This window comes from Phragmites australis, chromosome 2, assembly GCF_958298935.1.
Source record: "Phragmites australis chromosome 2, lpPhrAust1.1, whole genome shotgun sequence".
Taxonomy (NCBI): domain Eukaryota; kingdom Viridiplantae; phylum Streptophyta; class Magnoliopsida; order Poales; family Poaceae; genus Phragmites; species Phragmites australis.
In genome coordinates this window covers 4,493,451-4,554,398 of record NC_084922.1, presented here as the reverse complement: position 1 = coordinate 4,554,398, position 60,948 = coordinate 4,493,451, and the positions used below count along the sequence as shown (strand labels likewise).

Sequence of the window (60,948 nt, the reverse complement as noted above, 5' to 3'; positions counted from 1 at the left end):
AACGTATGTCTCCAGACACGACCTCCACGTCGGTGACCTTGCACAAGTGAGTAAATCTAATTGTCAACCTAATTTGTGGCAATGCTTCCATGATTCATTCGTACACTGTTACATTTGCTTCTGATTTTGCCATATTGTAGGATTGACATGAGGAAGCATAGGGGTGCAAGAGATTAGCGGGACATCCACAACATCTATTTGCTGCAGTGGGCCAACTGGGCCTAGACTATAGTGCAAGGTGGGGCTTCTCACCGCTCGAGGCCCTACCACGACTACTTAAGATGGCTGCACAATAACTCCAGGTTGACAATCAAGCCACCTCGAGTTGCGGTTCAAGCAGAAGATTTGCTTGACTTCGATGATGGGGACGACCTAGTAGATGAGTACGATCAGATCACTCGGTCGCCAGCCTAAGCGTGCCCCACTTCACAACTACATGGTACTTGAAATATGTGATAGGTACATTGTATTGACTCATAGTTCATACTGTACATAATGTATTGCATTGTGTTTGCAGGGCCAACAGCTCGGACATCTTGCAAATGAGGCTGGACAAGTGTTGCTAGTCCCATAGTGTTCTGAGGAGGAGGTCGGCCACCTCCGCGCCTTCGTGGAGGTAATAGTTCATGTATTAATCATTGTTCTATGTTTCCCATATTTTTTTCAGTTTTCGAATACACTCTGACATTTTCAACAACTTCATGGTAGAGGGTTTGTACGAGCTGCCGCCGCCTGGCGTACAAGATGAGCTACATGACAACGCCGGATATGGCACTAGCACCAGGTGGTACTTCTTCTCAGCCATCGACTGGACACACAGCAACTGCGATGCAGCAGACACCGGTGCACTATAGTACCTAGGACCGCAGTGGTAGTGTTACGTGCATGCTGTCACGCACTACCTCAAGGACTGCCTCTACCTCTTTGGTAACAGCTGCATATGGGAAAGGTAAGGCTCCACACAAGGAACCCTCAGAGAGTGAGGAAGACAGCTCACAGGTTGATGACCCATCCTACGGGGTCGATGAGATTTGGAGCTTACATCTCGCAGACACTCCTCCACCGACACAACCTTCACAGTAGCCGTGGTGTTGATGTGACAATACCAGCATTAGGAGTGCTAATGTCCTGCCGACCAACCTGGACCGTGAACGGAGAAAGAAGAAGCCATACATGCCACGAGTCTGAGTTAATTTCAATGTGTGCGGTGCTTGAATAATGTCATTTGTAGACTACCTTGTGTGAACATGTCAGTCTCATCATGTTGCTTGTGTCTTGCTTGTGATAATGTCGTGTGTGGACTACCTTGATGCTTTTGTGTGGATTATATGTATTAAGCTCGATGTTGTTTTAAACCATATAACTTTGCTATCAAATGATATTGTGTGCTGCTATGGAATTGCATTTTGATTATTTGCGGAAAGATATCAAATGCAATTCCAACAATTGCTACAACCCTCAATAAAAGAAATGGACTGAGCATACAATTTTGGTATATACGGATTATATGTCTATGTGAGATTGAATTTGTGTGTCGATGTGCCGATGCATCTGCCATGCTCTACTCTGCACTGCCTAGCCGTGGTTTGTCATGCCAAACTTAATGGCATGTCTGGAAACACAATCACGCCAATACTCTTGGCGTGAAAAGTCTATACAGCCTTCAAGACAACATACAAGCTTGTCACGCCAAATGTACTGGCATGGCAGTCTCTTTAGTCATGTCAATCTCCCTGGCGTGACCCAACATGGCGTCATGCCGACCCTCCCCTCAATTCATCGTTGCCAGTGCGTCCCTGCAAGTAGAAATGGACTGGAGTGGCACTAGCTTTAGTCACGCTAACTAACTTGGCGTGACACGTCAAGGTGTCACGCCGACCCTTTTCCTCCCACCTCGATCCTAGTGAGCCCCAGCAAATGGAAAAGGATTGGCGTGACACCAGCGTTGGTTACTCCAAGGATCTTGGCGTGACACAACAAGGCATCACGCCGTCCCTTTTCCCTCCCACCTCGACCCAAGTGAGCCCCTACAAATGCATTGCCCCTAGCGTGACACAATATTCACCAAAACTTTGGCAACAATGAGCTGAAAAAAAATTGTGTTATCAAAATCAGGGTAACAAAATATATGCCTAAGTTTTGACATATTTTGGTTCATCAACTCAATCCTAATAAAATGAAACATCGATAACATTTTAATGCCAAACCAAGCAATGGCAACATTTGGTCAAAGTTGGAGAAATTTTTAAAAGGCAAATTTGACTTTTACGAGCATCAATCAATAAAAATTGGTTAAAGACAATGAAATATCATAATTTTTAAACTTTTACATAAAATCTAGGTTAGGTTATCGTGTAGTAGTATTTGGCCCATCATCGTCTCGGGAAAAAAAAGGTATTGGTCCCATCATAAAGGATTTGTTTGCCGATGCATTTGTGCTACAGCTAACAATGATCAAACTTGCATTATTGCTTGGTTCACATGGTACAACCGACGATGCTTACACATGAAGATCATAAATAGTTCATAACGTAGTATGTTACTACAACACACTAACCATATACCCATCGAACTGACCCCTCATAGTAATCATCCGCCCTATCATAGACCAACTCATCATCCTCATCATCGTCCAGGGCAAGCACATACAAATTAGCAATACGAGCCTTCATTGTCTCTATTTGCATCGCCTTGGCTGCTACCTCTTGACCCTTCATGGCTCTCCTCTTGTATTGGGGATACATGGCACGATAAAAATCACGAGTTATCTTTTTACGATTCTCCAGATAACTTGATAGCACTATCGGATGACGCTTACCGCACCAGGCAATCTCATGATCCACCCCCTCTTTATCAAGGTATGTCTCTCATGGACATCTCCGCATACTCTATTCCCAAAAACAAATTCATATCAACTCACATTAATATGGTACAACCAACATAGCATATCAAAACAGAAAATATAGATAATATGCATAAAACTAACCATGTCATTGCCAACCACATGCCCGTAGTAGTACCCTCACACCGAGTTTGGAGGGCACTATCCCATATCGAGCTTTGACACCACAAGTGCACTTCCTTGAACGACATGGTTCTATCACCCTATTCCCCTTCACTTGATCCTAGACCTCCTCTATCCATTCACCTTCGGGACCATACAGTAAATCCCGAAAGTTACAAGTGGCACCATGACGTTGTATTCAAATTCATGATACAAGTTACATGACGACCAAATTTACCTCAATCAACTTATAAACAAGCAATCATGCTCAGTTTTTACCTTTGTCATCCCTTCACAACAGAAGTAAGGAGAACCCTCAGAAGATTCACAAAGCACGCTTCGCTTCTCACAGTTGCACAATGGAGGATCCTCTACACGTCTTTTGTTCACTTCCAACTTCTCTTTTTCCATTAGTTTTGGTGAATTCGATGGAGGAGGAACCCAACGAACAAACTTGTCATATGGCTTCGGTTATTGAGTAAACCATTTCACCTTCAAAATCCTAGGATCGTACATCTCAGGCCCATCAATCCATTAGAATAAGTAGCACATCTCCTACTCTGCAAATTATTAAAACATCGTGTCAACAAAAGTCATGCCATATGCGTCCATAATAAATATACACTCACAAGATAATCCTTGCACATGTAGTAAGCGCGGCTAGTAGTATCTTCATGTAGCGACTGAAGAATCACAACAGGCTTACCACAATCACAGGTCGGGACGAGGAGAGTAGGAGGAACGGGGGCATCTTTGCAATAACATTGAGATACTCTTTACCGATATGTGCCCACTTTTGCTTACGCCACAAATTGAAAGTCATACCATACAACCGCACGAATGTGAAACCATTACGAGTTTAACATGCACCAAACACTCTTACAATCAACACTACCATATATGGTTTAATTTCCTACACTCAAATAATTACATGCAATAAATCCACATGATACATATGCGTAACTATGCATCCATAGCACGATATATGACCTTCGATCTAACCCGAAACGTACAAATTTCATAGACCATCATCAATACAATCCTAAACCCTAACAACCCTTCAACTAACAATGCAAGCTAAAAAAACTAAAAATACTTAATACTTAGAGGGAATGGGCAAATTACCTTTCTACGATACTTTCCCATGAAATCCCCCTTGAATTGGGTCCGATTGGAGGAGGAAAGAACCGGGGGGGGGGGCGTCGGAGCCACCGCCTGTGCTCACACGTGGCTGGAGGAGGAAGAGGAACTATAGAGAGAAGGGTAGGGATGACCCCTAGTATGCAGCTGAGTCAACCCTCATGGCGCGACTTAGGCCTACCAGTCAGTGATGTGTGACACGGCGTAGGGGCGGCCGCCAGCGTGGCTCCTTGGTCACGCCAAGACTCTTTAATGTGACCAAAAGGGGCTACTTCCTAGAATTTTCGATTCTCACATATTATTACTAAAATATTAGTTTAAAATAGGCTAAAAAAATTCCATACCTCTCCAGGCAGAACTTGACTATCGACGTCACCTGGTTTAGGGGCACATTGCGGTGCGCGATGTAGCTTCTCTGGTAGACGGGTAGAGAAATGTTGTAGGTTGAATAGGATTGTATGGTTCTACGAAAGAGAAAAGATAAGGTCATTTTTTTCTACTCATCTTACAAAATAAAATTTTCTTATTTATTACTGTTTCCAATTCTCATTCCTTCCCAAAAGTCACATTTGCTCTTAGGAAGGAGGACGACAGCCTCGTGTACGACTTCCAGTGGTAGGGTCGTAGCGCCAGTGTGGACGCCCATGATGAGGATGCGGTCCCTTGCATAGCCATCCTCCTCACCTTGATGCCTTCTCCTTGCATCCGTTCTTACTTTTGAGAGGGGTTTATGGCTCGAGTCCCGTCATCGTCCTTCTTTGCAAGGGCAAATGCATATATTATATGAGTTAAGTGGACGACAATGACAGGGAGAAAATAAAATTTAGAAACAGTGATAAATAAAAAAGTTTATTTCGTAAGATGAGGCGGATGGAATTACCTTATCTTTCCAATGCAAATAATGAATTCTTTTGAAATGGATCGGTAATGTTAGTTTCTGCTATTTCGGCCCAAGCCATCGAGTATGTTGAGCAGCCTCGTAGTTGAAGTACAATTAGGGCCCAATTCAGTAAGGTAATCCCAGCTCCTGCGGCCCAATATATATATTATTCATGTACTGTTAGTAATCGGGCTTGTCCCGTCCAGCCATATCAATCTTAGGCTGGCTAGTGCTACATCTTTTCAGTACTGTAAAAAATCGAATGTGCTGCTGTGCCGAGTAAAGAAATCTGAAACAAGAAAATGAGAGGGAAAGAGAGAAGTTTACAGTATGGGGACCTCATCTTGACTTCTTATGTGGCTGCTTTCCATACCAGCTGACGATAAGAAGGACGTCCTCACTCTCTCCCTCTCTCCCTCTCACACATATATATACACACACTAATACCACTATCATACACACATCATTTCAGGTGTTGATTGGGCTGGCTCTTTTTTGCCTAGCTTAGTTAACTGCATCATAATTCATAACAAAGAATGGCAAACTAAAATCAGGCAATTGGCGGAGTGATTCGATTTTGGACATGTGAAAAACGTAGCGTACAGTCGCGAGACGGAGACAAGGTTTGGGTGGCTGCTTTGTTTGTTTCCTTCTTGGTGGTGTCCTGCAGGTCCAGTTGGGCAGGCACCTCGGCATCTCAACGCGAATAGCTATCTCTCTGACATCCGATCCCAGTCAGTGCGAGACCCACTACCTCTACAGCTTGCGCCGACAGTAAGTACATACGGGAAATCCCTGTTCATATCACAATCCAAACTGGTTCATATAAAATTCACGCTGGTTTCAAAGCACGGCTTGAATTCTTCTACCAAGATATCTCCTGCCCTAAATGGCGAAAACAGAAAAAGGATTCTCAGTGCTAATCTACCGTCATTTACTTTCGGTTACTCTTTGCTCATGTCTGAATTTTTGTTCCTCCTCCTCTGCACACTGCATGCCACTGACCTAACTCTTGCTGTTCTCTTCTACCCAAGAAACAAGGCCGGCTTTCGTGGTCTAATTTTTCGCTCCCGACAGTTCTTCCGGTGTTCCTGGTTGACGGTGTGATTTGGCACGCCTGAAATGCGAGCCTGATTCATGATTGACACAGGATTAATTCGTGCATTGGGCACCTTTTTTATAAAGCTCGTCTTCAACGCTGTTCGGACTTCAGAGACGAGAAATGTACCATGGAAAGGGAAGGTAGATTCCACCGTCGCAACAGTGGCTGGCGATGTGCAAGTGCGACCAAATGCAGTCCGTGATTGCATGGGCTCGCTTTCATGAATCGATGTTGCAACCACTGAATCTAAACGTGCCATACGCATCAGTGATCAGTGTGACTAATCAATGGTCTTCTCCTAGCTGCTCTGATTTGGCATTACTCTTACATCTCTCTGGTTCATCAAGAACTAGGTAGGTGTATCTGTACGACTGTATCCCAAATTCCCAAGAATGGAGCAGTAATACACTGCTACCATACTTGTATACTGCTACAGTGTAAGTCTGCAATATTTATTATACTATTATTTAATGGTTATAAACTCTCGAGGTCACGAAATTACCACGTTAATTGAAAAAAAGATAAGGATATAAATTACTTATTATTATGAACATCTAGCGGTATAGATTAAATCAAAGTACATATCAAATATAATTAATAAATAGCTAAATTCAAAATTAAAAATTATAGAAAATTAGCAGTTTGGTTCCATAGGATTTGAAAAGCAAAATATATAAATAAAGAGTCCAAACGAAAGAAAATAAATAATAATTAAAATTGAGGTTAAAATAGAAACAAGAAGGATCCATATCAAATATAGTCTTAGAAAAAAATCAAATTATTTTAAAAATAAAATATCTAAATAAAGAGTTTATGTAAAATGATAAAAGATTACAACAAGGCTAGCTATACTAATACTATTAGCGTGAAAAACCTTACTAGTTTATTGTACTTGCTGGTTGGTGTAGTTTGCCATACCATACAATAACAAGGAAGAAAACTTGAATATCATTTTTTCTATAAGGGAATGTTTTATTATTTTGGTCTTTGTACAAGACATACACACAACCATTCATTATTACATCTCAGCTAAGGGCTGCAAATAAAAATCCAACAAATAACAAAAAACTATTATAAAATTAATCATAAACATGATAGAAATCCAACTTTAAGGACCGAGCCTCCTAATAAATATCTATCTATGTTTGGCGAATATCTTCATTATTATAGTCTCTAGGACATGACACACCCACTTCATTTGATTTTTTTGCCTCCTCTTTTTTCAATAGAGACAAGTGTCGAATCCAATACATTTCTCTGAAGATCACCTGTATATAACTGTTTGGTTTTGATTTGTCAAAACAATTTTATTCCTAATTAGTCAAATGATCCAACATAAAACGAATGCCCCAACAAAAATTAAGGATTTCAACTTAAGATCCATACTGCATAACCAATCATCAAAAACATGCGAAACGCATTTTGGAGGACCAAAATCGAAAGCAATATACACTACTCTCCAAATGAACTTAGCAAACTAGCAATCAAAAAATAAATATTGGATAGTCTCCATATTATTACTGAAACAACATTGGACACTACATTGACATTTTCGCTTAAGTAAATTATCTTTTATGAGAATAACCTCCTAATTAAATATCATACGAAAACCTTAATTTTTAAAGAAATTTTGAACTTAAAAAAACTGTATTCTTTATTAAAACTATGGTTCATCAAATTGTTATGCATAGGCTTTACCAAAAATATGCCGGTAGCATGTAAAGACTATTTGAAAATATCTTCTTAGTCATTAAGTCACGCAATTACCAATTTGGTTACCAAATCATTCGTAATGTTGTTGAATTGATCGGCCAAAGCTTACGCGTGAATCGTAAGATCTGAATCACTACCGAGCGTAAATACTATCTGTCGAGCAAATTTCAGAATTAGACCGGTAGGATCGCAGAGACGCGGAACTAGGGCACCGACTCCTTCCCTTTCAGAGAATTGATCACCTGGCAAAGGAAGAAAGACCAAGAAAAATGATGGCGAGACAACAACGGATAACCGTGAAACTGCACCATTAATACTACACAAGCAGAAACAACCCTGCGAGTGACCACACAACGGAATGGAAGCGACAACTTTTAAGCTCCTATTTCTTCCTCTTTAGCTCAAGACTCTAATACATTGGATATTTTAAATTCATATTTTATAATATTATTATAGTATCTTCTAATACTATTATAATATTACTTATTTTACCATCAATAATTATTCTATTTTCTACTCTATGTTACTCTTATTTTCTTTTCACTTCTACATCGCCGCTAGAGTTGGGCCTTAGAGTCCGGAGCCAATCTGTGAATCAACTAAAGATAGCCAACGCTGCACGCATGGGCAGATGGACCAATGAAGCTCTCACCGGACCGATGAGTCACACGATCAACGCAACTCCTTCAGAGGACGCAATTCACGCTTGCCTGTCACCAGTGAAGAAAGGCAGGCAGCAGTAGCAAAGGTCCCCACTGAAATTTCTGTAGCACCGCAAAGATCATCTCGGTTCAGTACAGTACAGCACATGTAATGGGGACGTGCAAGCATGTTCTAATAGCAGTGCCAGTCAATCATTCGTTCGTTCAGTGGAAAGATTCGGATCATGGAAGGAGATCAGATCACCTCGACGAGAGCAGAGACACGAGATTCCCAATCTCACTTCCGTCGGTTCTATATCTTACGGTCAAAATGTTAAAATAGATAATATATTAATATATTTATAAATTTAATATTTATATTTAGCATATCGTTTACTAAAAACTCGATTTTGTTACCTGAGGAACCGAAAAATGATGGGTGTGACTGTATTCAGCATCTCAGATGTCAAATACAGGCCATCAATCTTATCACCGCTCTTGCGTGCTGATGTTGTCCGTGCCTTGCTCATTAGGTCATACAACAATATTGGCCAATATCTGTTCTTTTGTCAGCAACGACGTGCTGCTGCTGTAAATTTATTTCAACGTAATTTTATTAATATTTTTTTATTCTCTTAATGTAAATTTGTGTGAATAATTTTTTATGAACAATAGTAGTTTGAAGTACAATTATCATATAATTCGGCACATATGTTACATACGCTGAGAAACATTACGTGAAACATGAGGATTTCGACGCTGTGCGAATGGATCCTAAGCATAAAGAGATGACGATGACAAACATTGGCATATATGATACACCTAAAGACTCACTTAATAGCATGCCTTAAAGAATGAAAAATAGTTCAGGTTATATTAGATGTTCTACTAAATGCATCTATGATTTTTGTCCTTCCTTATAGCATCGAGGCCCTCCACCTTAGCGTGACAGGCCCTTTTCTACTTTCTTTCTCTCTCTTCTTCGCGAGCTTTAGCTGCGGTGCGCTCTTGCGCTGCTTTCCTCATACGCTCCTTCTCCTGACGATTGAGTCGTAGTTCCTCCTGCTGTTGGTCGTACTCCTGACGTTTGCCCGCTTCCCTCCTCCACTGCATGCTCATGTGACCCATCGCTTCTGGTGCTCATTTTGCTCCATATCTAGCCATTCCATATAGTCACAGATAGGTGAAGTAGACTGGACAAATGGAGAAAGACTGGAGATTAGCAAGATAATGCATGAAATCGTATAGAAAGTGTCATATGAGTAATCTATGTCGTTATACCAGTGGGTACTTATACGATCCATATCGAAGCTTGTCGTACTAGTAGTTGCTACACATGAAGAAGCGTAGACCATAGGTGCAAGAGATGTCCTAAGACTCGCGAAGCCTACACAAGTCGTCACAGAAACACATCGGTGGTTCGACCCCCTAGGGGATGAAAATCTTCTAATACTTTTTTGGTGGGCTTGGTGGAGTTGAGGAAGATATTGTAGTTGAGAGAGCTGAGAAATGAGTGATCTATTCGTGGTTGAGGGTGGGGTGATTTATGGTGGTTTGGGGTGGACAAAGTGCATGGAATGGGTGGGGGCTGGAGTATAAGATTCTCTACGAAAGTTGTGGTATTGATACTTGGTATGGATTCCCTATGAAAGCTGTTGTTTTGTGTGGTTATTTCATTCTGTAAAAGTTCAGCAATGATTTATTGTTGTCTCTGCATGAAAGGATGAGTCGGGATAGAGGTGTTGTCATTTAATTTATAATTAAAGGTCTATCATGTGGTCACTTTGTGTCTAAATCCCGAGCTCGTACAAAGATTTTGTCATTTCATGGTTAAAAATGAGTCGTACGGTCACTTCATGTCTAAAGCATGATTCACGACAGATGTGTTGTCATGTTATGCTTGAAGTTATGCCGTGTTGTCACTTCTTATCTAACGGCTGAGTTAGGATAGAGGTGTTGTCATTTAATTTATGATTAAGGCTCTGTCGTGTAGTCACTTCGTGTCTAAAGCCTAAGTTAGGATAGAGATGTTATTATTTCATGCTGAAAGCTCTATCGTATGGTCACTTCATGTCTAAAGCCTGAAAAATCTCAAGAAAGGCATGGTAAGATTAAAAGGCAAGAATAATATCTAATATCCTCAAGATAACCATTCTATTATGGTGAAGAAGCTTATGAATGGGTCCACCGTGACATGCTTCAAATGTCATCAAGAAGGCCATAAATCCTTCCAATGCAAACAAGTTAAAAAAGAGATCAAAGAGAAGAAAAAGATCATGAACCTCTCCAACAAGATCTCCAACATTTACACCAAACCCAACTATAAGACCAGCCAAGAGCAACCAATACAAACTCAAGAAAAAAAGCAATGGTAATGTGGTTGCACATATGGTTTGGAGAAAGGACCAAGAGTGGAAACAACCTATTTGGATGTCTAAGGAAGTCATCACCAACATGAAGGGCCCCGGTTCCAAAGAATACTTGAAGCCCGAGACGGCTATAGGGATTTGAAGACTTGGCTCACTAAATGAAGTGAAGTTTCAAGCAAATAAACCAAGTATATAAGATTGGGTATTTTGATAAACATCATGATCATCATATACTCAAATCCCCATCCAAAGGTAATGAGGTAATGATAGCTAGACTTTTGTTCATGCTTTTTGAACCATTGCCTTGTTCAAGATTGCATGTGCATATTTTAATTTATTGTAATGGCTAGTGTAAATTTTCATATGGTAGATTGCTTGAGTTTCTCTCTTTCTTATAAGTAACCTACATGGTTTATTAGTTATAAGTTTCTTTTATGACACTAGTTTCACAATTGGTATCTTTCATGTGCCATTATCAAAATTATAGGATAAATCATCATTGTAATTAATAACAAGTGCATGTCTCGCAAGTATTCAACACTTGTATGTACATTTTTAGGGAGAGTATATTGTATGGGCTGTGATTTTGAGACTAACATGCTAGATACATCTTATGTAGTCTCGTGGAGAAACCAACATGTCCCCGGAGATATGCAATGCTTAAAGGCTTCAACTTTTATCATTGTCAATTTATTTCTATATTTAAGCTACCTCCATGCATAGTATAACTTAAACTTTCTACCTCTACTTATTGTCTAGATATGCATATATTGTTATATTCCTATAAGTGGTATTTACAAGTGGATCTCATTATACATATGCACGCATAAAGGAGGAGTTTAGATTATATCATGTGAGTTTAATGAATTATGATCTTTGTTTGTCTTGTTCAATTGATATTAATACCTCATATCCTTATAATTGGTATATCTTTTCACTTGGTATCATTTTATTGGATTATGATTTATGAAGATCTCTCCCATATGCTCTAATACTTTTTCTCGAGTTCAACATATATTTGTAGCCTTTTTGAGATTATTAACAAAGGGGGAGAAGTTTGATGACCAAAGCAAGAAACATGAAGTCTAGGAATGCTGAAGTTAATAAAGACGGAGAAGAAGAAGATATAAGAAGCAATATGAGGTACCTAGGTTGACGAAGAGGGAGAAGTTCTTATATGAGTCGATTAAGTAAGATAATGACAATGGAGAAAGGGAGAGCCACAACAAAGGTTGACTAAATAGTAAGAACATGCATTCAAGGAATGTTGTAAGGTTTTGTTCTCTTTACGATTAGTATCATTTATTATTTGTCACTTGGTTTGGTTATGTTATCATCAATCACCAAATAGGGGGATATTGTAGCGAAAATGATCCTATTAGGCCATGATGGTGATTTTGTTGATTAATGATAACATAGTCATTGGGACTAACATATTTTTTAAGAATATATGTTAGTAGGTCTCATGGATGCTACCGCAGCTGGGACAAAGTTTGATTGATTTGGAAAAGTCATAGGAAGATTTACCTCACTGGATAGTCCGGTATAGAGGAGTTTGCACTCATCGGAGCATTGTGTCCAGAGGCTGATGGCCTCACTAGGTAGTTCGGTGAATAGGACATAAGACCACCGAAGTGTTTCTGACAAAGAGGGAGAAGCCTGAGGACCTTACTGGATAGTCCGCTGATGAAGGATATAAAGCACCAGAGTATTTTTTTTGCAGAGACATTTCCAAGTTCTAAAGAATGAAGATCAACTCATCGGATAGTCCGGTGATCACAGAGATAGTTGCATCGGAGTATTTCCATTAAGAATAAGAAAAGGATTAACTCATCGGATGATTCAGTGTGAATAGAATGAACACCGGATGAATGCATCGAAGCATTTTAACAGAGAGACTGCAAAGGTTTAGATATTTCAAGATAACTCACCGGAAGGTTCGATGATAGATTTAAAGGTACACCAGAGTGTCCGGTGTTCACAAAAACATTGAGTGGAGTTCCAACGACTAGTTTCTGAGGTTGTACTCACTGGATGATCTAATATTAGTATTATTGTTCTCACCGGATCATCCGATATTAACAGTTTTTCTGAGCCGTTGGGAAAACGGCTAGTTGACGGGTTTGAGGCTATAAATACCCCTCCACTCAGTCATTTGAAGGCGTGGCATGCTGCTGGAGTATAGGGAATCTCATAGACACTTAAGTGCTTAAAGTGATCATCCAAGGTAATTAAGCACAAGATTAGTGTATTATTAGTACTTATAGGCCTAGAGAGAATATTGCTCGATGATAGCTACCTAGAGAGTAGATCAAGGAGTGATCTGAGCTTGTAATGATAGATACGCTGACATCTTGTAGTCTTAGTAACTCGCTGACATCTTGGACCTTGGTGGCTTAAGCTTGTTGACCCTCTAACTTGATATAGAGCGACGGCAAGATATATGTATAGTCGTATGGAGATGTGGAGACCCTTACCTTGGTGGCTCAAACTTCGAAGTGATTACGACGGCAAGTGACCGAAAGAGAGGCTAGTGATGGGACCTTGCCTTTGTGGTTTGGTGGCTCATCCGGCTTGAAATCTTGTCTTAGTAGCTTGGTGGCTCAAGTCATGAGCAGGTGACGACCAGGAGCATATATTTAGTGTAGCTCCAACATGAATTAGAGGTGGCATTCATGTCATCGATACCGCGGGATAAAAATCTCTTGTGTTGAGTTTGTCTCTCTACCTTATTTATATTTTCGCATTTACATACTTGCAATTTACTTTGTTAGAGAATGTTGCAATCCTCTTGAGCGATAGAGTAGACATACTAGATAAACCTAGATCATATTTAAATAGACATTGAGATAGATTTACCTTGTGAAGTTTTTGGAGCTATTAGTTTTTAAGTGTCCTAATTCACACTATCCCTCTTAGGACGTCATCTTCCTCGCAAGCGGCATACTATCTTCCACGGTTCCACTAAACCTAAGTGATTAAGCTAATTAATCAAATTAATTGAATTAACCAAATTAATTGAATAAAAGTAATTAATCTGATTAATCATAACTATAATACCTCTGATTAAATTACGTAAATACTCTAATTATACTGGTTAATGATATTTATATAATTATACTAAGAAAATAATCTAATTATACTGATCATTCATGTTATTAAACTAAATAAATAATCTAATTACACTGACTAATCAAATTCATATAATCAAATAATCTAAGTACTCTAATTTACCAAATTAATGTAATTAAACAAATGTAATTAGATGGATTAAATAATCTAATTACTTTAATTACTATTATTACTGCAAGTATTAATTAAATACATAATCTAAGTACTTACTGTAACTCGCGCTACTCCTCCTCCTCACATCGGGCTGATTCTTCTCTCCTCGCGCTGCTGCTCTTCCTCGCCTCACGCTGCTTCTCCTCTGCTCGCGCTTCTGCCAATCTCCTCTCTTCTCGCACTGCTACTCCATAACAATCCGCTCTTATTTTATAGCAAAACAAAGCAGCGCGGGGGCTGCAAAACTTGACAAAAGCAGCACAGGCGTGAAGCGGTGATAAGACGTGGTGACAGGATGCGCGAGCAACACGGGCGACAAAGGCCGGCCATATTCGGCATCTCGAATACAAGGCGTATTCGGCACCTGATGTACCAAATACGGCTCGATCCACCATTTTTATGTTCCTGAGTACTAAAATCGTGTTTTCGGTAAACGATATGTCAAATACAGATACTAAATTTGTAAATATATTGATATATTATTTATTTTAATAAATATTATAATGTATGTTGTCTTATTTTAGGTTTTAGCGAGATGTTGAGTACCTTCGCGACCACTCTAATACTCTACTGCTACTCGAATAATCAATCAAGCACGTAGCATGGTCTGTCAGGGACCCAATTTTTCCACACGTTATACTACCAGTCGGGTCTCTATCTCCGTTCTTTTTTTAGAACTCCATCTCCATTGTTTATTGAAAGAAAGGAAATGATCCAGAAAACAAGAAGAAAAAAGAAATTTACTACCACTGTTAGGATCGGGAGCCATGAGTTAAGGAGGAATAATTGGAGGTGGCTTCCTAAAAAAATGAAGGTGGTAAGGGCAACTCCAACCGGCTCCTTTCTTGACCCCCTACCCGTAAAAAGAAGAGAAAACGCAAAAAATTGTCTCCAACCGACTCCCGTTACAGCCCCCGGTCCGTCGGGCATCCTTACTCCTCCCCTCTCCACCCCCACTCGGAGGGAAGCTCCCGGGACTCCCGATTCGACCGACTGGAGCAACCGCCGCCTCTCCCGCGCCCTCTCGGAGGTTTCATCGTGGAGGTGCGTTTTCCATCTCCTCCTTCCCCATGCTCTGCCTCCCGCTGCCGCCCATCGTTGCCTCGATTTGGGCCGGCAGCCATGTCCACCGCGTCTGGTTCTCCCGCCGCCGCCCTGCACCGCGCCGGGCCAGATGTGGGCCGCTGCGCTCCCCACGCCCCCTGCCTGCCCTCCACCACAGAGAACCGGAGAGAGAGAGAGAGAGAGAGAGAGAGAGAGAGAGAGAGAGAGAGAGAGAGAGAGACCAACCTGGGAGAGGAGGTGGTCGGCCCCCGCCGTTGTGCCCTCGCGCGAGTGCAGCTCGGGCCGCCGGCACCTGCGCCATCCGGCCCGGTCGGCCGTCGCCCCTGTGCCATCTGCCGCGGTCGGCCGCCGCCCCCTGCGCCATCTGCCCCGGTCGGCCGCCAGCCCCTGCGCCATCCGTCGCGGTCGGCCGCCGTCCCTTGCGCCATCCCCTCCTCGAGTCCCCTCCACCCATCCGCACATCACACCGAAGGGCCCTCTACCCGCCGCGGCGCACACCGGAGGGCACCGCCCCCTCCGCCCCTTTGCGTCGGAGACCAGAGGGTGCCGCCCCCTCGGTCCTCTGCGCTGCACACCAAGGGCGTCGGCCCCTCCACCGTGTGCGCCCCCATCGGAGAGAGAGAGAGGGATTGGAGATTGGAGAGAGGGAGATATGTGGGGGTTCAGAGAAGAGTTGCGGTTGAGAGAAGAGCAGAGAGAAGAGAGCAGTTTAGATAGTTTTGTTGCAAATTTAGATAATTTTGTTGTTTTCAAATGCATATGATTTATGATAGCTGTGCATTTGTCACATGCTGTAATTTAATTGTTTTGCAATGTGATGTTGTGATGCAGGGGTAGGAATGGCTAGCTTCATGGACTTGTTGAACGGAGGAGCTGGGGGTGAGTGGGAAGACTCCCAATATGCAAGCCCCCCTGAAGAACAAATCATTGCAGGACATCAACTTGTCGAAGCTACTCCGGTTGTGACACAAAAGGCGAAGAGAGGTGGAAATTTTAGTGAGAAGGAGGACCTTTTGTTGGTCTCGGCATGGCTTGAAATAAGCCAAGATGCAGTCCAGGGCATTGATCAAAACCGTAGTACGTATTGGAAGCGTATTCATGATCACTACCATGCCCATAGGAATTTTGATTCGGATCGTAATGTTAGCTCGCTCTCTCACCGTTGGGCTCTCATTCAAGAAGGTGTAAACAAGTTCTGTGGCTGGTATGCTCAGATTCAAAATAGGAGGCAAAGTGGTGTGACAGAGCAAGATAAGGTAGAAAGCAATGTATTTTTGTTGGTTGACACATGTCTATGTTTCTTGTATAGCTACTAACTCATATTCACTTGTGTAGGTACAACAAGCATGTGCGATCTACAAGGAAAAGGATCCGAAGAAGAGGTCATTTCCTTTCTTGCATTGTTGGAATGTGGTGCAGCACGCACCAAAGTGGAATGACGCAATCTCTCATAAAAAACAGAAGACAAGCTCCAATGCAAGTCCAAGCTCATGCACTCCTGGAATCAATGAAAGCCATCATGGTGATGAGGAAGATGGTGTCACTCATAGTTCTCCAATGAAAGGAAGGCCGGATGGTAGGAAGAAGGAGAAGGCCCGGCGATATAAAAATACTATCTCACAAGGAGATACCCTTTGCATGGAGGCAATGGAAAATCATTGGTCGAGGAGGGAAAAGATTGATGAGTTGAAAGAGATGAAGAAAAAAGAACGTAATGATGAGAGGCTTGCACTTGAGACTAGGAGACTTGAGTTGAAACAAGAAGTTAAGAATAAAAAGATTGAGGCCTACAAACAAGTAGAGAATAGGAAGCTTGACATCCAGGAAAAAGAACTTCAGTTGAAACAATCCATGGAAGATGAGCGAGTGATGAATATGGATCTGAGTGGTTTGAGTGAGAGGTAAAAAAGATTCTACATGAGCCTACAAGATGAGATCATTGCTCGACGGGAGCGAGGTGGCGCGAGTTGAGATCTCATGCATGAACTTTGATGTATAAACTACATGTTTGGACTATGTTCTATGTTTGCTGCAGTTTATTTATGTATGATCTATGTGTGTTGGACTACGTGATTTGTTTCCTTCATTTTTATAATGTGTCAACCTTGATGTTTGATATGTGTGTGTGGCCTTTGTGCTATTGTTTAAAAAAAATACAAGGATACTTTATTGAAAACAACAGAAGGATACATGGATGAAAATGAAATACATGGTAGGGAAATAAAACACAAGGATACATGATTGGGAAATAAAACACAAGGATACATGATCGAATAATCAATACATGTCTGCATGACGTTGCCAGAGGTGCTCAACTAGATCTTCTTGAAGTTGAGAGTGAGTTTCCCTATTCCTAATGTTATTATGAGCTTGAAGGAAATCATGTAGCTCCGGAGTACGATTACGAACTTCACGCGGTGTAGGTCTCACAAGTTGGCCAACATACTCGTACTGCATCTGTTCATCTTCATCCCTCTCATCTTCAATAATTATATTATGCATTATGACACAAGCTATCATAATTTGTCTTAGGGTATCTTTATCCCAAAATCGGGCTGGTCCACGAACAATGGCGAAACGAGATTGTAGAACTCCAAATGCTCTTTCAACATCCTTCTGAACTGCCTCCTGTGCCTTGGCAAAATATTTTCTCTTATTTCCCAGTGGCTGCGGTATGGTCTTCACAAATGTCGCCCATTGAGGATAGATGCCATCTGCAAGGTAATACCCCATTGTATAATTATGACCATTGACAGTGTAATTAACTTGTGGAGCTTCCTCTTCGGCTAGCTTTGCAAAAAGATGAGAACGGTGAAGAACATTGATATCATTGTGAGACCCTGCTAAACCAAAGAAAGCATGCCAAATCCAAAGATCTTTAGAAGCAACAGCTTCAAGAATGATTGTTGGCTCATGCGCGTGGTCGGTGTACTGTCCTTGCCATGCTGCAGGACAATTTTTCCATCCCCAATGCATACAATCTATGCTCCCAAGCATTCCGGGGAAACCTCTACTCTCTCCAATCGCAAGTAATCTAGCTGTGTCTTCCTCATTTGGGGATCTCAAATACTCATATCCATAAACTTCGACAACTGCTTTGGCAAACCTTCTAAGACTTTCTATGTTCGTGCTTTCAGCAGAACGGACATATTGATCCATAAAATCAACTGCTACTCCATAAGCTATCATCTGGAATGCTGCGGTAACCTTCTGCAAACATGATAACCCAAGACGTCCATTTCTATCTCTTTTTTGCTTAAAGTAATTATCATGTTGCTCTATGGCTTGTGCTATGCGAAGAAACAGATCACGGTTCATTCTAAACCTGATCAAAATACGATAATAAGAAAACAAGCGGACTCACAACAGAAAGAATATGAAAGAAAGGTTTGACTGATTGCAAACCTGTGGCGAAAGAAATTTGCCCCGTAGGTCGGAGCATCTGAAAAGTAGTCGTTGTACAGCCTCCAATGCCCGGCTTCTCTATCGCGATGAACATACTGACGCCCTGGTACAGACCCGCCCCATCGAGGAACTTGCATAGCTTGATATTGACTGTGTGCTTGCTGCAATGCGATGAACAATTCTTCATCTTTGTCATCGTCCGACGAGGACGACGACGACGAAGCTAAGCGAGAGAAACGACTCATTTCTGGAAGAGGTGAAACAAGAAGGCCAATGGATTGGTGTAGGAACCAGACGGTTCAAGCATGCATATATAGAGCAGGGAAATATAGCCGTTGGAAATTGAGCCGTTGGACAAGTAGCCGTTGGAAATGTGGCCGTTGTAAAAATAGTTGTTCGAAATATAGCCGTTACAAATATAGCCGTTGAAGAAATATCAATTCAAATTGAAAATATGACTTGTTAGGTATAACATATGATTAAAATAGAGGAGAGTGGATTTTAAGGTGTCGAAGTAGGGGTTCGGTTGGAGTGCGCAGAGTAGTAAGGGATGAAATCTGGATAGGGAGACCCCTATTTGAAAGAGTAGGGGACCAAAAGAAGGGGTTCGGTTGGAGTTGCTCTAAGGAGAGGGAAATGGAATATCAGAATCCTCTAATTTTAGTGTGACTTTATTTAAGGACCGTTTAATTTATGATTAACGTCTAAGATGAAATATCAATTTAACTGTAGTTCAATATTTTCTAGTTAATTATATAATATTTTTCCGTTTATAACTAAATTAATATTTTTTATTAGCTATATATAATATTTTTTATTAATAATTCAACATTTTTGGGTTTAGAGTGACTTTGACTTGGAATAGATGAAGTGAGAGGATCCTGAGACCACACCCTACTTGTCTTCTTCCTCCCCTTCTCCCTGTATTCACTCGTTCATTCACACGCTACGCCGCTCCTCCCCTGTCCCCACCCCGCTCGCCCCTCACGAACGTGGTAAGACACCACCCACCGCGACCGCGCTGCCGTAATCTTGCAAGCTTCTACTGGTGTTACTGCAACAGTTCACATGAGGTGAGGCCAGGTATATAGCGGTGTGCTTGTGCCTTGCTGCTCGAGAGAGAAGTCTCTGGACAGCTCTAGAGAGAGAAGGGGAGGAGGTGAGCCATGGGGATGGAGGGCGGTGGGAAGCTGCCGTACAGCTACGGCGGCGGCGGCGGCGGCCACCACGACGCCAAGCTGCTCAAGAGCTTCAGCCGCGTGGAGCCCCGCAAGTTCGGCCTCGGCCTCATCGCCGGTTTCCTCCTCGTCACCTGCGCATACTTCTCCACCGCCAAGTTCGACGCCATCCACATCGTCATGAGTAAGCAGCTATCCACTGAATCGACAGAGCTCTATCTATCACCATCTGCATTTCCCTTGCTTCCATGGCTAACTCTTCAAATCTCTCTGAATATTTGCACGCGCAGTAAGCTCTCCTGCCCAGAATGCAGCTGGGGTTGGCTCGCTGGTGACCGCCGCCGACAGCTCCAAGCAGCAATTAGGTGAGCCGTCAGCTAATCTGTGGGATCTTAAAGTACAGGGAGCAAAAGGAGTAGCTAGTAACACTAGCACCAGTAACAAGCTTGCTATGCTAATCCAAGAACTCACGACCTGTCTGTTCCTCCTCCCCTTCCGTTCAGATTTGAGCGTGCAAGACCGAGACGCATTGTCGAAGCAGGGGAGCAAGGCCGAGGTGCTCGAGAAAGACGACGACGAGATTTCCTCTTCGGGGCCAGGTAAACTACAACAGCAGCAATCTAGAAGCAATCATTTCAGATTGATTGATTATGTCTGTCCATGGGGATCGAGCTGAGCTCGTGTGTTTCGTACTTCAACCGCCCCGCACGCAAGGTCCAATCTGATAAAAATTGGGCTTTTTCTTCTTCTCTTTTTTCCAATTGCTTTATTATTTTTTTCCTTTCAGATTCGGGCCGCAATGCATCAGTGGTGGGCACGAAGAAAAACGAGACTTTTGTGGGAGATGGTGATGCAAGCGTCGTTGTTGCCTCTGCGGCGGCGTCGAAGCCTGCCGCGGAGGGCGGCAAGGATGTGGTTCTTGCCAATGACGATGACGCAATTGGCGGTGGTGCTGTTCTTCCTCCCGTGTCATCAGAGGAATCCGCGAACAGCACGCAAGAATCAGGTGAGCAATCAATGACTCCAGCTAACTACTTCTAAGCAAGATAGATGCGAGTTTTTTTTTGTTGTTTCCTTTTATGGGGAAGGCGGAAATGCGGGATTAAACAAGCGGCTGTTCTTGGTCAGGTGTTCTCGAGGATGAGGAGCTGCAAGTGCAGGATGCTGTTGCTAATCCTCCCAAGAAGAACAATGACTCCAGCAGCAGCAATGGCAGCTCTCCATCTGTGGTTCCATCTAATCCTGCCACTCCCCCTGCTCCTGTTCAGCAGATTCCTTCTACTACAGAGGTCAAGGCTCCTGCTGATCAACAGATTCCACCAATTCCAGAGGTTAAGAAAGCAGGTATCTGCCTGATTCCTCTTTTCTTGGCAAAAGATGTTTTTTCTTCTTCAAATTGCAGTAAGCAGCTAACCCAAACTGAAACCCAATGTGAGAAGAAAAGAACCCTACTTGCAATTCTTCAGGTTGCGAGGCATCTAGATGCAAAGTGTAGACTGCTCACAATTTTTCGCACACACATTTGTGCAGCCTTCTATCTCAACGCAGGGTCCGATGTTCTTGCCGTTCTGGACCACTGCTTTTGCTTTCACTCTCTATCCTCTGTGTCCGTGTCTCTCTGTCTCCTCCTTTCTTGAGATGGGAGCAATGTAGGCAGCATCATCCCATTCCCATAGCTGAAAGATTGCTCCATTTCTAGACCTCTCGTCTGATCATAATTTCGTAGAGTCTACATGAACAACGTTCTCTGTTAAGCTCATCATTTTATTTCGTTGACCTCTTTTAGCGTTTCCGGACTAGCCAGTCATTCCATAATTAACTAACAATCGACGTGTTTAATCTAATGGTTTCAAGATTCGGAGACGCCGCTGCGGGAGTGGAAGCCTCTATGCGACGTCACGTCGAACCGCCGCATCGACTGGTGCGAGCTCGACGGCGACGTCCGGGTGCTCGGCGCCAACGCTAGCGTCACCCTGGTGGCGCCCCCAGGCGCCGACGACCGCACCTTCCGCGAGGAGTCGTGGCGCATCAAGCCGTACCCGCGCAAGGCCGACCCGAACGCGATGCGCCACGTTCGCGTGCTGACGGTGCAGTCGGTGGCGGGCGAGGCGCCGGCGTGCACGGACCGGCACGGCGACGTGCCGGCGCTGGTGTTCTCGGACCGCGGGTACACGGGCAACTACTTCCATGCGTACACGGACGTGATCCTGCCTCTGTTCCTAACGGCGCGGCAGTACGCCGGTGTGGTGCGGCTGCTGGTGACCGACTTCCAGATGTGGTGGCTGGGCAAGTTCCTGCCGGTGTTCAAGAGCATCTCCAACTACGAGCTGATCGACTTGGACAGCGACCCGCGCGTGCACTGCTTCCGGCACGTCCAGGTCGGCCTCACCAGCCACTACGACTTCAGCATCGACCCGCGCCGCGCGCCCAACGGCTACTCCATGCTTGACTTCACCAAGTTCATGCGCGCCACCTACGGTCTGCCGCGTGACGTCGCCGCCACCGACGCTGGCAAGCGCCCCAGGCTGCTGGTGATCGCGCGCGCCCGCACTCGGCGGTTCGTGAACACGGAGGAGATCGTGCGCGGCGCGGAGAAGGTCGGGTTCGAGGTGGTGGTGTCGGAGGGCGAGCACGAGGTGGCGCCGTTCGCGGAGCTGGCCAACAGCTGCGACGCCATCGTTGGCGTGCACGGCGCCGGGCTGACGAACATGGTATTCCTGCCGACGGGCGGGGTGGTGATCCAGGTGGTGCCCCTGGGCGGGCTGGAGTTCGTGGCGGGGTACTTCCGCGGCCCGTCCAAGGACATGGGGCTGTGCTACCTGGAGTACCGCATCACGCCGGAGGAGAGCACGCTGATCGACCAGTACCCGCGCGACCACCCCATCTTCACCAACCCCGACGGCGTCAAGAGCAAGGGCTGGGACTCGCTCAAGGAGGCGTACCTCGACAAGCAGGACGTCCGGCTCGACATGAAGAGGTTCCGGCCGACGCTCAAGAAGGCGATCGAGCACCTCAAGAAGGCCAAGTCCGACAGCAGCAGCAACTGATCAATTGACCATCGCTCGTCACCATGCACGTATCCATGCTCTTTCTTTCTTTCTTTCTTTTCTTTCTTCACTTTTGAATTATGTCAGTGTATGTAGCAAGCAGATCGACCAAATTCGACCAAATGTATGTAGGATATGTCGGAAGAAGCTAGAGCTGCATATACATTCTCTTTCAGTTTTCGATCGGATGGCTGATTAAGTGATCAGGTGGGGATTAAGGGTGGAGAATATGATCATGGTAGCTAAAAAGTGTACAAGGTGTTCATTAGATGATGGTTGGTTTTCTTTAGGGGGTTTAGATCGATAATGAAACAGAAATTCTTTCTTTTTATTTGGGTTTGGATCAATAATGTGATTGGAATTCTGCAAGTAGCACACTGTCATACATATGAACGCAAAGGACACCGTGTTCGTCTTCCTCTAGTGTTTGAGATTGCGCAATCTACTAACAGTGTGCTTCTAGTAGAATTATTAAGATATTAAGCAAGTCGAAACACAGACGTCATGTGTTACTGCACGGGCACTCTTGTGACAGAATGCAGGTCGTCCATGATCAACTATGGCGTGTATATTCATTCATTTCATTCAAAAAAAGAAAAGAAAAGAAACTATGGCGTGTATGTGACAGTCACTTGTACTCCCAATTTGTGGAGTAGATGCCGAAACTGGATTGAATGCTGCTTTGCCAACAGTGTTTCCATCATTGGTCTGTCTGCAACTCGCTCGGAAAGTAGGTGATTTTTAGGAATTCGATATATGATAAAATACCCAAGAAAACAGGAAAGGTTCCATGTGTTCCCCGACTTCAAGTAGTAGCATTTTTATCATCTTTTATCCCACTCGAACATGGTTATCTACATTGTACTTTGCTACAGCAATACATTTTTTTGTTGCCATGTCTTATCGAAACAAGGTTGGGTCTCTGGGCTGGAGTCTTGAGTGAGAACTGAGAAAACTAGCAGCATTCTTTAATCAAGCACACATTGCATATGCTACTCCCCGGTTATAAATACATGTCATTTTAAAAAATATTTATGTAATTTTAAAAAAGGTTTGTTAAACTTTTAAAATTTTAACTAACAATAGCTTTTAAAATATTTAGTTTGAAAATTTTAAAATTATATATATATATATATATATATATTTGTCTTGAAAATTATTTTTATAATACTACAAATTCAACATATTTTATAAATATATTCTAATATAAAAACAGTGGTTAAAGATATGCATTAAAGACTAAATTTCATCTTCAACAGTTTTTCTTTGAAAAGATTCGTGAAGTGAAAGTAAAGAGAATTGTAAAATAAAATCGTTAAAATACTAAAAAACAAAATTCCCTTAAATTTTTTTTATCCTGACGAGAATCTGGGATGCTCTTTACGAACGGAGAGGAGAGGGAGACAGAGTATTACAGCACAAGGGTCCAAGTCGCTGCAGGGAAGAGTTAGGATCTATTTGGTAAAACTTTCAGAGCAACTTTTCGGTTGAAATCAGAGGGAGCTCTGTCAAACAGTAGCTTTTAGCTTTTAGCTTTCTGAGTGAAATCCGTAGGAGTGATTCTCTAAAATGAGCTAAAAGTTGGAGAGCTGAAAAAAAAACAGCTTCTCCTGATTCACTTCCCACAAAGAATCACTTCTCCATATATTTTATTTTAAAGAATCATTTTCAACTACAGAATCACTTCCTCCAAAAAAATCACTTTCTATATAAAATTTAAATAAAAAAAACTCTACCAAACAGAACCTTAATATACCTCAGAATTACAACCGCCGACAGATGAGGCTGCCTGCATCAGTGCATGGGGCAACGTGAGCTCTGCTCCCGAACAGATAGGTAGCGCACGTTACAGGCTCAAGATTACTCCATCGATTTAAAAATAGTAGAGATGTTTTTTCTAAATAAATCACACTTTATATATTTTAATTAATATATAATTAAATTATAAGAATATATAAAAATTATATAGCTAGGTTTGAATTTTAAAATTGTTTTATATTATATAGATTGTACAGCTATAAATAATATAGTTTGTGAGAGAATCTTAATTAAAATTTAATTTTGAAGATCGAGTTTAAAAAAATACATTTATTATTTCTAAATGAAGGTAATATACGTCGGGCGCAAAACTAATGGAGGAGCATGATTTGATAATAACTAAGCCCTTGCATGGTTATATATATATAATCTGGCCCTTCTTTCCTCAAAAAAACTCAGTTGGAAGCGCATTTATGACCACTGTCAGCGCGTACCACGGTTTTCATGTGCACGAAGCAGCACATGTGGCATGCCTCAAGAGAGAGAGAGAGAGAGCATATGGGGCCTGGACTGGACTGTGGCCTGGAATCTAGTAGCTGCTGCTAGCACACCATGGCATGGCTCGGACACCTTTCCAGCCAGCCGTCTCCGGCTCTTCCCCTCCAAGTGTCGGTTCGGGTTTCGGGCGCGACTTTGGAGATCCGAACCCGCAAGCGAATCAAGCTAGTACTAGATGTGAACCACAACACAACCATGAATAAAATATACATACGTCTCTACTCCCTCGTATTCTTCGTATGTTGACAGCAGTTGTACTGTACTCTACAACCATTCGATCGATCCCTCGTATACGGCATGTACTCGAAACAGCACATCAGGAACATGTTAACTCGAGGACCATTCGGGCGCAACACAGAGAGACCAGCTGCACGTAGCGCGACACCGACGCTGCCGAAAGCTCTGTTGCCGTGCGATCTGGATCGGTTACGAGGACGAGGAGGCACCCGCACAGCCCCGCTCCCATCTACCAAACTCTGGCCGCCTGAAACCCTGAATGACCGAATAGGTTCTGTAGGGTGGCATCTCAAGCTCAAGCTGTTGACATGCATGCATGCCTGTCGTGGGGGACGATATCCGGTGCAACTGCGACTGCAAGTTAATCTCGTTTGGTTGTGGAGTGATTTTGTACGGGAATCAGCTCCCGTGTTGCCAAACGTTCTGCCTGGAAGCGGATTTTATGTGAGAATCATTTCACGATTTGTATTGCGAGGTGAGAATTAAAAAAATCTAATTTTCACCTGATTTCCGCCTGATTCTTCTCGATTTCAACATAATATTCTCTTAAAAATCACTTCTATTATTAACATACCAAACGATTTTACAAATAACACTTCCACCCTATAATAACTCTCGTTACAGAATCAGAACTCTACTAAACGGCCCTTAGACTGCACCGATTTCCGGTCGTTCGTTTCCGTGATGAACAGTGCAGTCACAACCAATTGCTACAGTAATTTTCGGCACAGTATTCCTACTTCATTACTGCTACAGTATTCGCGCAGGCCAAGACCGCTGTAAGTTGCAGAACCGGCTCCTTGTCGTGGGCTTCCCGCGTGGATTATTTCTAGACAGAGCTAGCTACTCAGACAACCAGGGGCGGAGGGACCCGGGCGCACTCCAAATTTTTTGGCATAGAGGAGGAAGAAGAGAATACAGAATAAGAAAAAAAGAAAGTATTTTTTATTTGGTGGCTCTCGATCCGCAGCTCAAGACCACCACGTAGCTACCATATATGCGAGACGCAGCAAAGGTTAAAAACAAATTTTATATGGTCTTATTTAGAAAGACTCTGGTAAAATTTTATTCATGCTATCTATATATAATCTAATAGCTAGATTGAGAGAAGAAAAGAGTGAACACGTATTATTATAAAAAAAATATTTTTTTTTAAGATGGATTCTTATAAAATTTGCTTTCGTAAAGTTCAGTTGAACTGGTACTTCAGCGAGGTAGCACCTTAGCATGTCATCAGTACGTTGCCGAATCTTCGTTGAACCGGACGGGGCGGGACGAACTTGTTAACATGGTTGGCAGAATCGGGCAGGGGAAAACGACGATAATGCAGAAGAAATTTCTGATAGCTTGCTGGATCGGCGAGGCGAGAAAGAAAGGTCAGAAAATGTTAGGCTGTGTGGGTGTCGGTTTGCCCCCGTTTAGGTAAACGCGCAGGTCACAAGGGGCGCGTCTTCGCCTTCCATAGTTTATGTCGCGGTGAAGCGGGATATATTGGCCTGGAAAAGAAATCAGCCGAGCAACAAAGAAAGTTGTGTAGTTTTCTTTAGAGGTCGCAAAGCTGGAGATGTGTCTCGCACTCACCAACGTGGGCAGCACACGTGACATGACACGAGTGTTGTTCCCCGCGGAGGAAATCGCGGCACTGATTTGGGACGACCAGAGGAGCGCGCGCGGCGGGGTAAATTGTCGCGCGTCCTGCCGTTCGATCTGGAACAAACGGCACCGATCAAGTACGCTGCAGAATAACATGGCAAGTCATTTTTGCCTTCAGTTTGTTTTTTACGGGTGTTTTTTAGAAACACTAAACAACTCACAAATATACATATATATTTATATTATCACACGTATGTACTCACACATTCCTATTGAAAACCGGGCTTATTTTGCATAAGTAGTATCTACGTACTCACACATCTGTATATACTAATTTATTTCGGTTTGGCGCCGGTTAATACCATTCTTATTAAAGTTGATGTGAATTGAGAAGACTAACGTGAAATATAGTATTGTTGTTGATTACCAATGTTGACAGCTAGCATTCATAAAAATTAGGTAGATACATAGTAAAAGTGTCAATATTAAAAATAGGGTCCACATGTTATCTCACAGTTGATAGTATTTTCTAATTTTTATGATTTTTACGATTGTAGCTAGCAAATTATCCCTAAAAATTAATGCTAAAACATACTCTCTCCGTTTCAAAATAGTAGGCATATTTACTTTTTAGAAAAATCAAACTTTATATACTTTAACTAATATCTAATTAAATTATAAGAATATATAGTGTATAAAAATTATATAACTAGATTCACGATTTAAAATAATTTTATATTATATAGGTCTTGTAGTTATAAAAAATATATTTTATAAAAAAAATCTTAATCAAAATTCAACTTCTAAGATCGACTTAAAATAAATATATCTACTATTTTTGAACAAAATGAGTTTGTATTAGAAAACATGTCGATGTTTTAAAGGATAAGTAAAAGAGAACATAGGTATTCTCCCCTTGTTTTGGGCTGACACATCTTGGACATACTTGGGCCGTGGAGTCCATGGGCTCACATATCTTGGGCATGGGCTCACATTTCACAGTTTCACAATCGTACCGTGGAGTCCATGAGCTTACACATCTTGGACATACTTGGGCCGACTTCAAGATTGGATTGTACTGCTATCCATTTTCAGCCTTACGTAGATCTGGTAGGCCGTTGAAGCCGCTCCGGTGTTGTGACGGGGGTGTTTGCTAGGGATCTAGATCTTAGAGCTGGTTATATACAGTTCTAAGAAATTTAGAATTTAGAATTGTAGATAGATTAAGGATATTTGGTTAAAAAATTAAAAAAATATTTAAATTATTTTATTTTATTATACAAACTCTAGATCTAGCATGGATTTCGGATCTAGATTTGTGCCAAACAAGCCCTATATATCGATCGAGGGCCGGCCCACGGCTGCAACCCCGTGGATCAACGCTGCTAGTTCCTAAACGAACCAGGCCAAGATGAGATCTGAAAGTGTAATGTGGTGTTAGCAGCTCAGTTGGTAAGCCTTCGTGGATGAGAATTCTTATAGAAGAGATTTTTATTTTTATTAGTGTTTCAACGATTCCTCTTTATGTTTTTCGTCACGAAAGGAATTTGTAAGGCTATTCTTTTTAGGATAAGATTCTCTCTCATTTTTTTTTACAAATTCTTTCAAAAAGAAATTATCGGAAATGAGAGAAAATAAAAAATATAGAAACAAGAAGAGAAATTAGAAAGGAAATAAAATGAAAAAAAATATGGTTAGGATGCTCTTAGGATCTTTACGGTAAAATACATACACTTGGATTTAAGTAGCAGACTCGGTATGAATGCTCAAACTGTCAAACTTATAAAATGCGTACCTATATCCTTCATCAAGAGGAACAGCTGCAATTGATACTTGCCCACTCGAGCTGTCGATGCACAACATATGTTCTCAAAGAAAAAAGAAGGCCCAACTAGTTGACCGACACCAAGTCAAATACCGTGTTGTTAATTCGGTTAATATGATATTTTGTGAAATAGGGTTTGGGATATGTATATACTCTCTCCGTAAATCCCTATAAGACGTATTTTGACTTGAAAAAATCTTCGAGAGTGTATTTTGATCATCAATTTCTCTTATAATATATTATCAATTGCTACAAAATTAGCATCATATTAAAAGTATTTTGAAATATAAATGTATTGATATAACTTTTATACTCTTAACATACATATACTTTGGTTAATTGTTAATCAAAATTTACAAAGTTTGACTTTAAAATCAAATACGTCGAGGGAGTACCAAATTTATTTTGGTTTGGTACCAGTTAATACAAATCCTACCAAAATTGACGTCAATTGAGAAGATGTGACACGAAATATAGCCTTGTTGTTGATTACCAATGTTGAATGTCAGCATTTGTAAAATTAATGTTAAAACATACTCTCTCCGTTTAGAAATAATTATCGTATTTATATTTGAAAAAGTCAAACTTTATGTACTTTGATTAATATCTAATAAAATAATAAGAATATATAGTGTATAAAAATTATATAATTAGATTCACAATTTAAAATGATTTTACACCATATAGCTTTTGTAGCTATAAATAATTATTTTGTAAAAAAACTTTAGTCAAATTTCAACTTTGAAGATCAACTAAAAGAAATATACTTATTATTTCTAAACGGAGAGAATATGTATTAGTTCTAAAGGATAAATAAAATAAATAAGAACTTCAGAATTACAAACCGGTGGTGCCGACAAATGAGGCACGGTGTGTCTCTCTCACTCCGCATGAGTGAGTGCATGAGTAATCGAACCCTGGAACAGGCGGACGTCGCTGCCAAGACTGAAGATCCCGGGCTCGCAAGGCACGTCGCTCATAAAGTAATCGTGTAGAGAATGGTTTCATAATGCATGGTGTGTTGCTCCATCGCACACGCAAAGCAAAGCACACCGCCCTGAATATAATCGCGAGGTGAATCTGCTGGGCGTTGTATATATGTAGGTTGCGCCATGCTTACTAAATAAATAAGGAGCAAAATGCTTTTGCTAGTAGGAGCTGCAACTCGATCGTGTCGCACGGCCAACATGCCAACATGCATGCGCTTGGAAGAGGTTCGCAAAAAGGCGAGGCGAGATGGCCGGTCGAAGCCGCCAAACCAACCAACCCTACATTAAGCAGGACATTTGAATTTTTGTCATTTAACATCGGGTAAAGTGACAGATTTGTTACTGGGTCTATTATTATAGACTTAGAAAGTCCTATTTATTATTCTCAGTAAGAAATTATCACTCCGATAAAATGGTAAAAAGTTAAATATTCTACTTAAGTCGTGTAGCTCGCTTTGGATGAATGGATTATGGATACAGGCATGCAGGTAGGATGGTTTCTATTGTAACTGAATTACTACTTAAGAGGTTATCCATCTCATCTAATATTCATTCATCTATTAATTCTTTTTATATATTTTATAATTTTTTTATCTACTTTTTAACACAAACCTTAACGTAAGTGAACTGTTTTAATAAACTATATGTCTGTATATACAGTAGAATTTTCATATGTTCCAGAAGAGGCAACCGGTGGCCTACCTCAGAGCTACTTCCACAGCCCACCCTTGTCAACACTGGAGAATTGAGAGCCCACCACAGATGTGCATTTCCGCTGCTCTTCACGCTTCCCGCCATCCCAACCCCATATGCATGCGCGGCATCGCCATTGACGTCGATCGACGGAGGCGTCGCCTGGCCTGGCAAGGGCCGTCACATTGTTGTGGCTCGCCGGCCGGCCATGGCCATGGCTCACCTGTTTACCGGAGTACCGCTGGCACCACTTGACATGCTTCGTGACGAATCAAGTGCCTTGTTGAGCTTCGAATTAGGGTTGGAGTTGTGTTTAGGCCGTAGAACTAATCGGGGCTACTGAAAAATTACTACTGCTAGGTTTATCCCGCTCGCATGATCGGGAACCAGCCATGCGCATGCATTTAACATCTCGATCTTTTTCTTTGTCTCGATCAAGTGCAGCTAGCACTGCGGCTCGGATCTCGAGATCCGTCAACAATCGCTCACTGGCCTCTGGATTTTGACCGCATACAATTAGTATACTAGTACAATCATGTGAAACAGTCACTCGATTCCCGATCAAAGGAAGAAATAGTACCACGGTGATCTGCTGACACGATCCAAGCTAGCCTAGCCTCTGCCATCTCCAAGATCGCAAGGAAATCAAGACCCAAAAACTGGAGAACAGTACAGTGTACAAAAGAGAAAGTCAACGGCGATTCAGCACCCCGATGAACACGAGTTTTATATATACTGTCAGAGTTAAATCGAGTCCACGTGCTGTGGATACACCGATCGACCGGCAGAAGCTTGTTATGTAGGACAGTAGGAGTACCTCTATTTTGCGAAAGCAAAATTATGTATTGCAAACTGCGTACAGAACTTGGTCTCATGCATCTTTTGACACTGAATCAGTGAATCAAACACCATTTTGAGAAGAAACAGATGAACTCTCGTAGGACGGATCTGGAGTTCTGGACTCCAATTTCCCATTTGCACGCTTCGAAAAATTCCGAAAACATTCATTTGTACATGAACTACATCATGTGAAAAGTATATACATCTACCAAAACAAAATGTACATACGTGTACTTATTAGATGACAAATCTTGATGAAGTCAATGTTACGCCACCCAACAACGACGTGCATGTGGGCAAATTCGATTTGCATCGGTTTTCGGAAAGAAGAATCGCAATGAATGGCAGTGCTGTTTCCGTTGGTTTAACGATGTGCGTATTTTCCCCCTCTTCAGATTAAGATCCAATCAGAACCTAGTAGTACGAGTAGCTACACGTTAACAACCATTTGCACACTTAATTACGCCGCCACGAGTTTAGACTAATCAGCGTCTCGCTCGAGCGTAGCATAGATTAATGCAAAATAGCAAAGGTAATGTGTAACAAAAGCCAGCTACAAAAGCAAGAAATTCAGAACCTTAGACGAAGCCAGGTATCGCCAGACCTCGATCGTCCTTTCTATCTCTCTGATCACCTCACTCTCTTTCTCTCCCTCTCTCTCCTGCCATCCAAGCAAGCAACTAAGTTCCAGGAGAATAATACACAGTTGAGAGAGAGAGAGAGAGAGAGAGAGAGAGAGAGAGAGAGAGAGAGAGAGAGAGAGAGAGAGAGAGAGAGAGAGAGCATCAGCAGCAGAAGGAAGAGGCGATGTGCTGCGGCGAGGTGAAGCCCGGGAAGAGCCAGAAGTGGTGGGCGCAGAGGCACCTCAACGTCGGCTTCATGGTCGGCGTTCTTCTCTTGCTCCTCACCTATCTCGCCGTCTCGCAACAGTTTGCGATCAGCGCCACCTATGGTAATGAATCATCCATTTCATCTAACCATGCATGGTTCCATGCATCTGCTGTATATATAGTATGATTGTAAATGGTATTTCTCACTCCGAAAGCTGGTTCGTGAGGTGAGGGGCTCACCCACAATTAGATTTCTTGTCAGTCTTCAACCAACGTGGCCTATTCCAATAATCTTGCTTTCATGCTTTAGTGTGCGTTGATCAAGGTTACAAATATTGTCGGTAACCGCTCGTTTATTGCTGTTACCGGACAACTCAGTCCGCACCGTTTTTATAAACTGAACGGTTACCGACTAAATTTAAATTTAAAATTCAAAAAATTCAAAAAATTGATAAAATTTAACTGGTTTCTACCGAATTTCGCCGAATTACTATGCGGTAACCGTCATTACCGCTGCCGAGCGGTTTTCGAAGGTAAAACGCATATGTAAACCTTGGCGTTGATCCTTTACGGTGCATTATTAGTACTTCCCACAGTTGTGTCTATAAGGCTACAAATCCTGGGCTGAGCTATAACAACAGTTGTATGATCGTAAAGGGAATTTCTCATCCCAAAAGCGAGCTCACGAGATGAGAGGCTCTCTCACTTTTAAGGTTTTAAGCTTGGCCTCTTGTACCTCTACAACCAATGTGATTTGTTCCAACAATTATGCTCATTTCCGACATGTAGTCCATGACCTGACTATCACTTATCGCTTCTTGCTTAATCTGCAGTTGTCATTGCGGAGGCACAACGGATCACAGGCAAACAGCTGATCAAAGCTCCTAATGAAACAGGTGAGCACTCATGTCATTTCGATCATACTTGCGTGCCCCGTTTTTGATTGAGAATCCAAGTTCATCGTGAAAAGGGAAGAAATGAGAATGATGGGAGCCAAGTCAACATGTGGGAAAGAGTGAACCCTGTCTCCGATATTATATTTGGTTTCCTCTGATCTTGATCATGGTTAAATAACCGGCAAATTTTGAGAGGTGTCTGGTGATTAAATATTTGAGACAAATTTGCTAACAATGCTGGCTAGCTTACATGAATTGATAAGTCACTAGAGTAAGGTACGGTTAAGTTTATGAATGACGGCAATTAACCACGGTGAATCTTTTCGTTTTCTTGGCGTGCCACAGATAAGGGCAAGGTGGTGTGTGAGACGGAGGGCCGCTTCTCCGAATCCTGCGAAATCGACGGAGACGTCCGCACCAACGGCACAGCCCTGTCGGTGGTCATCGTCCCGACGCGCTGGTCGGAGCACCGCGAATGGAGGATCAATCCGTACTCGCGCAGGAGGGTAACCAGCTTCAAGAAGGTCACCGTGACGCAGCTGCAGGACCAGGCCGCCGCCCCACCGTGCACGGTGACGTACAACATGCCGGCCGTCTTGTTGGCGCTCGGCGGGAATACGGGCAACTACTGGCACGACCACAGCGACGTCCTGATTCCGCTGTTCGTCGCGTCGCGGCGGTACGACGGCGAGGTCCAGTTCCTGGTACACAACATGCAGGAGCGGCCGCAGTGGCTGGGCAAGTACAAGGCGCTCTTGCAGCGGCTCTCCAAGTACGACGCCGTGGACCTGGACGGCGACGCGCACGTGCGATGCTTCCCGCACATCACCGTGGGGCTCCGCATGGACAAGGAGTTCAGCATCGATCCCGAATTGGCACCGGGCCGCCTCTCCATGGCCGACTTCACCAGGTTTCAGCGCGAGACATACGCGCTTCCACGCCACGCAGCGGTCAGCCTGACCCGGGAGCCGGACAAGAAGCCGCGGCTGCTGCTGATCCACCGGGGGCACAACCGCAAGTTTGTGAACGAGCAGGAGATAGTGCAGGCAGCGGAGGCGGCGGGGTTCGAGGCGGTGGCGATGGAACTGCGGGGCGACAAGGACATAGGTGACCAGGCGCGGGTGGTGAACTCGTTCGACGCGCTGCTGGGCGTGCACGGCGCGGGGCTGACGAACGCGGTGTTCCTGCCGCCGGGCGCGGTGCTGATCCAGGTGATACCGTACGGGAAGATGGAGTTCATCTCGAGGTCGGAGTTCAGCGAGCCCGTGGCAGACATGGGGCTCAAGTACCTTGACTACAGCGTGACCGTGGAGGAGAGCACCCTGCTGGAGATGCTGGGACCCGACCACCCGGCGATCAGGGACCCCGAATCCATCCACCGCAGCGGCTGGTTACAGGTCTTCGATTTCTACCTGAACAAGCAGGACGTCCGCATCAATGTCACCAGCTTCGCGCCAACGCTCGCGCAGGCGCTCGACCACCTACGCCAACGGTAGGCTTAGGGAACGCATGCATTGATCCGGACTCCGGAGACGAAGAACCATATGCATTTGCTTGGAGCTGAGGTTAATTAGCTCATCGTCAAGTAATTCGTTATTTGATACACCTATTTCAATGATAAGATCGATACTATATATAGGCGGTCACTTGTACAAGTAGTTCAAATCTGTGTCGAGCGACCCTGACTTTTTCTTCTCTAGTTAGTACTGGAGCATAAATAAACACTTTTACGATTGATACATATTTCCATGTTCTTGTTCATTCTGGTTATTGTTGGGATTTGAGGGGATTTTTCTTTTAAAATTCGAATATGAAAATGAAGTTAGATTTGGATTTGAGCAAATTTCATAAAGAAAAAAAGAGGAGTAGGAAGCCTCTGACCGGTGGGCCGCGTCCAGGCCCATAAGGCCGAGAAATACTCATATCTACAACTTGCTCTATACGAGGACCTATAGTTCTAAAAATATCAAGCATACGAGTACATTAATCAAAATAATTAGAACCATCTAATAGGAGTGTCTCTATGTGCACTAATCTACTAGTCGGCATCTTTAATCTCTAGACGATAAAGCCTTAAAAAGAGAGATTTGTCTCTGATAACAATTGAAAGGACAATGATATCATCAATAGTGGTTGCTTGTCGGTGACGTCTAGCAAGTAATTACGTGCCTCAATAAATAATAAGTAAATTAATAATACAAATTAAATAGTACAATTCTTAACAATACTAATATTTAAGTAATTAACAATGCTAATTAAATCATCAATATTAAATTCAAATAAAATAATTAATATTTAAGAATAAATTAAAATATTTAATAAACATTAACTAGGTAATAATATACAACTATTGTGAGTAAATATTTAATAAATATTAAAATTAATAATAAATATTTATTGAATAACTATTACATTAATATTAAATAGTAGGAATCTCGGAATAATTAATAAATAACAAAAAGTTCTTAAAAATCACAATTAATATTTAAAGTTACATGTCATAATTATTTGACAACCATTAAATAAATTTATAATACTCTATTTAAATAATCTGATTAATCATATTACTCTACTTAACATAAGTGATTAAGCTAATTAATTAGATTAGTTGAATTAAACTAATTAATCTGATTAATCATGTAACTCTAATAACTTTGATTAGATTACGTAAATACTCTAATTATATTGGTTAATGATATTTATATAATTATACTAAGAGAATAATCTAATTACACCGATTAACGAAATTCATATTAGTAACTAAGTAAATAATCTAATGACACTGACTAATCAAATTCATTAATCAAACTAAGCAAATAATCTAAGTACTCTAATTTATCAACTTAATATAATTAAAGAAATGTAATTTAATGGATTAAACAATCTACTTACTCTAATTACTACTACTGATCTAAGTATTAATTAAATATATAATCTAAGTATTTACTATAACTGAAGAGAGCGCTCTGGAAGTGTTTAACTCGCGTTGCTGCTACTCGTGTTGCTGCTCTTCTCGTGCTACTGCTCCTCTCCTTCTCGCGCAGCTTCTCTTCAACATCGACTCTCATTTTATTACGGGGAAAGCAGCAAAGCGCGACATAGGATGCCCAAAGCTGGCGTTGAGGAGCAGCAGCATGAGACGATGCCGAAAGATGCATGCGATAAGACACAAAGGGGCACGTGGGGCTGGGTATTTTTGGTACCTTATGTGCTAAATACAGTGCCATATTTAACACATGAGATGCTAAAAACATCGGACTCCTTTTTTTGCATGTTACGTACCGAAAACACATTTTCGATATATGAGGTAGTTGCATACATATGTTATATTTGTAAATACATCTGCATAATATTTTTTTTGCCATATAAGTTCTATATATTATCTATTTTATCAATATTGCCAGAACAAATCAGGTAGTATTAACTGCACACAGAATTCGATCTCATGCTCTGAACACTGAATCAAACACCGTTTTCAGAAGAAACGGATAGAGTGTCGCACAATTAGGCCATCCGATCCACGATGCTGTAGTCTGGTAAGCATGCAAAGAAAGTTGGTCAATGTTAAAGCCAAGCTTCTGGTAGTCGTACGCACGTTCTGACAACTCAGTGTCAGAGGAGAGTGGAGTACTCAGTTGCAGAGATTCGATTAACAGAAGAAAAGGTGATTAATTAAGCTTCGAATTAGGAATTTAGGATTGGAGTTGACTCTTAGGCCATAGAATTCGGAGTACTGAAGAAATTACTAGCTAGTAGTTTATTATGCATGATGCATCTCTCTCTCTCTATGTATATTATTATATAATCTAGATCAGGTGCAGCACTACACTCGGATCTCGAGATCGCTGAACAGTTGCTTACTGGCCTTCTTCTGGAGCCGCTGACGATTTACTGACTGAATCGTGTGTGTGTGTGAGAGAGAGCGGGTGCAGTGTAGAAGGAAGAGGCGATGTGCTGCTGCGAGGTGAAGCCCGGGAAGAGCTGGGTGCAGAGCCACCTCAACGTCGGCTTCCTTGTTGGCGTCCTCCTCGTGCTCGTCACCTGTCTCGTCGTCTCGCAGCAGGTTGCGATCAGCGGCCCCAATGGTAATTAGTTATTCATTATTTCAACGTCATCACCGTTGCATGCATCTGCTGTATATATTATGATTGTAGATGGTATTTCCCACCTCAGAAGGTAGTTTTATGTGGCGAGGGCTTGATCTCCTGTTATCGTACTACCAGTGCGCACTATTCCAATAGGGGAATCCTATTTTTGACTAGGGTGTTTCTCTTCTCTTTCTCACTCGATTTCTTGTTTGTCCGATCCATGCCAAGATATGTGGTTTTTCAGTTCCTTTTTCTTCTCTCGTGAGGCTATGGGAGAGGGCTTTTCTGGCGAGGCTTCGGCAAGGTTAGTGCTAGGGAGGGGATCATCGGGAACAGTGGACTTAGAGGATACTCTAGCAGCAGGCCAATTTGATAGTGAGGTGTACTTTGAGTCAAGACGGTGAGATGGCGAAACACCAAGTTGGATTCGCCGAGTTAGTAGGGTGATGACCGATAAGACAGGTCCACAGAGATGGGAGCAAGAGTTAGGTTCCTTGTCTTTATACAACCAATGTGACTTTGTGCCAATAATTATATGTTTATTTACTAAATGTAGTCCGTGATTATCAGTTCTTTGCTTCTTGTTTGATCTGTAGTTGTCATCACGGAAGCACTACTGATCACGGATAAACAACTGATCAAAGCTCCTGGTGAAACAGGTGAGCTCTCCTGTCGTTTCGATCATCTTCGCGTTCTCTGTTTTGGATTGAAAAATCCAAGTTCATCGTAAAAAGGTAACAAATATAATGAATATGATGAGAGCCAAGTCAATATGTGGGAAAGAGTGAACCTCGTCTCCAGTGTCTCCCGATATTATGTTTGATTTCATCTGATCTTGATCATGGCTAAATAATCGGCAAATTTTGAGAGGTTTCTGGAGACTAGACAAATTTGCTTACAATGCTGGCTGGTTGACATGAATTAATAAGTCACTATACTGAGGTAAGATTAAGACGATGAATTGCGGTAATTAACCACAGTGAATATTTTCCTTTTCTTGGCATGCAAAAGAGAAGGTGGTGTGTGACACGGAGGACCGCTTCTCCGACAGCTGTGAAATCGACGGCGACGTCCGCACCAACGGCACAGCACTGTCGGTTGTCATCGTCCCCACGACCTGGTCGGAGCGCCGCGAGTGGAGGATCCGGCCGTTCTCCTGCAAGACTATGTCAAGCATCAAGAAGGTCACCGTGACGCAGCTGCAGGACCGGGCCGCCGCCCCGCCGTGCACGGTGACCCACAGCATACCGGCCGTCTTGTTCTCACTCGGAGGGACTACGGGCAACTACTGGCACGACTTCAGCGACGTGCTGGTGCCGCTGTTCATCGCGTCGCGGCGGTACGACGGCGAGGTCCAGTTACTGATCAGCAACATCCAGCCATGGTGGGTGGGCATCTACAAGGCCCTCTTACAGCGGCTGTCAAGGTACGACGTCGTGGACCTGGACAGCGACGCGCAGGTGCGGTGCTTCCGGCACATCACCGTCGGGCTCCGCATGCACAAGGTGTTCTCCATCGTTCCGGAGCGGGTGCCGGGGGGCCGCCTCTCCATGGCCGACTTCACCCGGTTCCAGCGCGAGACCTACGCGCTCCCACGCGACGCACCGGTCAGCCTGACCCAGGAGCCGGACAAGAAGCCGCGGCTGCTGCTGATCCAACGGGGACACTCCCGTCGGTTCGTGAACGAACAGGAGATAGCGCGGGCGGCGGAGGCGGCGGGGCTCGAAGCGGTGGCGATGGAGCTGCGGCGCGAAGCCATGACCGTGGATGAGCAGGCTCGGGTGGTGAACTCGTTCGACGTGCTGCTGGGAGTGCACGGCGCGGGGCTGACGAACGCGGTGTTCCTGCCGCCGGGCGCGGTGCTGATCCAGGTGGCGCCGTACGGCATGGAGTTCATTGCGAGGGTGGAGTTCGGCGAGCCCGCAACAGACATGGGGCTCAGGTACCATGACTACAACGTGACCGCGGAGGAGAGCACGCTGCTGGAGATGCTGGGGCCGGACCACCCGGTGATCAGGGACCCCGACTCCGTGCACCGCAGCCGCTGGGACAAGGTCGCCGAGTTCTACCTCAGGCAGGACGTTCGCATCGATGTCGCCCGCTTCGCGCCCACGCTCGCGCAGGCGCTCGACCACCTCCGGCTGCAGCAGGGGCAGGGAACGCATCTGCCCGGAGTCATATGAACTTTCGTATATGTACGTCGTCGAGTAATTCGTTATTTGGTACAGTCATTTGGATGGCAAAGTGATTACACATTTCTGTCGAGCGACGCATTCTATTTTTTTTTTATCTCTAGTGTTGGTGGAGGATAGAGATTTACTGTTACTAATGTGACTGCGAGGTAAGTTCTCTGATTTGATCTGTTCCAGGTTGCTGTTAAATCTGTTACTCGGTTTCACTGTCAATCGAGGTAGTTAAAATCTGGTTTAAAATCCTGGAGTCCTACAGCTCTACAACCCACACTTGCCACGTCAATCCGAGTCCCACCTTGAATCCAAAATTTTGTACCTTTATACTCCTCCGATCATAAATATTTATTGTTTTAATTTAGATCTGATCAACTTTAAAATTTTGACCGTGGCAAGTGTGACCGTCAATAACTTTCAAAATATTTAATTAAAAATATAAAAATCAGATATATAGATTGATCTTGAAAAATACTTTTATAATATTATATTTTTTATTAGATATTATAATTATATTCTAATATAAAGCAATGGTCAAAATTGCACATCAATAATTGTAAAAAAATAAAAATAAAAATAAATATTTATAACCGAAAGAATTAATTTGGTGGTACTAGGATGTAAAAACACTTGTGCAATAGGCACTGCCTGGTTCTTGCCACGGTGCGGCCGAACATGCTTAATTCATTTTGACATATACGACAAAAGGTTTCCCAATAAAAGGCTTCTCCTCATGTTCCTTGCTTAGGATATAAGTTTTGTATTTTTGGTTATTGGATCGATCCAAAACTCAAAACAATAATTAAAAATTCGTTTTCACCTAATTAAATTAAAGAAAAAATAACCTAAATAGTGATTCAAAACTACTCATTAAATACTCACTTACATCGTTATCCTCACCTATCCCGTTGTCTCGCAGCAGTTTGCGATCAGCACCCCAACAGTAACGAATCCATCCATTTCACGTCACCAATGTTTCATCCGTCTACTGGGTATCATGCTTGTTTCCTACATATGGTCCATGAACTGCTGATGAGTTCCTGCTTAATCTGCAGTTGTCACTACGGAAGGGCAACGGATCACGGATAAACAGATGACTAAAGCTCCTGGTCGAACTGGTGATTACTAAGGGTGAAGCTAGAAGGAAATTGATGATGGTGCATCCATGCTTTTGCACAACCTTAACTCAATGTGACTTCGCACTGGTGAGTACTCTGGTCGAAATTTTTATCGTACTTGTGTGCTTTGTTAAAGATTGAAGATACAAATTTATCATAAAATAGGGGAGAATGAGCATGATGGGACATTGGGACCCAAGTCAACATGCGGGAAAGAGTGAACCTGTCATCGATGTCTCTTGCGATTGAATTTGATTTCATCTGATCTTGATCATGTCTAAATAACAGGAAAGTTTTGAGGGTTACCTGGTGAGCTAACATGAGAACAAATTTGCTTACAATGTCACAACACGAAGTTTTTGAATTTTGATTGTTTTTTAAACGCTACTTGGCACGTGGGCCCCACATTTGTTCAGTTAATAATTCGTTCTATTCACTAGATACCTCTCATGTATTTCCTTACAACCATTAAATTGTTACCAACTAAAAATACCAAAACGAATTGGCCTGAACCGACAAATTTTAGTTTTGTTATGCTACCTCGAACGCCTAAAACCGATCACCTATGAAGAGGTGCTCCAAAGCAATGCCTTCAAGAAGGGGATCATCATCGCCAGATCCTACCAGTTAAGGTCAAATCAAGTGTTTTTCACCCCCAAAGAGCAGGATCCAGGCTCTAAAGCGACGTCTTCAAAAAGAAAATGCCGTTCTGGTCTACCATCCAACCAGAGAATGCCAGATAAAATAATTTTTATTTTTATTTTTTAAACAAAAAAGTAAATATATACAACTGTTTGAAAAATTTAAATCTATATTTAGGTTCAAAAACTATTACCCTCCAATACTCTGAAATTCAAAACCTCTACACCACATAATTTCTTTACTATTTCGATAGTGTTTTGAATTTTAAGAGTATTGGAACGCAATATTTTTTTTTCTTAAACTTGCCATCCTTCCAACGAGCGTCAGAGCCTAGATTTGCAATTTTTTAAAATGGATATATATATTTACAATTTTGTTATTGAAAAACTATAAAAGTAAAAAAGTTCCCAGATAAAAGGGGTTTGTAAGCAACAGCAACAGCGCCCAGGCTCAACCAGTCATCACCCGCGTATACAAGTTGGGCCGCTGGCCTTGTTTTGCATCACATCTGCGTCGCTGAGTCCTATGGGCTTGCATCTTGGAAGAGCTTGGGGCAAACTCAATGCTAATCTTTTAGGATCCTTTTTCAGTTTCTCGTATGGCCTCCGCCGCCGCTCTCCTGGAGCTGCGGCTGCCGCCGGCGCGCTGGAGAAGGCCGGCCTTGAGAGCGCACAGCCCGACGGGCTTGATGATTCAGGTGGTGACGATCACCGTGGTCTGAATTGCCAACCAAACGCCCAACGTACTCAACTGAAGGACCAACATGTAAGCGCTGGATCGACAGACTCGCCATCGTGTAGTGTCTAGCGTGGGATGGAAACGTGAAGTTTGTAACAAAGTTTTCCTTAGTCTCTCTCTTTCTCAATACAAAATTTTATTACAAATTAATTCACGTAGAACCTATAATAAAAGAATGATCAACTTTAAATATTATCGAAAGTTGATCAACTTTCGAGTATATAATCAATTTTCCTGTAAAAGATTGGTTCCGACTGCCAATGAAGCCGGAGAGGCAACCGGTGGCCTATCCTATCTCTAAGCAACTCCCACGGCCATCCTTGCTGTCACCGGAGGCCACCCATGCATCTTCCCGTCCCATCCGCATGGCGTCGCCATTGACGTCGATCGATGCGTTGTCCGGCCTGCCTGACCATGTCTGTTACATTGTTATGATCGCCGGCCGGCCATGATTCACCTGTTCATAAGAGCACGCACTACCGGGCGAGAGGGTGTCGATCATGAGGTGACGGAAACCGACCGAATTAACAGGCCGGATCGTACCAGCCAACGCCGAAAGCAACACATTGAAACCAGAGATGGTGATGGATGGATGGATGGATGGTCTCACCTGTGCCTAATCTCGTTCAACAAACAAAGCTCTTTCTCCTCTTTGGTTTCAGCTTACGTGCTCCACTGCACTGCATACAGCACTTCATTTCAAATTTAGGCTGCCTAATGTTTGCCAAACCACTCTTGATCTACTCTGCCGTTGCTGATCTTGTACCGGTTCAACGATCTGTTCCCTCCAATGGAATCGCAAAATGAGATCGATGTGCGTTCATTGGCCAGGCGTTCCAAGTTTGTTGGTCTTATGTTTCGCCACCACTTGTCCTTTTCAGTGATAAATACAATTTCCACCATAAAAAAACACGAGTGGCTTAGTTTAACTAGGATATATTGGAGTTGACTCTTAGGCAATAGAATTGAAACGAACAACACGAATATAAGTTTATCGAGATCGCGTGATCATGAACCAGCCATGCGGGCATGCCTCTCGTTTTTTTTTTTTATCGAGATCAGCTGCGACTCGGATCTCGAGATCACTTTAACACTTTGATTACTGTCAGTGTTTAGCATGTCATCATGTGAAACGAACTCAGAATTCAAGCTATAGAAAACTATCCTTTGCCATCTCCAAGATCGATCAGAAGGAAATTTAGACCAAACAACTGACAAAGAGAAAGTCAGCGGTGATTCAGCACTCTAATGAACAACAGTTTTATACTCCAGTACTAAGAGGTAAATCAAGTCCACGTGATGTGTGGATGGACCAACAGAAGCTTGTTTGTACATAGAAGACCGACAGAAGCTAGTAACTTCTGAGCTAGCTCAGCTGACCGGTGCAAAATGATACCCCTTCGTCTTATAAAGGCATATTTTATTGCGGTCTGGTTTTCAAAATTAGACTTTAATTACTGTTTTCAAAAAAATATATAATTTATAGCTACAAAACTAATATGATATGAATGCATTTTGAAATATGAATCTAGTTATATAATTTTATGTTGTAAATGTATTTATATTTGACTAATTATCGTCAAAATATATGAAGATTGACTTTTTTTAAATAAAATACCTCTTGTATTCTTTGACGAAGGGAATAATAATAAATCTGGCATATTAAATTAAATTTACTGCTTGTAATTAAGGAACTGGCCAAATGCCATTCCCCAGGTAGACACCATGGAGCAGCCTCCAAACCATTCCATGAGATCAATTGATCTACTCCATCTTTAACAACAGCTAGATCCCGGAGCCAGCAAACGAGGCCGACTCACAGATCCTCATTATATTCACAAGATCATTGGATCCAGACTGATCGGAAAGCTCACAATCATGGGATGGGGTGCAATGCAAGGAGTTTAGGAAGAAAAACAGGGTGGACCCCGGAGAGGCCCAGCAAGGGCACAATCCGCACTCAAATTCTTATTTTCCAGTGATTTTTAATAGATTTAGATCTTTTTCGTAAAGTTGCAAATGTTCAGTCACTATTATACTCGCTTAATTTTTGGCTAGGTCCATCGTTGATGACAGATGTCGCAATATGCACATAGCAATAGTAGAAAACCACACCTAGCGCCTTATGACACATCCTAACTGTTAATATGACACCGAGATATGCTCTCAATTTTCAGATATACCGACGAATCTACTCACTTTTTTTACTCACATTTGGAGTAGTACTTTTAATATGCTGCATTTGTCAACGATATATGTCCTAGAGATAGATGCTCTAGTCAATCGTCCAGGTGAGGAAGAACAAAAAAAAAAAAAAAAACTCAAGTTGGAACACACAACCATTTGCAATTATCTTTAGTATTCTTTAGATACTTGTAGGAACGAGATTGATAATTAGGGGTTGATAGCCGTCTCAATAAATTTCTTGCTCGATGGTCTTCTACTATTTAGATTACCTAACGCATCTCAAAACTCAATGAAAGTAAAAATAGAAAGAAATTTTAACAATCTACACTCGAAAGATCACAACTTGTAAAGAAATAAGAAAAGATGAACGCCGAGTAACGAAACTCTCCAAATTAATTGTCTAGAATAAAGGAAATTCAAGATCCCATCACACAAGCGTGTATATGTGAATTTTATGCATCCAACAACAATAAGAATGACCTCATAAGGTGCTAAAATTTTAGCCAAAAACTAAAACGAAAATCAAAATCGGGAACCGAAAAACTTGTAAACTTGCAAGGGAACCAATAGAAAGAAATTAGAAAGAGGGGAATTCAAGTATATACAAAAATATAAACTTCATTACTAAAAGAGGACCGCCCTATTTTAGGCGGATTACAAAGATTTATCTCTCAAAACTCTCACATATTATATAGACTAAGCACTCATCCTTTTCTTCTCTAAAATCCTAACTATAAGCTCTCAAATGGGTGGCACAATGGGGCTCAAGTGACTGGTTTAAACTCTCTCATAATCTTACCCCTCTCTTGTAGTACAATGAGGCTCAAGCCTAGAAAATTTGACTCCTAAGTTTCCTAACTTTTTCCAAAATACCATCTCTTGTAGTACACTCCTACCTACTATCGAGGATATTTTGGTTCATTTTCTTCTCCATTCATCGGATGACCGTGGCGCCTTCACGACTTAGCTTCGCCTCGACACAAGCTTCGTGATAGTACCACGTACTCCTCTAGTCCTTCCATAGTTTTGAGGTCAAACTGCGAAACCGCTTGCACGCTCATAAAGCGTGACTTGCTGCCTTGCGTACACCTTAAGCAAGCGTTTCATTGTCGATGTGTGTACTCTATCATGTGATTTTGATTCCCGACAAGTCTCTCCCGCTCCTGATCCTTCGGTCTACCTTATCACTTGCACCGGCATCCCCTTCGCTTGACTTTGTCAACACGCCATATCCATCCGCCTTACATGCTTTGCTTGACCTCCACGTGTTCAGCTAGAATCACCCTTAACTCCGCCCAACCTCCTTGATCGTTCGGCACCGAGCACTCCGCATGGCCCTGATCATCCCACCGTTGTCTGCCAAGTTGCATCCATCACCTGCACATCATGAGACAAGCAAACACATATCTCCAACTCTAATTCCAGTTAGTCCATAATCAATATGCTCAAATAAAATCCTAAATCAATTCAAATCACCTCAAAGCTCATGCAAAACCGAAGATCATCAAGCCAAATACATACTAATGTCAATCACTCATCATAAGTAAATCAAGACACATTTCAACTTGGTTTCTCAATTTCTTCCTTGATGAATGCATTGACAACCCTCAAAGCACAAAGGTTTTGATTTAAAGAAATTAAGATAAGCTCATCCAAGTGACCAGAAACTCAAGAAAGAGCAAAATATGTCACTTGGTATAAAAAAGGTTGCAAAAGCTCTAAGAGAGGCAAGGGCGAGTCAAAAACCTCAAAAAACAAGAAAATCCCAATAACACATGTTCCTTCTTGATGATTACACATATTCCATTTTTTCCTTCCATTTTTAGATAAATGCAATTTTCTCCTCCTCTGTTGAATATTTGTGCATAATATCTTTAGGCATATTTTCTCCCCCTTTGGCAATGCAAACATCAAGGATACAAGACTATGTAAAAGATGTGCAAATAAAATGCAAACCTACAAAGCTTCACATATAGATCACAAAGCACTTGCAATGACTAGAGATGTCGAAGCATTAGGAGGAGTAAACAATATAACTCAAAGTCGCATAAAGTCTCGAAGTGAGTTCATGTCACAAGCAATGGGAGTGAAGCAAGTTTTGATATGTTGTTCAATTATTCAAAAGATGTCACCACAAAAGCATCCACAGTTTCATGATCTGTACAATGATTAGAGAAACTAGTGCTATGTCAAGTTAAAACTAGGTAACCAAGTTCAACCCGACGAACTATGCAAGCACCCACATATCAATTCAAGTCTTAGTTTGATAACATGAAAAATAACATTCTTAGCATATTAAAAAGCACAAGTTAACTTTCTCATTTGATCATTTAACTATCCTCAAGTGAGATTTAAGCAACCATGTGTTCAGTTCTTTGGCAAACCACATGAAGCCTTAAGCCTTAAGATATGCAATTTTTTACAAAGCCAGAACAACTTGTGCCTTTTGTGACACAAAAAAACACATTCTCTCCTAAGGGTTAATCATAGGCTAAACATTTACATAGACAAAGGTCAAAGACCCCTAATCCGCTGAACTGAACAAAGCGGCCTAGCACAAGTTTTTCACAGAATTAACCCTAATTTAAGCATTGATCGAGCTAAAACAAACACTCAAGAGTGACAAGAGATTATATTCACATTTCAAGTTCATTCTTAGAAAAGACAAGTTTGCTCAACAGATTTTATGCCATGTTTCAATAAAAGACTAGGTTTACATAAATTTTTATACATCCACTACACTTAGCACAAATTCATAACTACACGAAAGTGTAAAGAACATATAAGTGAAGTTTGCTAACATGATTATCTTACAAAAATACTATGCAATGCAAATACAACAAAATTAAGATAGATTATGTACAAAAGTAACTCCCCCTCAGATAATGCCATAGGGATGGCACACACCAAGCTCTCCCCTCAGAAAGGCAAACCTTGTTGCATCTAGAGGCTTGGTAAAGATGTCGACTAGTTGGTGTTGGGTATCTATATAGCTCAACTCAATGTCTCCCTTCTCATTGTGGTCTCTCAGGAAGTCGAATCTCACATCTATATGTTTGGTTCTGGAGTGTTGAACTGGGTTATTAGCTAAGCTTATGGTACTGGTGTTGTCACACAAAAGTGGCACACTCTTGAAATCTAATACAAAATCTCTCAAGGTAAAAACCATCCATCAAATTATTGAGCAACAACTAGCAGCAGCTGCATATTCAGCTTCAGTAGTAGACTATGCAACGCTAAACTGCCTGCGAGAAGACCAACACACAAGAGAAGTACCCAAAAAAATGACAGTACAATAGATACTCTTCCTGTCAATTCTACAACTAGTAAAATCCGCATCCGAAAATCCACGAAGAGAAAGCAAAGATGATACAGAAAACCAAAGATCATACTCGAGAGTGTATTTAAGATACCTCATAATGTTTTTCACTGCTTAGTGGTGAGACGTCCTCGGTGAAGCCTAGAAGTGAGCACACAAGCAGACGGCAAAGTGGATGCCGGGTCTTGTCGCCGTCAGATACAGGAGGGAGCCGATCATGCTCATGTACTCCTACTGGTCCAACTCCTCACCATCTTCATCCGAATCAAGCACGATCGAGGTAGCCATCGGTATCCCCAATAGCTTTGCATCGCTCATATCGAACTTCTTCATTAAATCCTTGGTGTAATTCATTTGGTGAATAAATGTACCTCGCTTGCATTGCTTGATTTGCAGCCCATGGAAGAAGTTGAGCTTGCCCATCATCGACATCTCGAACTTCCTGCTAATAGTTTCTTCAAACTTGACCACAAGTGTATGAGAAGAGTCACCAAAAATGATATCATCCACATAAATCTGAACAAGTAAGAAATCATTGTCATGCTTGAGAGTGAATAAAGTTTTATCAGCTGACCCTATCACATACTCATGCCCTAGCAAGAGAGACCTAAGCCTATCATACCAAGCCTTAGGTGCCTACTTAAGTCCATACAAAGCTTTCTAAAGCTTGTATACTCTATGAGGGTATTTGGGATGCTCAAAGACCGAGGGTTGCTTGACATAGACCTGTTCCTCTATGAAACCATTTAGAAAAGCACTATTGACATCCATTTGATACAATTTAAAACCTCGGGATGTTGCAAATGCAAGGAGGATCCTGTGAGGACCCGTCCAAACAGTATTCGAACTAATCATCAGGCGGATCATTAACATAATCAAAACCTCGACGATTAATCAAAATACCGCTCCGGTAGTCCCGGCACGTGTTTTGTGCCCAAGGATCGGAACACATGCCTTCCAATATGTACATCACAACATAGCTTAATAAAGAGCGAGTAATAAATATTTTTATTACAAGTATTAAGCATGCAACTGATTTCAACAGTTTACAACAAAAGCGAGCTAGGAGGAGACAAAACCCCTCAACTCCTAACCAACAAAAGATCTACGCAGCGGAAGAAAATAAACCATACAACAAAAAGATATGAAGCCACATGCCCTTAGGCTCCATACCAAGAGCACCGAGTTCGGAGTAGAATGTGCTATTCCTACTTGCCACCCTGATCGGTAAGCACAAAGTAGCCAAACAGCGCGTCTTCCTCGCCAACCTGTGAACCTGCAACAACTTAAGGGCAGCACCCGGAGTACAAAGGTACTCGCAAGTTTTACACAGTATGGGTATATATATTCCTGACTCCAAGGATCATGCATTAAGCTGGTAGCAAAAATTAACATGGTTAAGTTTAATTAAGCGGTAAGCAACCTAGACGTAGGTGTGAGCAACTAGCTTAACCAACATATATGAAACAACCCCGCACCACCAACTGAACATATATTAACATAACCAACAAGTGTATCAAAGTATAACCAGTGCCAACTCGATCACCATGCCCAAACCACCACACCGTATCCGAACCACATCCACATACCCGAACCATAATCACACCAAACCATCTCATATCCGAATCAACACCACTATCACTCCAACATAACTCCAACATAACCGATCCACAAACACGTAGCCGAACCATCGCCCACAACCGAGACTCGACGATCAGTGCAGATAAGCGATAGACATGCTCATAACTGAGAGCGTGGTAGTTCGAACTGTTTTTACACCCTGCAAGGAGATACTCCTGGACCAACACGACACGAGGACCATTCAGCTTGTGTCACCGGCCAAAGTGCACACAAGGGGGTACTCATGACAACCTTTCCTAACCAGCCCCAACTGTGTGGGGCATGCAACGCTCGGCGCGGCGGTACTAGAACTACTCTCTGAGCAAACTAGTACCGCTTACAAGCCCGTCCGCTCACACCGTCGTTGTTCACACCCACAAAGCCACAACTGCGAAGGTATTCAGCTTGCCTACCATTATATCAGCGTGTGGTGAGTAAGGTAAGTGCTAAAGCCGACTACACCGACGATCGGTGCTTAACCGGTGCAAACGGTCTATGGTGCCCGGTTTTCCTCCACCGTCCTACCCAGGGGAACTCCACATTCGGGCAGGTTAAACACCCTCCTAGCACCGCTCACACCTCGCCTCATACTCACCACTCACCAACCATACCATCACCAACAACATGTAATTGTAAACAGTAGTAGATCCTATCCTCGCGAACAACGGAGAACGCCGTCGTTCGACTTCTACCGAAATACCTAAGCATTGCTAAGCATAGCAAAGACCTTTAGACATCGACATCACCTCTAGGCTTCAAGCAACATACATGAACTCGTGACCAAGGTAGAAGAATGCAACGGCATAGGTTCTACCCAAAGGTGCCCGACACATGCATACATACATAAGCATAGATAACACTTTAGACTTTCAAGTTAACACGGTGCAATATGATAGATTCTTGCCTTGTTGCCCTGAATCAGAAAGATACGACGCGACGGGATCGCCTTTGGCCCCCGGGATCGACAGATCGACGTTCTCTAAAAAGGATCAACGCGTGCAATGCAATGAGTATGAATAAAGTACAAATATATGTCAAAATATGCATATAATAGATATAAACATTTTTCCTAGATAGAACAAGTCATAAGGAAACTAGAAAAATTGGATTCATCAATTTTGGACTTATGATGAATTAACGGTGAATTAATGAAGCTTTAACCTAATTAATTAATCTCAGAAAGTTAATTCATTATTTCATGTCTGGGTATATTTTTAATAGGTATAGTAGGTTATTATAAAGCCAAGAAAATTTGTTTCATAATTTTTAGAGCTACAGAGAATTTATTATAAATTTTACAAGTTTTAGCAAGCAGTAACTATGCTGTTTGGGTATACAGCGGTCAGACCGCAGGTATACTGGCGGTCAGACCGCCAAGAGTCACGGTTAGACTGCCGAAAACGTGGTCAGACCACCCCCATCCAGAGGGTTTTGGTCCCTGGCGGTCTGACCGACCTTGGGGTGGCGGTCAGACCGCTGGGAGTTACCGGGGGTACTTTGAGAGCTTACCGGCGACGATTCCGGCGACATTTTGAGTGGGGACTTGGACCTAGAGCATCACATTGACTTCCTCTACCACGTAGGACAACATGTATAGTTGTATACGCCGAAATCGACCAAAACTCGGCTATTGCTTCTAATTCATCAAGAACTCATAAACTTCAAACCCCTAGCTCAAAATTCGAAATCCAATCATCTAAAAGGCAGATTCTTGCCCTGGGAGTTTAGGGGACTCACCCAAAGGCCTTTACCGAGGTTGTGGACTGCTGATTAAAGGAGGAAACGGAGGGAAAAGCTCGGGAGGTGAAGAAATCCGGTGTTCTTCACATTTCAACCCTAAACACCAAAAGACACCAAATCCGGCTCAAATCCTCTGGGAAAACAAAAATGAATTGGAGGGATGGATAGCTCATGAGCTTGTGATCCCGTGAGTACCACATGCATACCTTAATTCCTGCTCTTGAGCTAGGATTTGAGGGAGGAAGAGAGAGTTTGAGAGAGAGGGGGTGAGAGGGGGCTGCTCCCTTGCTTTGGCTGGTTGGGAGAGGAGAGAGGAGCACGTGGGGGAGTGAGGGAGCAGGTGGGGATGCTGCCCAAGTGGAGGGAGAGATGGTGGGGCTGGCCGGTGGGCCCACGTACAAAAGAGAGAAGTCTGTTTGACTACGAATTCACTTCTTTTCTCTCCCGAATTTCTTTCTCTCATCCAATTGATTTCAAACAAAGTGCTCTTGTGCGCCAAAATAATTTATCTCAAAATTAATTATGATGCTAATGATGCATGATTAAGCTTAATTACGCGATTATGGAATGTGGGACGTGACAGATACTAATAGCTTCTAGCTTAGCTACTTGTGTAAAGGTCTCTCCAAAGTCTATCCTCTCTACCTAAGTGAAACCCTGAGCTACTAGTCTAGTTTTGTTTCTTACTACAGACCCATCCTCCCTTGTTTGTTTTTGAAAACCCATTTGGTGTCTATGATATGAATATTTGGAGGTGGCTCTACTAGGACCCAAACTTGGTTTCTCTCAAAGTTTTTAAGCTCTTTACGCATGGCATTGACCTAACTCAAATCAGATAAAGCATGTCCGATATCATGGAGCTCAAAGAGAAGTAACAAATGCAGAATCAGTAAAATGAGCATGAGAAACAGATTTGGACCTCGTTACCCTTTTACCAAGGTTGCCGATCATCAGCTATGGAGGATATCACCGTTGAATGTGTTGAGGGGCTTCGCGCTGCGAGATGATCTCCTCCTCAAACACTACTGGTGCAGGCTCGAAAGCAGTTGAAGTGGAAGTAGAGGTTGTAGGACCCTCTACCGGTGTCGAGGAGGCGGAAACCAGCTTGAGAGCGAGTGTAGTAGTAGGAAGTAGTGGATCATCCTCGTCATCCTCGAAAGCTGGAAGGTCGCTATCTACAAAAATACTTTCGCTCATCTCCTGATCACCTGAACACTCAAAGACATGGCTAGCACAAGAGGTTGATTCATTAAAGATCACATCACATGACTCCATGATGGTGTTAGTGTCAATATTAAAAACCCTGTAAGAATGATCATGAAGAGAATACCCCAAGAAAATGCCATCGGAAGAATGCGACTCGAACTTGTCAAGATTGCCATGCTTTATGATGAAGCACCAACACCAAAAAACTCTCAAATGCGAAACCTTCGGGTTCCTCTCAAAATGCAACTCATAAGAAGTCAAATTTCAAGATCGAGTGCAAGAAAATTCGATTGGAGATTAGCACGCCGTGCTAATGGACTCAGTCAAAACCTTCCTAGGAGTCCTATGCTCATCGAGCATCATCTTAGCCATCTCCACTAAAGTGAGATTTTTCCTCTCAACCACGCCATTCTGCTGAGGAACGCATTGGGCAAAATATTGATGCTCAATGCCATGATCAAGACAGAAATCATCAAAGAGATAGTTCTTGAACTCAGTGCCATTATCACTGCGAATTGGTTTCAATGCGCCAGGGAGTTCTTTGAACAATCTCAAAGCCAAGCTCCGAAAGTGTGAAAACACTTCATCCTTTCTCACAAAAAAGAAAACCCAAGAGCAGCGAGAGAAATCATCAACAATGACAAGTACATACCACTTTCCACCAGCCGAGCGAACCCGGGAAGGAACAACAGTGTCCATATGAAGAAGTTCTCCTGGTCATTCAGTCATCACTAAATTGACTGGTGGGTGAGAGGCAGCAACCATCTTACCATGCTGACAAGGAGCACAAACGAGCTTCTTCTCGAACTTGAGCTTGCGCAATCCTCGGATCAAGCCTAGGACACTCAAATGAGTAAGTAAGTCAAAGCTCATATTCCCTAGTCTCCTATGCCACATCCAAAGCTCAGAAGAAGGTTGACAATAAAACAACGAGAAGAACCAAGAGATTCAAAAAAATCAGCTCCAAAAACTCTCCCAACTCTAGAAATCCGACAAATTAAAGTGCCTGAAGAATCAAGAACTCGAGAAGTATCATGTTTGAAACATACTTCCAAGTCATCATCCAACAACTGAGATACAGAAAGCAAATTGTATCCCAGATGCTCCACCAAAAATCTCATTCATCCTTACCATACCTTTGGCTTTCACCCTTCCTTTCCAATCATCCCCGAAAGTGATGTACTCGTGTCGCTTCATTGGGGTGAGGCTGAAGAACCATAATGTATCTCCAGTCATATGGCGTGAACAACCGAAATCAATGAGGCACTTGATCTCCAGGCCTCCACCTACCACATACATACGGGAAGAGTAGTAGGCGGATGGCTCAGTACTGGGGTTAGTCATAAACTTCTTGGGAATCCAGTACCGGGTCATCCACCCTGAAGCAGTAAAAGCACATGCATGCAAATCAACACTAGTACGTTGGGGACGAGAACCACGAAGAGAAAAATGTGGTCCGCCAAAGCGCTGGAACTCAAATCCTCTTACACGTAGATCAACACCATATGAGTTATGGTAAAATTCACATTGGGCACCACCTCTAGGAAGAGACTGAAAAACGCTAGAGAATTGTGGGTAGGAGCGAGTAAAAGGCTCATGTACACTAATAGAGCGGTGGTAAATGTCCCGGGTACTCCACTCTCACTCACGCCGCTCATCCCTCCTACGGTGAAAGCAAAACCCAACCAAGTGACCCTCTCTCTGGCAGTAGGTGTAGTGGTAGCGTCTCCTGACTGCCAATCACTCTAGGCTCTCTTATAGGGGCTCTCATCTAAGACTGTGAAACTCTCTTGGGTTGTGGTGCAGGCTTTTTCTTGGTAGGCTGTGGTGTGGGTTTCTTTTTGTTTAGTTGTGGTATGACATTGATTTTGGGTTTCTCAGCTTCTAGGATAGTAGATATGGTGAAAATAGAATAGTCTTAATTTCCCCATTGTAAACCACCCTCTCAAAACCCAACCTAAGAGCCAAACCCGCCTTATCGGCACACATCTTGGCCTTGGCTAAGATCAAACTCATTTTGCCCTTGCCTTCTGAGCATTTCTCCACTAGAGAAAGGAGATACTCATTCTCGGCTAAAAACTTCTCAACTTGCCCTCTAATCCAGCTAAGTTTGCCCTGAAAGATGTTGCAGGTGGGATAATTTGGTTGCACATCCTTCGAACTTCCAGCACTCTTCAATCTAGATTCCAACTCCTTGATGCACACTGCTTTCAGTTCAATATCCTTTGCAAGCAAATGGTAATTCATGTAGGCACCTAAGAGAATGGATCTAAACTCCTCCTCAGAGAGCTTCTTCTTAGTAGTCTCAAGTCGACTGGCAACTTAAGCATGCAAAGCCTGAAGCTCAGCAAATTATGTCATAACCACCAAACAACTCTCACACTCCTCATCATCACGCCTACACTTAAGCAATGCAAGCTCAGAAGAAATAGACTCATACTTAGGGCTAAGCTCCTTCAACTCACGTACAACTTTCTTAAGTAACCTATCCTGACTAATGAGAGCATCATTCATGGTATTGACTTGGATGAAAAGCTAGTCATAGGAAGGTAATACCTCAGAGGGATCAAGCTCTAGGTCACTGTTGTTGTTATCGTCCATCATGAAGCAGAGGTCGGTGAGGTCCTTGGCCTTCTTTTTGGTCTTTACTTGTGGTTCATCCTCCTCTAAGCTCTCCTTCTCGCTTGAAGAGGTGTCGATGTCGCTGAGAGCTACCACGAAAGCCCTAGAAGCTGTCTTGGCCGCCTTCTTGGCCATCTTGTCGTGGTTCTTCTTGAAGAAGGGCTTCTTGTTCTTCTTCTTGTGCTTACCGTAGTCATGGTCACAGTCTTCCTTCTTCTTGAGCTTGGGATAGTCTACCTTAAAGTGGGTGGTGTCACCACACTCAAAGTAGACATGAGAACTACCCCTCCTTCGGACTTGGCGGTTGTTGTAGAAGTGGGTGAATTTCTTCATGATCAGTGCAAGATCCTCATCATCGAGCACATCCACCTGCTCCTCTGTGATAGAGACCAACAAAGCAAATCCACCAGATAAAGTGTTAGCACAAGAAATACCAACTCCAGACTGGTTGCCACTACTAGGTCCGGAAACCAATGCCATGTTCTGAGACAGGACGTTTTCAAGACCAATCAGAGCCGCCTTGGCTATTTCGGTAGACTTAAGCTTGTTGAAGAGTTCATCATAAGTTAATATGTTGTAACTTGATGATTCTTCAATGCTCGGGATCTTCACTTTCCATATGCTACGATATAAAACATAGATAAGCTTGATTGCTCTCTCGTGGTCAGAATAGGGAAAAACACCAGTTGATCGAAGAATACTAATAATTCCATCAAAACGAGCAAACATGGCATCCAAAGACTCTCCAGGGCCTTGCACAAACATTTGATATTCTTGTTTGTATATGCTTTAACATCTCGCCTTAATCTGATTAGAGCCTTCATGAAAGACACTCAGAGTAGTCCAGATCTCCTGGGCAGTACGGAGGTGCTGAACCCTGCCAACCTCATTCTGACTCAGGTTTGTGAACAAAATATTTCTGGCCTTATTGTTGACCTCATACTGTTCAATTTGAACCAGGGTCGTACGAATAGCAGAGATCTCAGTTAGAATCAACTACCTCATAAATTGCACTTTCTTGGCTTAAAAGATAAGCCTATATGTGCACCTTTCAGTACGAAAAATCACGGCTATCAAACAACGAAATCTTCCCACTTCTCTCCATATCGCTTACAGATCACAAAACCGGTTAAGATCAGCAAGTGATCAAATCAGCTCTGATACCAATTGTAGGAATGAAATTGACGACTAGAGGGGGTGTGAATAGGCGCCTCAACAAATTTCTTGTGAAATCGATGGCTTTCTCCTATTTGGATCACCCAACGTACCTCAAAACTCAAGCGTAAGCAAAAATAGAGAGAAGTTTTAACATGATAAAATCAAGGCAACACAACTCCATGGATGTTATATGAACCATATATTTTATTTAAGATCAATTCATGTGTCTTAGCACTCGAAAGATAACAACTTGCAAAGAAAAAAGAAAAGATGAACATCGAGCAACGAAACTCTCCAAGTTGACTGTATAGAGTCAAGGGAATTCAAGACCCCATCATATAAGCGTGTGTATGTGAATTTTATGCCTCTTGCAACAATAAGAATGACCTCACAAGGTGCTGAAATTTCAGACCAAAAACCAAAATGAAAATCAAAACCGGGAACCGAAAAACTTGCAAACTTGCAAGAGAACCAATTGAGAGAAACTAGAAGGAGGGGAATTCAAGCATATGTAAAAATATATATTTCATTACTCAAAGAGGTCAGTCTTATTTTAGGCGGATTACAAAGATTTATCTCTCAAAACTCTCACATATTACATAGGCTAAGTACTTATCCTTTTCTCCTCTAAAATCCTAGCTTTAAGCTCTCAAATGGGTGGTACAATGGGGCTCAAGTGGCTGGTTAAAACTCTCTCATAACCCCACCCCTCTATTTATAGGTTTAGGAAACTTGACCCCTAAGTTTTCTAACTTTTTCTCAAAATACCCTTCTCTTGTAGTACACTTCTACCTACTATCGAGGGTATTTTGGTTCATTTCTTCTCCATTTGTCGGATGGCCACAGCGCCTTCATAACTTAGCTTCGTCTCAATGCAAGCTTCGCGATAGTGCCACATACTCCTCTAGTCCTCTCACAGTTTTGAGACCAAACTGCGAAACCACCTACACGCTTCTCAAAACGTGACTCGTCACCGTACTTACATCTTAAGTAAGCGTTTCAATGTCAACGCGTGTACTCCGTCATGCGATCTTGACTGCTGGCAAGTCTCTTCTGCTCCCGATCCCTCGGGCTGTCTTGTCACTTGCACTGGCATCCCATTCGCTTGACTTTGTCAACATGATGTCTCCATCCACCTTTCATGCTTTGCTTGACCTCCACGTGTTCAGCTGGAATCACTCTTGACTTCGTCTGGCCTCCTTAATCATTTAACACTGTCGGTGACACAGGAACCGGGGATCCCCGAGTCCCAAGGCCAGAACAGCAGAGTGCCACATGGCACCCTCCCTCAGGGGAGTTCTCCCCAAGGTCCGAGAAGACCAAGTTCCGGGAGAGAGTGCTCGGGACCATGAACAGTGGTCCCCGAGTACCCGAGTTCCCCGATGACCCGAGAAGACCAAGTACCGGAAAAATGGTGCTCGGGGCCATGCCTAGTGGTCCCCGAGCACTCAAGTTCCCCGATAACAAGAAAAGCCAAGTTCCAGGAGAGAGCGCTCGAGGCTGCGAACAGTGGCCCATGAGCACCTGAGTCCCCCGAGGACCCAAGAAAAGCCAAGTTCCGGGAGAGAGTGCTCGGGGCCGTGAACAGTGGCCCCCGAGCACTCGGTTCCCAGAGGACCCGAACAGTCAGTTCCGGGAGAGAGTGCTCGGGGTCGTGAACAGTGGCCCCCGAGCATTCAGTTCCCCGAGGACCCGAACAGTCAGTTCCGGGAGAGAGTGCTCGGGACCGTGAACAGTGGCCCCCGAGCACTCACAGTTCCCCGAGGGCCTGAGAAGTCCTTCGCCGGTGGTCCCCACAGAGGCTCAGCGGTGAGGTGTCAACTGGTGAGAGGCCCGATACTGCATTTAAAGAGGGTGCATGGCCTGTCACTTCCAACCACTCCCCTCATGTCTGCTGTCAGTCCCTGCCACGGCCTGACAGGGAGGCATGGGGACATTTAATGCACGGGTCCCATCGCGTGTCATCCGGCGCGCCTCGGGATAACGTCGTAGAGCTCGAGGCACACCGCATGCCGCCCTGCTGTGTCAGGCCTGCTCTGACCGGGCGGGCACGCGGGGCTGCTCAGTGGTTGCCCGGTGGGCCTGCCCCGCAGCGCTCGTTGAAAAGCGGAATGATGACGAACAAGACCGGACGGGGGCGCGTTTTCAACCCTCCCCGTCACCTCGCGTAGTAGCCCATGATGGTTGCTTTCCATTTATGGTGCCTTGGAGCTCGCGCCATCCTTTCTGGGCACGCTACCGCCCCGGCGGGTATATAAACAGGGCGGGCTCCCCAGAGAGAAGAGAGGACCAACCAGAGGACAAGTCTAGGAGCCTTGACGAACACCGAAGCACGGAACACATCGACGAGTCTCGAAGAACAAGGAGCACGAAACTCTAGACTTAGACAAATATTCTTGTAACCCAGCAGACCCTCAGAGAGACATTCTCAGAGCATTTATAGCATACACACAGGAGTAGGGTGTTACGCTCAGTGCGGCCCGAACCTGTCTAAAAATCCCCTGAGCATGTACTCCTTTCTGCATCCGATCACTCCACCTCCACCTGCATCTCATTTACTTCCATTTATTTCACAACGAAGCGGGTTCAGAATCATCCCCCGGCCGAATCTCAAAGGGGTCCCTTCGGATCCCCGCTTGAGGAGTTCACCCTCCAACAGACACCAAGCACTCTACTTGGCCCCGATCATCCCGCCGTCGACCGCCAAGTTACATCCATCACCTGCACATCATGAGACAAGCAAACACATATCTTCAACTTAAATTTCAGTTAGTCCATAATCAATATGCTCAAATAAAATCACAAATCAATTCAAATCACATAAAATCTCATGCAAAACTAAAGATCATGAAGCCAAATAAATATCAATATCAATTACTCATCACAAATAAATTAAACCTATTTTAACTTAATTTCTCAATACTATACTCTAGTAAGTGATATAAAATAATGTTTTAATTAGGGTGTAATGAGTATGAGGATATATAGTTGCCACCATGTTGGTGGTCAAATCAGAAATGATTAGATATGGGGTCGAGGGCAGGCATGCATGCCTGGCGAGAGGTGTTCACGTCCGGATCGATCGAGTTCATTGACTCTAGCTAGCAACATGATTAGTAATTGAAAATCGGTTGGTTGTTTTAATTCATGATGAAGAAACCATGAGCTGTTCAGATCTGATCGCCTGAGCGAGATCGACGTGTTTGCGTTGTCGACGACAGCCTGACACGAGACCGACTTGATTGCGAAAGCAGGTATTGTTAAAATTTATCCGGAAAGGATCTTGTACATTCTTTGTCATTTTAGACCAGCCACGCATTGGATTCCTTCGTGTTCCTTTTAAGAATCCATATCATGAGCTCAGAGCCTCAAAACCAGGGTTAAAAATACTACTTTTACCGCTCAAAAATTACAATAACCGTTCTTACCGCTCCGCTCTGGTTTCATAATACGAACGGTTACCGAATTTGAATTAAAAAATTAGATTTGAAAAAAATCAAGAAAAAATTCTATAAAAAACTAGAGGCAATTCTAAGACTATTTGTGAAAGCAATTTCAAAAAAACGTTTGCATCACAAAATATGTTCTCAAACATTGAGAGTAAGAAAAAAGGCCAAAAAATTAGAAAAGGCCGCGACGGGTCGAATGCACATTGCAAATGGCCCGTTTCGGCCCACCTCAATGGGATAAGGGCGCACGAGGCCTCCTCCTCCATGCTCAGTTCCCTACATCATTCCACAGCAAAAACCTCCACTCTCCTCGCTCGACCGTCCAGATCCACCGCGCTATCGTGCAAATCCCAGTAGAGACAACACATATCTCGGGCAAGAAAGAGTGGTTACCGAGTGATAAGGTCGGTTACTGACTGAGAAGAAGCGGTTGTCAACCGCAGAGGCAGTGCTAACGGTCAAGCGATTTTTTGCTCGATTGGATCGGTAACCGTTAAAACTCTAGCGATTTTTCGCTTTATTCGATCGATATGTGTTCTTAGAAGGTCGTCAATTCGGTTAATACGTTGTAGTGGCAAGGGTAGTTAATTTTGATGAAGTTAATTATTTCTTGAGACATTTATGCATGATTAGCAACATATACAAACTAGTTAGTGTCGGTTAGGGTTCATTTTTAGGTTGTTAGGGTTGTTAGTGTCCGATAGCGTTGGTTAGCGCTTAATACTTACTTTGGCTCAATGTTTACTCGTTGTTGGAATTTGTCGAGTGCTAATAGGATGATGTATGTTGTTTTACAGTAATCGATGGCGGATAGAGATGTGTTGTGGCAGCACGGGGGCAATTTGGCCCTAGGGTTTAGGTGCAACTATTGCAATAAGGAAAAAAAAGGCGATGGTGCCACAAGGTTGAAAGAATATTTGGCAGGGCACAGATCGAATGTTATACATTGTGATATGGTGCCTCCAGATGTGCGTGATTACTTCAGGCGTGAGCTGGATAGGACAAGAGATAAGAGGAAGGGAATGTTTGATGAGAGGCTTCGGAGGCAAGAGTCAGCAAGAGTTCTGGTAGATTTGACAAGCGATATTGAGGATACGAAAGAGGAACATGTGCAGCATGCCATGACTCGATCTAGGGAAGAGGAAGAGTTCTGGAGGAGGGCATGTGAGTTCTACAAGTATGAGGTGGTAGTGGAAGTGTCAGAGGAGGCAATGTGTTAAAGAGGATGTTTAGGAGGGCATCTTCAACCAGTGAGCCACCACTAAGTGTTGGGGGGGTTACAATGTTGATGTAGCAAAAGCCCCTGTAAAGCAGAGGATTGACACCGAGTCATAGAGTGCGAAGAGAAAGAATGCAAAGAGAACTACTCGTTTGGCATGGTCCAAATTTTTTCACACTTGAGACTGGCTACGGCCAAGATGCCAAGTATTTGAACAAGATATATTGTTTTGCTGAGTTGGTAACTTAGTATTGCAATTGCTACATATTTATTTGGTTGATTCATTTATGCAAGAGATAAGATCAAAGATCAATGATGTGGGGCCACAAAATATTGTGCAAATCGTGACTGATAACGGGTCCAACTATAAGAAGGCATATCAAATTCTTAGAAGGGAGTATCCTGCTATCGTGTGACAGCCTTGTGTGGTGCATATGATAAATTAATGTTGAAATCAATTGATGAATTTAGAGACCATGACATTGTCATTCAAAGTACAAGGTCCATATCGTGATGGCTTTACAATCATTCCAAGCTCCATGAAATAATGAAGACCGCGATTGGTGGAGAGTTGCTGAGGTGGAATGCCACAAGATTTGGCACAAACT

The 60,948-nt window shown here is 42.9% G+C and overlaps 5 protein-coding genes across 6 annotated transcripts; 4 read left to right on the top strand and 1 right to left on the bottom strand.

The window, feature by feature from the left end:
* The first annotated feature begins 16,038 nt into the window (after positions 1-16,038).
* On the top strand, positions 16,039-17,146 carry LOC133910310 (glutathione S-transferase T3-like). The gene is made up of 2 exons (XM_062352812.1): positions 16,039-16,455; positions 16,535-17,146. Exons 1-2 carry the CDS (start codon positions 16,039-16,041, stop codon positions 17,102-17,104), a joined length of 987 nt encoding a protein of 328 aa, XP_062208796.1. The 3' UTR covers positions 17,105-17,146.
* A 330-nt stretch (positions 17,147-17,476) lies between these two features.
* On the bottom strand, positions 17,477-18,849 carry LOC133910309 (uncharacterized). The gene is made up of 2 exons (XM_062352811.1): positions 18,605-18,849; positions 17,477-18,524 (listed from the first exon to the last, which is right to left on the bottom strand). Exons 1-2 carry the CDS (start codon positions 18,847-18,849, stop codon positions 17,477-17,479), a joined length of 1,293 nt encoding a protein of 430 aa, XP_062208795.1.
* A 677-nt stretch (positions 18,850-19,526) lies between these two features.
* On the top strand, positions 19,527-23,160 carry LOC133895500 (beta-1,2-xylosyltransferase XYXT1-like). 2 transcript variants are annotated; one of them, XM_062335866.1, is made up of 6 exons: positions 19,527-19,966; positions 20,073-20,147; positions 20,286-20,381; positions 20,570-20,788; positions 20,911-21,126; positions 21,637-23,160. In XM_062335866.1, exons 1-6 carry the CDS (start codon positions 19,771-19,773, stop codon positions 22,827-22,829), a joined length of 1,995 nt encoding a protein of 664 aa, XP_062191850.1. In that variant the 5' UTR covers positions 19,527-19,770; the 3' UTR covers positions 22,830-23,160. The 2 variants fall into 2 exon arrangements, with proteins under 2 accessions (XP_062191850.1, XP_062191860.1); XM_062335876.1 differs by lacking the exons at positions 19,527-19,966; positions 20,073-20,147 and having other exon boundaries at positions 20,359-20,496.
* Positions 23,161-31,911: 8,751 nt separating this feature from the next.
* On the top strand, positions 31,912-34,781 carry LOC133909774 (beta-1,2-xylosyltransferase XYXT1-like). Its single transcript, XM_062352329.1, has 3 exons — positions 31,912-32,274; positions 32,986-33,048; positions 33,394-34,781. Exons 1-3 carry the CDS (start codon positions 32,130-32,132, stop codon positions 34,542-34,544), a joined length of 1,359 nt encoding a protein of 452 aa, XP_062208313.1. The 5' UTR covers positions 31,912-32,129; the 3' UTR covers positions 34,545-34,781.
* A 2,216-nt stretch (positions 34,782-36,997) lies between these two features.
* LOC133910308 (beta-1,2-xylosyltransferase XYXT1-like) lies at positions 36,998-39,397 on the top strand. Its single transcript, XM_062352810.1, has 3 exons — positions 36,998-37,133; positions 37,733-37,795; positions 38,148-39,397. The coding sequence occupies exons 1-3, from the start codon at positions 36,998-37,000 to the stop codon at positions 39,317-39,319; spliced, it is 1,371 nt and encodes a 456-aa protein (XP_062208794.1). The 3' UTR covers positions 39,320-39,397.
* The last annotated feature ends 21,551 nt before the right edge of the window (positions 39,398-60,948 follow it).

What these genes read in the sequence shown, in the direction of transcription:
- LOC133910309 (XM_062352811.1), bottom strand. Translation starts at nt 18,849, where the DNA reads ATGAGTCGTTTCTCTCGCTTAGCTTCGTCGTCGTCGTCCTCGTCGGAC. An exon ending in GCAAATTTCTTTCGCCACAG is followed by an intron (nt 18,525 to 18,604) that starts GTTTGCAATCAG and finishes TATTTTGATCAG; the next exon opens with GTTTAGAATGAACCGTGATC.
- LOC133895500 (XM_062335866.1), top strand. Translation starts at nt 19,771, where the DNA reads ATGGGGATGGAGGGCGGTGGGAAGCTGCCGTACAGCTACGGCGGCGGC. An exon ending in CAGCTCCAAGCAGCAATTAG is followed by an intron (nt 20,148 to 20,285) that starts GTGAGCCGTCAG and finishes CCTTCCGTTCAG; the next exon opens with ATTTGAGCGTGCAAGACCGA. An exon ending in GAACAGCACGCAAGAATCAG is followed by an intron (nt 20,789 to 20,910) that starts GTGAGCAATCAA and finishes GTTCTTGGTCAG; the next exon opens with GTGTTCTCGAGGATGAGGAG.
- LOC133910310 (XM_062352812.1), top strand. Translation starts at nt 16,039, where the DNA reads ATGGCTAGCTTCATGGACTTGTTGAACGGAGGAGCTGGGGGTGAGTGG. An exon ending in GTGTGACAGAGCAAGATAAG is followed by an intron (nt 16,456 to 16,534) that starts GTAGAAAGCAAT and finishes TCACTTGTGTAG; the next exon opens with GTACAACAAGCATGTGCGAT.
- LOC133909774 (XM_062352329.1), top strand. Translation starts at nt 32,130, where the DNA reads ATGTGCTGCGGCGAGGTGAAGCCCGGGAAGAGCCAGAAGTGGTGGGCG. An exon ending in TGCGATCAGCGCCACCTATG is followed by an intron (nt 32,275 to 32,985) that starts GTAATGAATCAT and finishes CTTAATCTGCAG; the next exon opens with TTGTCATTGCGGAGGCACAA. An exon ending in CAAAGCTCCTAATGAAACAG is followed by an intron (nt 33,049 to 33,393) that starts GTGAGCACTCAT and finishes GGCGTGCCACAG; the next exon opens with ATAAGGGCAAGGTGGTGTGT.
- LOC133910308 (XM_062352810.1), top strand. Translation starts at nt 36,998, where the DNA reads ATGTGCTGCTGCGAGGTGAAGCCCGGGAAGAGCTGGGTGCAGAGCCAC. An exon ending in TGCGATCAGCGGCCCCAATG is followed by an intron (nt 37,134 to 37,732) that starts GTAATTAGTTAT and finishes TTTGATCTGTAG; the next exon opens with TTGTCATCACGGAAGCACTA. An exon ending in CAAAGCTCCTGGTGAAACAG is followed by an intron (nt 37,796 to 38,147) that starts GTGAGCTCTCCT and finishes GGCATGCAAAAG; the next exon opens with AGAAGGTGGTGTGTGACACG.